The 72,089-nt window shown below is 36.6% G+C and overlaps 2 protein-coding genes and 1 pseudogene across 2 annotated transcripts; 1 reads left to right on the forward strand and 2 right to left on the reverse strand.

The window, feature by feature from the left end:
- Positions 1-26,250: 26,250 nt before the first annotated feature.
- Positions 26,251-55,982, reverse strand: LOC141812104 (cullin-1-like). The gene is made up of 19 exons (XM_074700150.1): positions 55,690-55,982; positions 55,496-55,595; positions 44,479-44,664; positions 44,303-44,350; positions 44,026-44,229; positions 43,875-43,952; positions 43,479-43,568; positions 43,309-43,389; positions 43,158-43,220; positions 41,176-41,211; positions 40,995-41,081; positions 40,773-40,922; positions 40,635-40,690; positions 40,399-40,519; positions 40,166-40,327; positions 36,070-36,213; positions 35,769-35,987; positions 35,482-35,649; positions 26,251-26,747 (listed from the first exon to the last, which is right to left on the reverse strand). The coding sequence occupies exons 1-19, from the start codon at positions 55,827-55,829 to the stop codon at positions 26,646-26,648; spliced, it is 2,235 nt and encodes a 744-aa protein (XP_074556251.1). The 5' UTR covers positions 55,830-55,982; the 3' UTR covers positions 26,251-26,645.
- On the forward strand, positions 46,546-46,887 carry LOC141812285 (peptidyl-prolyl cis-trans isomerase-like). The gene has a single exon (XM_074700332.1). The coding sequence runs from the start codon at positions 46,546-46,548 to the stop codon at positions 46,885-46,887; it is 342 nt and encodes a 113-aa protein (XP_074556433.1).
- Positions 48,869-52,066, reverse strand: LOC141812058 (uncharacterized; annotated as a pseudogene).
- Positions 55,983-72,089: the final 16,107 nt, after the last annotated feature.

Genomic DNA, 72,089 nt, shown 5'->3' on the forward strand with positions numbered 1-72,089 from the left:
ATGTATTTATTTATCTCCTCAGAATTTTGATCATATACTGGTAGAAATCCATAACTGTCTATTTGGTCAATGATTTCTGCACCTGACTTCATTGTTGGTTGCAATTTTCTGACTACAACATTCTTTAGGAAATTTTTCTTATTTCTCCTGAAAGGGTGTTCAAGTGGCAAAAATTTATGGTGATTATCAAACCAAGATACCTTTCCACTGCATGGTAATGAAAATGCATCAGACTCTGTCATGCAATGTGGGCATGCTAATTTACCAGCTGTGCTCCATCCTGATAACATTGAGTATGCTGGAAAATCACTAATTGTCCATAATAAAGCAGCATGCAAGGTAAAATTGGTTTTACTTGCAACATCATAAGTCTCTGATCCTACATTCCATAATTCATTCAACTCGGCAATCAGAGGTTGCAAGAAAATATCTATCTTCTCTTTCGGGTTCGTTGGACCTGGAATAAGTACAGTCAGAAACATAAATTCATCTTTCATGCACATCCATGGCGGTAAATTATAAGGTGTTAAAATAACTGGCCAAGATGAATATTGTTGTCCTGACTGACCAAATGGTTGAAATCCATCTGCAGAAAATCTTCAATCTAACATTACGTGGTTCCATCACAAATGTAGAAAATATTGTATCAAGATGTTTCCATGTAGAGGAATCACAAGGATGACACATTATACCTCCTTTATGCATATGTTGATAATGCCAACTTATGTGGGAAGCTGTGGTGGCAGATGCATACAAGCATTGAAGTCTAGCAGTTAAGAAAAAATAATACATAACCTTCCATGCAATATTTTCTTTTTCTTCCCTAGAATGCGACTACGATGCTTGTAGGGTGACTATAAATTTTGCATTCAATCAGTTCACTGTCTTCATTCCAATATATCATGCAATTATTTACACAACAATCAATCTTCTCTATGGGCAAACCTAAACCGCATACCAATTTCTTTGTACTGTAGAAACTATCAGTCATTTGGTGATCAACAGGAAGCAACTCTGACATCAATTGGCAAATGTCATCGTAACATCATTCTGAGAAATGATGTTCAACCTTGATGTTCAATAATCTTGCAGTAACTGATAGTTGGGAATGGCCGCATCACTATACATATCAAAGCTTTCATTACTTTCTAGAAGAGTAAGAATTGGAGCACTTGTTAGTCTACTCTTTAGTTCAAGGAAACTCTTCTCACAATCCTCGGTCCATTCAAACTTTCTATTCTTTCTCGTAAGAACCATAAGTGGTGAAGCTATCCTTGAGAAGTCTTCTACAAACATAGTACCCGGCTAATCCAAGGAAACTTCTGATTTCACTAGCATTCTTTGGTTGACTCCAGTTACTAACAGCTTCTATCTTTGTCGGGTCTACCATAACCCCATCTTTTGAAATAATGTGACCCAGGAAAGATACTCGATCGAGCTAAAATTCACACTTGGAGAACTTTGCATACAATTGTCTCTACTGAAGGGTCTGTAACATTGTCTTCAAGTGTTCAGCATGTTCTTCCTGAGTTCTTGAGTAAATAAGGATATCATCAATGAAGACAATTACAAACTTGTCAAGGAATTCCTTAATACCTGATTCATTAGATCCATAAATGTTGCGAGAGCATTTGTCACTCCGAAGGCATGACCACGAACTCATAGTATCCATACCTTGTTCGGAAATCCATTTTGGTAACATCATCCTCTTTAACTTTTACTTGATGATAACTAGACCACAAATCAATCTTGGAGAAAAAACTGTGGCTCCCTTTAATTGATCAAATAGATCATCAATCCTTGGTAGAGGATATCTGTTTTTGTCACTTTATTCAGTGCTCGATAGTCTATCAATCTCATAGACCCCATCTTCTTCACAAATAATATTGGAGCTCCCCACGGTGAGTGACTCGAATGAATCCCTGACCAATAACTCCTGGCAACTCATATGATAGGTTGCTTTTGAGATTGGATTGGTACCAGGAATAAGTTCAATCTCAAACTCGATCTCTCTTGTAGGAGTCAACCCTGGCAAACTCATCTAGGAATACTGGGTAGTCACATATGACTCGGACTTCTTCAAGCTTTTGGCCTCTTTCTTGCTTTGTATCAACCACATGTGCTAGATACCCAGCGTATCCACTAACTAACATATGTTTTTTTTTGCCTTTACTCGTTTCACCACCACATTCTGGCATCTCCAATCAAGCAGAAGGATGCACATTTTACTTTCTCATTTTTAGGCCAATCCAGTAGTTCTATGATACTTTCTAGTGTCTTGAACCATGCCTGAGCATCCCATGGTTCACTCGTACCAGCAAAACTCTCTGGCTTCAGCTTTTGCCATTGAATTAAGTATGCCTCTTGCCTCACCACCACCGCTGGGGCTATTGGGGGAACTGGTGGGGCAAGAGGTGCAGCCGGCATGACATTCTGAGCAACTGGTGGAGTAACAGGATTATCTTGTTGGTTCATCATTAAGGTATCGATAACCTGCTGCTGCTCTGCAACTTGATGCTGAAGCTGAGTGACCACTTGCATCAGGTCAGGTGGTGGTACTGCTTCATTTGTCCTCTAATCTCTATTGGTCCGTCTTCTAGCCATTTCTTTTTATTCATAAGATGACAAGTAAGACCAATATAAGACTACTACTATTACTTACTTTCTATCATCATCACATACATATGTAAGCATGTTTAACTCAAAAAAAAAATTCTTTGCTAATCATAAATGAAAGTAAAGCATATATGTATTTTCTTACTTGGAAGCAGTAGGATTGATGCTCGATGTGTGTGTGGCGGAAGGGCGAAACTTGCTCTTATACCATACTGTAACGACCTCCCTTCTTAGACTAATAAGGGAGACGTTACTATCATACTTTATCTTAACACATCTTGAAGAAATATTAGCATGCATAAAACTTAAGCTTGATTCAATATGTTCATTAACAAGCACAATTCTAGAGCATGAACTATTATAGAGGGAAGACATGAATCATTAAACATATATCACAACCACATATGGACAAGTAGCTTTTTTTTTCTTTTAAAAAAATATAAACATATGTGCATGAATCAAAGTTTGAACTCTAGACCTTCGCTTACTAGAGAATTATATTACTTACAACCACTCCACGATTCTCTTTGCTTTATCTAACCAGTTGACTGGTACTAGACCAGTCGACTGGTCAGTCGACTGTAACATGACTGATCACTCGACTGAATTTTCTGTTCGCTTGATCTCACCATGGCCTAGTCGACTAGGTACTACACCAGTCGACTGGTGTATCTGAAATAAGATTTTTAGAGCTTCTACTCTGATATCTACACCTCAAATACAATCTATAATACCTTTACACACATTACACAACATTCTTAGATAGTTCGATCCCCAAAATTGGTATGCAAATAGGGAACATAATCTAGGATGCTGGGCATCATAACAGATCGATAGGAAATAACACAACTTATCGTGAGACTGACTAATCAATTTTTTTATAATACCTCTATACACATTACATAAGATTCTTATAGTTCAATGATAAAATTGGTAGCAACTAACATGACACATTCGTATCAAGACTTTAACATAACCAATAATGGCAAGCAATATGCGGAAGCAACTAAATGACACATCTAATCCACTAAGATTTCACCGCCACACACACCAAGCACTTCATTTGCTGCCCCCTCTTACTCAAACCTTCCTTTACCTTTATCTGCAGTATAAGGAATGCAAACTATAAGCAGTGATGCTTAGTAAGTACCTCCTAATCTCACAAAATAACGCATCATAAGAAAACATGGTATTAGGATACTTGTATGCAACCACATGCTTGTACTTGACATAAGCATTGTAAGAAAAATCTGCATTAAGAAATACATGTACATAACACAATGGTTCAACTAGAAATGCATGAACTTGAAATATATGACTTGCAATACATGATCTTCAAATATGCTTCGCTTGTAAAAACATAAACATGAGATATACTTAAACTTGTAAACATTGCGCTAATCAAGGAAATCGTTAACTTTGGAAACTTGTACTATATATATATATATATATATACTTCAAAATAGTAAACATCCTTGTTTGGGCCTGGCATAGTACCAATTGCACGCATCCTTAATTGGATTCGAGGTAGCTAGCCACCAAACCTCTTAGGGCAACTTACTAAGGGCGATCTAGTGGCCCGTGGGTGATCTAATGGCCAGGTACATGCCACTTTAAAAGTAAAATACTTTCTTTATATATGATCTTATGTACTTATACTAACTTTATCATTTACAAACACTTAACATGCTCTTAGTCCCAAAACTCATATGGGAAGAATTTCAAGACACTTAATCATGCTCTTAGTCCCCAAAACTTGAATGGGAAACATATTTAAAAACATACATGAAATCAGATAAAGCCATGCTAATGAAAACAATATACATATCAATCGAAGGCTACTTATACTGCAGGTGAGAGTACTTACTTCCTCTTGCTATATCCACTAAATATACCACTAGGGTTTTTGTGAGATGAAGATCTTCTACCCGTTACTTAGCCTTAGAGTGATCCTCTTGCATCTACCAAGCCTTTGTGATGAAATCCCCTTGAAAACCCCGCTCTAGAACACCAAAATAAGGAGCCCTAATTTTGGTGGAGGAGGAGGAAGAAGAATTTGGTGGAGAAGAAGGAAGGTTGATGGTATATATATATATTTTTCTTTTTTTTTTAATTTATGATCGTTACAAGAGTAACCTACAAAGATACCCTCTTCCACCTTAGATGTAAATTTTTCTAAGTGTTCTCTGGTATTTAAAATATATACTTTACATCCAAAGACTTTAAAATACTTAATATTAGGTTGTTTGTTATAATAAATTTCAAAAGATGTTTTTCCTAGATTTTTATTTATAGTTATTCTATTTTGCACATAACAGGCTGTACTAACAGCCTCAGCCCAGACTTATTTAGGTAGGTTAAATTCATTAAGCATTTTTCTGGTTGCTTCTTGTAATGTTCTATTTTTTTTCTTTCAACAATTCTATTTTGTTGGGGTGTTTTAGGGCAAGAGAATTCATAGTGGTACCTATTTTCTAAGTAAAATTGGTTAAATTTTTAGTTTTTGAATTCTCCACCGTTATCGCTCCTAAGTCTTTTAATTTTAACTCCTTTTTCATTTTTTGTTTGTTTACAAAAGTGATTAAAAATTTTAAAGGTTTCATCTTTATTTTTTAAGAATTTTACCCAGGTGAATCATGAGTAATCATCAATTATAACTAGACAGTATAAATTTCCATTAATAGACTTAACCCTGTGTGAGTCAAATAGGTCTAGGTGGATTAGTTCAAGTATAGACTTGGATTTGAGTTTGATTAATTGGTTTGTGGGTTGATTTGGTTTGTTTTCCTTGTTGGCAAGCATTACAAATGGTTGACTCAAGGTTAGATAATTTTGGTAGGCCTCTAACTAAACCATTTAGTTTGGGTAACTTTCTGAAGTGGGTGTGTGACAGTCTCCTATGCTAGAGCCAAGTCTCATCCTTATTGGTTAAAAGACATTTTGCTAAGGGACTAGTTAACCTAATTTCATAAATGTTATTGTGCCTATGTCCTCTAAGTGTGATGTTTGGGTTGTCAGTGTGTTTAATTAGGCATTCAGTGGATAGGAACCTAACCTTATAGCCTGTATCACACAATTGACTAATACTAAGCAGGTTAAAATGGAAATTTTTGACAAGCAGAACCTTTTTAATGATAAAGTCAGAGTCAAGTTCAATATTACCTCTACCAATTACCTTAAGTTTACCATTGTTTCCAAAAGCAACGGTTCCTAGGCTTTTATACTTGATTTCTGTGAATTTGGTGGGATCCCCAGTCATGTGTTAGGAGCATCCACTATCCAGAATTCAATTATTTTCCTACAGTTAAGTAGGAGAAGTTAGAATTTAAATCAAGTTAGGTTGAATTTAAGTTGAGATTAAAAGTTTGAAAAACTAAAAAAAATTGAATTTTGAGAAACTTAAGTTAGAAAATAAGTTTTGAGTTTTGAAAAAACTTTTAAAAAAAATTGAAATTTGGATTTTGAAAAACTTAAAGAAATTTTGAAATTTGAAGTTTTAAAACCTTAAAAAGTTTTAAAATTTGAAATTTGAAATTTTGAAAAACTAAAAAATTTGAAATTTGAATTTTTAAAAATTTTAAAAAATTTTAAAATTTAAATTTTTAAAAACTAAAAAATTTGAATTTTAAAAAAAAAAAAATTTAAAATTTGAATTTTTAAAAATAAAAAAATTTTGAATTTTGAAAAACTAAAAAAAATTTAAAAAATTTTTTTTTTAAAATTTAAATTTAAATTTTTAAAAATTTTAAAAACTAAAAAATTTTAAATTTGAATTTTTAAAAATTAAAAAATTTAAATTTTGGAAAAAAAAAAAAAATTAAAATTTGAATTTTTAAAAAATTTGAAATTTGAATTTTGAAAAAAAAATTTTGATTTAATTTAAGTTTGAATTAGAATTAATTATGATTTGACTTTTAAATTTAAATTAATTAAGGTTAGAATTTTAACTTTGAATTAATTAAGTTTTGGATTTTGAATTTGAATTAATTAAGGTTTGGATTTTGAATTAATGAAAATTTCAATTAATTAAGGGTAATATTTTAACTTCAAGTTTGAATTTTAAATTTTCAATCAATGATTCGAATTTAGTTGGCCTTATTCATCTCACTTGATCTATGTTGTCAATCAAAGGGATCCTATGATTTTTGTGAGATGAGCTTGATTTTGTTTTATAAAAGTTAATCTGACATTTTGTTGGATTCTCCAAGACTTCACCATTTGCTAAGAGGTCGCACCTCCAGGAACTTCATTATTTGCCAAGACTTCAAACCTAGATTTTCCTGTTTACTCAATTCACACATGTTAAATCATCAATATTGCCTAACTTAAACTCATTTAGCCAAACATTAAAACCAAATGATATTTGGGGCAAGATTGAACCAACAATCTCTCCCTTTTTAATGTTTGACAAAAACTTATTTAAGTTAGGTCTTTAACATGATAAGACATAATTTCAGTATAAAGTATAATCACGAAGCATGAAGCATGAAACATAAGAGTATAAGCATGGATAGTAGAAGCAAAAGACATGTAGGTTCTAACTTAAACCTAATCCATTTCTCCCTCTTTTTTGACACACACCAAAAAGGCAACATCCCCATACAGGAGGCAGAAATAAACAAAAACCAGAATAAATAACCAAGCAAGAACCTCATCCACTTGGAATAGGTAATAAGAAAGTTGTCATTCGAGGGACACACTCCCCCTAAACCATTGCGCCAACAATGCCTTCGTAGAGCCCAAAACACATGCTTGATCAATCCCATAGACCATTATAATTGAAAGATGCTCTCCAAAGCATTATCAAAGAGTAGTAAGTCATAGGATACAGAAATGACCAAGATACGACCGAAACCACAAAGTTTCAACCTTATCAGACTCACCAGTTGAATAATTCTGACTCAGTCGACTGTCCCGTGTAGAAAAATCTTACAGAAAGATTGGTCGAGTGGGAGTCGAGCGAGAGTCGACTGGTGCCAGTCGACTGGTACCTATCCCAGTCGACTGGGATCAAGTATCAGCTCAATTCAGCATTTTGAGATGAACTTCAGAAATGCCCTATTAATTCCATAAAATTCAAAAAATGATGAAATTTTGCAAGCAAGTTTGTTTTAACATTCTCTATCAAGAAAAAAAATAAAGTTTTATGAAAAGTCAAAGTATTTCATAAATTTGACTAAAACTCAAAAGTTTAGCACAAACTTGCACTTATGTATCAATTTCAAGTCATGTTTTGAAACCTTTGATGTTGCTAGTATATATCACTGTGAGTACACATAGAAATGTTTTCAAAACATTTAAAATGTCCAACTATGATCAATGGGCAAGATGTCCATGAATTGAACATTTGCTTTTCTCATAGTTGGTTTATGATAGTTATATTATACTCTTCATACCTCATCAAGATGCCATAAGCATAAGTAAGATATGAGTATCATCCTAGCATCTCACATAATATTCAAATGAAGAAATTCACAAGCAAGCCTCCATAGGGTCTTGTGAGATGTACTTAAGTATCATCTTGCTATGGGATCATGCAAGACTAAGTTCATAATTTTTCAAAGCACATACCAAGTTTCCTCTACGTCGCTATCTACTTTTACATTTGTTCCTATAGGAGTAGAAGCTACCTTAGCATTTTCCAAATCAAATTTCTTGATAATTTCTTTAGCATATTTGGTTTGGTAAACATGAGTTCCTTCTTCTCTCTTACCTATACAACATGAAACACATCACTCTTTGGTACCCAAAAGCTTGATCCACTAACATTTTGTAAATATTTCTTAGGGACCCATGCTTGCTTTACCTTTCCCTTAATGACTTGTTTGCTAGGTGACCCTTGTCTTCCTACTAGAGAAATGTAGGCAACCTCTTTAGGTTTGTATCCTATTCTGACCTTATTGTAAATAGCTCTTTAACTATTTAGGATCATATCAAGGTTTTTAGATCCATTTGAAATTTTTTCTAAGCCTTAAATCAATGACTTCATCCTTCAACTTTGCATTTTCCTCATTAATTTCACTTGAGTCACTAGATTCACATGCATTGTTCTTAATGGTCCTAAGTTCCTCCTTTAATGCCTTAACCTTAGACTTTGACTTAATCAAAGCATTTTTAAGATATGCAATAGTTTTGTAAAGAAATCTTTCTTTACCAAAATCCATTACCTCATCTTCACTTGATGAAGATTCGTCGCTACTTGATGCTTCCTCCTCACTTGAAGTCTCTTGGTCACTTTCACGTGCCATCAATTCCATGTGTCTAGTGATGTTGCATAGCTCTTCTTCATCATCCGATGAATCGCTACTTGACGTATCCTATGTGGCTTGGGCCCCTATAACTTCCTTCTTCTTTTTCTCCTTCATTTTCCTTTCCTTCTCCTCTCACTTCTTCAACTTCGGACAGTTTATCTTTGTCACGACCCGAGAGATAGTCGTCCGAAAAATTTTGACAGCATCTCCCCAGTATCCATGATAATTCCCTGAATATAAACATATATAAAGGCCCACACGGCCTATCCATACTACAAAATATGGATTATTACACAACTACACAAAAGAAAGGTGACCCACACGCCACCAACACATCCTACACATGCATAACAATGAAATTCTAAATCTACACAACTTTTAACGAATAAACTTGAAAAGTAATGAAAGTCTGAAGTTATGTATGCGGAAACGTAAAGGAATACAACGACAAAATCACGGATAGGAAATAGAAATCCGAAACTACAAAAAGTAGGCAAACTACACACATAGTACCACACATACCACACAACATAAAATCTCTGCTGTGAGATGACATGTCTGGCAGATCCCTAGCCTCATTTGTAAGCTCTTATCTGATATCTGGGAAGACAAAAAAATCACAAGGTCTAACTGGTGAGTACAAAAATACTCAGTGGATAATAAGGAAAGATAGTGCATGAACAAAGTGAATAGCAAGATTTCAGATACATACCAGAAATCAACAAGTGATCAATAATATATCTGCAGGTAATAAACAACTAACATGGATCTCATGAAATGCAATGAGCCATATGAATGACATGTCACGCATAATGCAACAATCAAGAGTCAATCAAGTAGACAACCAAAATGCAGTATACGTGCGGTCCAATACATATATATATCATGCACATGATGCACATATGCATGATGCAACTGCCTACACTCGCTACAGCACTCATGTATATATATGAGTCTGAGGGTGTCCGACATCCAAATGGTCATAACTCCAGCCCTACAATAAAGTAGCCTGGTGACCCAAAAGTAGGTAGCCATATATAGCTACGTACATCCTATGGCCGATATCTGTCCTCTAATACTCATCCCCGAGTATCAGCCCTATACTCTCCGAGTACCACCCCTAACCGGTGTCAAGATCAGATCATCGACTCGGCTGCGTACACTGCCATACAACCACCATCACCGTGATGGAAATAGGGTATCATAACCACCTATATAGTAATGCCACTAAAGGCCAACTACCATCACGATAGACCCACAACATTGGGATTTACAATCGTCATCATGCATCATGATGAGATGCTCAAATCACAGTAATCTGCATCTACCATGCTAATCAACATGCGTAGGTATAAAACCCTAATGATCACAGGTATCATAAGTAAATATTATAACCACTAATGATCACATATGGCATAAGCAAGGATAAGAACAATAAAACATAGGTCAACGAATTCATACAACCGAATTGATAATCCAAGATCAACAGGAATAAGGGCAAGCATGGTATAAACATGAGTAACGTAAGTGTCTAATCCAAACATGTATAGGAAAGTGATCAAGAGACTAATCAACATCAATAGAGAATAAAACATCCACTGGAAATAGGAAGGATATGTATTAACCAAATACAGAAAATTACCCACCTGATATATCGCAATCCAAAATAATAGAACCACCCGAAATATATCCTCGTATAGCATCAAACTCCACGGATCACTCAGAGTCCAGCAAATACAATGATAATATCCCTAAATGCAGAACAAACCAAGAAACTCTAATCAATTTAGAGTTAGTTTAATTGTATTTAATTAACCTAACTTAGGTTAGACTAATCTAATTAGTGGGTTGTTATTAACATGAATTAATTAATTAATTAATTATATTAACCAATTAATATAATTAATCTCATGCTTAAATCAACCCAAGTTAAACTCACATTAGTTTAATCTTACCTAATTAGGTTCATAATTGTAAGAATGGTTTGAAACAGATCAATCCTATTGGATTAGATCTAGTTTCAACTAATTCACATGAAACCTAGTAAGATTCACAACCAAACCTCGTCTTAGGTTAAGGTCCATTATGGCCAATAGCTCCATTTAATTCAATAAACCAATCCCAATTCATTGATTAGATAAGTTTCTAAGAAACCAACCAATGAATTAAACAAATTCACCGCAAGCATAATTCTATGAATAGATCAAACTCAACATAAAACCTTATGATCAGAACCTAACCATAACCTTCAAAGAATTAATCCAATATTTCAACCCAAACCTAATCCTTTAGTTAAGGTATGTTAGGGTTCATCTAATTCCTTTAATCCACAGTTAATCACCTCTAACTAAACAGAATTCTAATTTATTCAAATTATGAACAGAACAATCTTAACCAAAGATTACATCCCAACATACAAACATCAACTGATCCATTCTATTAACTCCAATCAAATTCAAGAAAGAAGGCTCACCTCTGATCCAATGACTTGATCGAAGAGTTGTTGGGATGTATACCAGAATCCTAGCTGTGTAAATAAACATTCTGAAATAAGAATCATATTTTGTCAATATTTTACAAGTGTCCATTTAATCTATATTGTAGATAAGCATGGTGTGCGGAGTCACACACAGAAGACTATGTTATCAGTCCCTTGTAGATTATAAACAATGTTCACAACCAAGATGGATTGGACAAATCATTGGAGAGGTTGTAGTGTAATTCGGTCTTAGTCTGTCTTGACTATAGAATTACACTAGTACACTAAGTGTGTATTGAACAGGACCATCTGAGGATTGTTCGATTTATACTGACTATATAATCGAACTAAACCTCTGTTACTATAGATGTACATGCTCTTAATCCCGATATAATAACAAACACATGTGCTTAGTATGTACTTCTTTAATTCATCAAAGGGTGAGATTTAGAACGATAAATCAAAAGACCCGATGAGTTGGGAAATAGTATTATGTACATGGTGTGTTGTTGATTATAGAAGGAATCTGTGTCCTATAATCTAGGTTGATGATGTCCCCTTGAGGAGCTCATAAGGATTATCATGTAAACCCTGCAGGTGGACCTTGTCCGCATGATAATAAGGTTGAGTGGTACTACTTTTGGATTAGATGTCGATTAAATACGAGTTGTCAATAACTCATTTAATTGACGGACATACGATATCTTAAACACAGCGAGACTAATGTACTTGTAGTAAGAAGGAGCCAATATTGTAATATGGGATTGGTGCAGTAGTTCGATAATAACTCTTTAGTGGTATGAGTTTTTATTGATGGACTAAGGTTGTGTGTTCGGGGCGAACACGGGAAGCCTTAGCTCATCAGAAGGTCAAAACCAATTCCTCCTCTAGGTCCCTGTTGTAGCCTCTAGGAATCCTCAAGTCCACCATGGATGAATTCGTGAAGAAACTAGTCTTTCGAACCAATACAAAGGAGTGTAATCGATCAGGTGATCGATTACACACCTTGGTAATCGATCACCTGATCGATTACCAGAGTTTCTCATATGAAGGCAGGTAATCGATCAGGTGATCGATTACCAGCCTGGTAATCGATCACTTGATCGATTACCAGTGTTAATGAGAAAAAGTTACAGAGTTAATATTGTTTGATCGATTAAAGGTCGCGGGTTCGATTTGGTAACTTCCGAAATCATTCCAAAATTCTCCGATTTGATTGATTCAAATCATACCATGTTTACAAATCAATCATACCATGTTTATGGCTCAAATTATACCATATTTGGGAGATGGCTAGGCTATAAAAGAAGGGGCTTGCTTGGCTTTGAGAGATACACGATATTAAGCCTTGGTGGCCGAGAAACTCTCGGCAGCCTCTTCTTCTTCGCTTCTCACAACGAGAAAGCTTGCTAGCCATCGGAGGGAGAATTCTGGTGGAGATATTCTCGAAGGATCGTTTCTCACACAACGTTCGAGAAGAGGAGAGGGATACAGCAGAAGATCGAGAGGTCATCTACATCCATCATAATAGTTCGAAGAAAGGTATAATTTAATGTTTCCGCATTAATTAAATTATACTTTTTATATTGGATCCTATAAACCAAACATAAGAGCTCAATGATCTAAACGAGTCGATCAAACTTCGTTTGATCGACCAAGAGGGCAACTTAAGATCGTTTTCGAAAAATTTTTGTTCTATAAGAATCTACCGGAACGGTTTTTCAAGACTTTTCCATCAAGAGTATCCTAGAATTCCTGCTCCTTTAATTCCACCAGACGAAATCTAATCAACCCAAGAAATCAAACACCTTCAATCGATCAGTGATTCCATTTCCTAAACCAACCGATCAAGAACAACATCTTGAAATCCAACACTGCTTACCTTAGATGGATTTGATTGCCTTTGCCCTAGCTTCTCCTTGGCTCAGCTCTGAAACCCTAGCTCAACCAAGGCAAAGCTGTCGGCAAATATCAAGATCCACACCTCCTTCGGTTGATTCAAGAATTAGGAATCAATATGTAATTTTGTTCCTCATTAAGCCACGAATCATAAATCCCTCAAAAACCAAAGAGATCTCATGAAATCCGTAAGCAAACCAGTTAGAAATCAACACTTACTGATTGCTATCATCCGATTGCCTCCTCCACCGTCGCCCCTACCAATCAGATCGCGCCTCCTCCGGCAAGAATCGAGCCCAAGGTGGAAGCCTCTTGCCTCCGGTGGCCTCCTCTGTCACTGGCACCGGCAGCTTTCACCTTCGATTCGTTCGATCAGTACGAAGAAGAGGAAGAATAGAGGAAGGTCGTGTGAAGCAGAGGAAAAGATTGCAGAAGAGGAGAAGGAAATCGCAACCCTATGGCTTCTTATAGGACTTGGCTTTAACCGAGTTTCGAATCCAATAACCCTAAATCCGTTAACCCTTAATCAATTAACCTATTAAGCCATTACCTATAATCCATTAATCTATTAAATAATTAGATTTCATTAATTAAGAGCTCGGTTAATCACTAATCATTGGATTCTAATAGCCCAAATAAATTCCATTAAAATTCTTACTAATTACTACAAATCCTATGGCCGATATCTGTACTCTAGTACTCGTCACGGACTGCGTACTGCCATACAGTCTATGAGTACACGGCTGCGTACTGCCATACAGCCGTTGAGGTAGATCATCGACTCGGCTGCGTACTGCCATACAGCCGTCGACTGCGTACTGCCATACAGTCGCCATCATCAAGATGGAAAATAGGGTATGATAACCACCTATGTAGATATACAACTAAGTCATCTACCATCACGATAAACCCACTCCAATGGGATTTACAATCGTTATCATGCATCATGATGAGATGCTCAATCATATCAATCAGCACCTACTATACTACTCAATATACGTAGGTATAAGTCATGATGATCTCAGGTATCATAAAGAAAGGATCATACCAATAATGATCACAAAGGTCATATCAAGAAAGGAAATAACAATCATGAATAATAATCCAGGGTCAATCGACATAAGGTCAAGCATGATATAACCAGAATAGTAATCAAAGTATCGAATCATCATGAGCATGAATGGAATCAATAAGCAGATCAACAGATACAGGAAACAAGGTACATGCACTGAAATAAGATACGAACTGTATTGACCAAATACAGTAAAATCACCCACCTGATGTATCGAAGATAAAACTAGAACCCCCAGAACCCTCGTATATATCCAACTCCAAATATCACTCAGGGTCCTGCAAATACAATAATAATATCCTAAATACCATGATATATCAAAGAAACCCTAATTTAAATTTTAAGGGTTAATTTAATTCCATCTTGTTAACCTAACTCAGGTTAGACTAATCTAACCCTTAGGTTGATATTAACAAGGTTTAACTAATCAATCAATTAGTTGTACTAATCGAATAGATCAATACAACTAACCTCATGTTTAATCAAACCTAAGCTAATCAATCAACCTTAGGTTAGACTAATCCAATCTTTAGGTTGATACTAATAGGAATTAACTAATTAATTAATTAATTTCATTAATCCATTAATATAGTTAATTCCCTATTTAATCAACCCTAAGTTAACCCACGTTAGATTTAATAGGCACTAACTCAACCAAACTAATTGTGGTTAATTAGATCCGAGTTTAGGTTATCCATAACCTAATTTAAGGGATAAGCTCAACCTTAGTTAGCCAATTAAATCCATTTGGGTTTAATCTAACAAATTCTAAAACCAAGTATCCATTTCATCTAACATATCCAATCAACATATCAGAACTCAAGAACCCAAATCTACTAATCAAGATCACATACTAATCAATAAAATCTATAATAGAACCTTACCTTAGATCAACTCCCCACAGAACAGAATAAGTTTCATCTCCATTCGGTGAAAGCATCCTTTGATTCCAACAAAACTGAACCTGGTTAATCCAAGAAACCAAGAACCTTTCAATTGAACAGTAATCCAATCATTTCACAGATCCTAATTGGATTCTACTCGATAACCAATCGAATCAAGCCTACTTACCTTAGCTAGATCCGCCCCTTCTTGTTGCCTTAACCCTGTTCTTGATCCAGAGTGCTGCCGACCCCAATCAAGCCAATCCAAGCAACCAAGAAATCTGATCACTTCAAACTAAACATATCCAACCTAAAGGAATCGACATTACCAAAAAAATTACCTCAGATCTGTGCCCTAATCCAACTCATGGGCGGCGCGGCGGCAGGGCTGTCAAGCAGCCACTGGAACCAAGGAAGAAGAATAAGAAAGAGAAAGGCAATGTATACTCCTACTCAAGGCCAAGGGGCGATGGCTTGCTCCTGGAAAAATGACGACGGCGGCAGCTGACTCGTCCGGTGGCTGACACGCGAGGCGAAGTGGAGAAGAACCGCGGCATCAAAGGTCAAGCACGATGGAGAGGAGAGGAACTCAGCTTCGGGCAGCAATGGAGATCGTGGCTGGAGAGGGGCTTCGTCGGTGATGTGGTGGAGGAAGAAGAAGAGAAATGTCGGCGAAGAGGTGGAGATCACGATCGGCTGATGGAGCTTGCGGCTTCGGGCGGAATTTGGGAGAAGCGAAATAGGTTTTCTCCTTAACGGGTTTGGTAACGGATTAATCCAATAAGTCATTCATCCATTAACCCAATAACCTATTAAGATTTGGGTTTAAACCGAGTTCGATTCAGATCATTACTGTAGCAAACCGGACTAATCTTGGTTCACTTGGTTCACTAACCAATCGAACTCCGATTTAACTCAAACTAATTTTGTTTGATCCGTCTCTACAAGACGAATCTTTTCATGCTTTTTATTTTATCAAAACCTCTTCTATTACGAACCAAACCAAATTGGTTCAATTTGGTTCAATTTGGTTCATTTGGTTCACCAACCAAATGACCTCTGATTTGAACGAAACCACTTTCGTTCATTTCGTCTTCATAAGACGAATTCATTCCCTTCCACTAATAAAATTTCTAATCATACCCAATTAGAATTAAATATTTACAATTTAACCCTTAAAAGTTTCGGTATTTTACAATAGCTCTTAAAACATTATGGAAATGATGACTCACTATTTCTCCCGATCGATAGAAAAAGAAGTCAAGTTCACGATTTGTAACATTGTGACCTAGCAAATTGAGTGATTTTGCTACTTGTTCTTCTACAGTAATCCTTGTTGTAGGTCGTAAACCACCTTCTTTGACTAAAGATTAGACAATCCCACAAATGTAGAAGGATTCATTCTAATTATATTATGACATTGATCATTAGTTAGCAATTTTGTCATTAATTCATTTCGTACATGTTCCCCTTCTAATAGTACAAGATGAGGAATTTGATTATTTTGTTTGTCCCTATTTCGCACATACCAAGTCACAACCAAACCAACAACTTGTACCGATGCGAGTTGATGCATGCGATGCAACTTAATGAATTCATTATGTTTACCATTTTGATCACCCATCTATAATCAAATAAATGAAAAAAAATAATATCATACAAGATATTCATACTGTTAAATAGAAAGTAAAAAAAAATCTTATCTTCCTTAAATTAAGATCACACAATATGTTTACGCTAGTAATGCTAGAGTGCAACAACTATATTTATTTGGAAAAAATATAGTTTTTTAACGCCTAGAAGATTTACTCATGGCTAAATTGTTGAGTGAGAAAGAAGTCTGATATTTCCATTGTTCTTCATTCGTATACAGCTGAACTGAAGAAGAAAAGTAATAAGCCAAAGAGGCCAACAATTAAATCCTTGTTTGGTAAATGACCTCTTTGTTACTTTTCCTATTTAATTAGTCAGATTGCCTTGTGAAATTGTGACTCATGGGTTTATTGATGAGGTTCGCAGACACAGACTCACTAGTAATGCAAGAGTGCATCAACAAGATAGTTACCCTACTGCTACACTTTTTCTTTCTAGCATGGAGCTTATCTTTTCCGTTCCCTTGTTTAATATGTTTCTTGCTGGAGAAGCGTTGAAAGCTATGCCTGCTTCACTTCACAACTCGAAGGAAGAAAAGTAGGTTTACCCTAGGTGCTATTATAGAGTTCCGAATACATAAAATGTTATCAGAATCAACAAACGTCAAATTAGATGCAATATGACCAGCATATGGCGAAGATAAGATCATATATTCGTATTATTAGCACTTTCCAATGGAGAATGAAAAAGACAACTACTACAGTATGTGTTCTTGTCCATTCAGATATGAGATTGTTGCTGAGGGCAAAAGCAAGAGGAGGAGAAAGAGATTATGATCACCTGTCTCTATTCTTTTAAATTTTATCTTTGAAGAAATTTGCGACAAAGGTCGACGTCGAAAAGTGCGAGCGATGAGATCTTATGGCGGCTACATTATGTGATGAGGAGTGATGGTGCAAAAACCTAATAAATAAGTTATTTTAATAATTAATATTTTAACATAAGGATAAAATTGGAATAAATATTTTTTAAGTTTTTCTTCCCCTTCCTTACACCCGGTGTAAGGAATTATGTCGATTCATAGGCATGCAAAGGGAAAGCTTACCCTCCTCTCCCCTTCTCCTCCTTAACTCACTCCATCCTAAACTGTTAGATTTGAGAGGTGTCCTAAGGCAATCACCTTATGGTTATACTATTTATTGGATAAATAGCAATTTACTATTTGAGTGCACATTCCATATGTATTTGATTGGATCTTAAACTCAAATACTGAATGTCCGCAATACGATTCATAGCATGAGAGAATTTGTGATTGGATCACAACTTGTGAGCATCTCTACACGTGTAATTATGAGCGTATTGAAATTAACCCTAGTCGAGGAATTGATGAGCACGGACGTCATTGATTCTGTCGAGACTAGCACGTTTTGAACTCCTTGGTTAGCCAAGCAGCTGATCTCACGACTGTCAACATTAGATATTGAGAGTTAAACGTGTATGCTGGTTAAAGGTAACCAGTTCATTGGAGTGACTTGTCTTGAGACTTCATATGGTTATATATATATGTCAATGAAGATCTCAATGCAGCTTAAGTGCGAGTTTCCTTTGACTTGAGGTATTCAAGTCACCTTGGTCATGGAGGCTTATACTTTGACATCTTAAGTAAGCATCTCCGAGGAGATGTGGACCCGAGATGATTGGGTATAAGTCGAACTGTCCGAAAGTGTTTGAATAGCCCACAAAGGATTCACCGCTCCTTGGAAAAGGAGACGTATACCTTGTGGTCGCTTGTCAGGATTGTTACTAAAAGTCTTTGGCCAAAGCATTACATGTTAAGAGTACGGTACTCTTGGATATGTGTACGAGTAACTTGAATCCACAGGACAAGAAAGCAGCTTGGGCTAGGTGTAACATAGTCAGCCTAGTAGGGACTGACACATAGACCATGTCCTGAACCAAGCGGGTATAAGACGGTGAAAGAAATGAGACACATTTAATTGAAGCTGCTGAAGGGTTTAGAAGATGTTCTGAAATCAATCGTTAATTTTCTGATCAATTGGGGATCATGATATACAACTAGGTGTCACTCATGATTGTTCCGTAATTAACGGTTAATTACAGACGACCAACATAACCGGGAACCTATTGGGTCACACGCACAACAAATTCTTCAAAGGACTTAAAATGAGTTTGAGAATTAGATTCTCAGAATGAGAGAAATGAAATCTGGTTGAACCAAACAAAGGACAAATTAATGGAACTCGTCTTGCGAAGACGAAATGAATGAAATTGATTTTGTTCAAATCAGATGTCGTTTGGTTAGTGAAACAAATGATTTGATTTTGAACTAAAATTGAACCAACTTGGTTTGGTTCATGATGGAAAAGGTTTTAGTAGAACGGAGATGATGAGAAGCTTCGTCTTGAGAAGACGAAATGAACAAAACTTGTTTGGATCAAATCAAAGTTCGTTTGGTTATTGAACCAAGCAAGTTAGTTTTGAATCTGGTCTGGTTCGGTTCACTACAGTAACTCGGTTTGGTTTAACTTGAATTAGGTTTTGGTTCTTTGTTTCTTGTTGAGTTTTCTTCCAGTTCAACTCCTTTTTCCTAGCACCGCCGCGTGCCTCTTACCTGAACGCGAGAAGGAAACAGGGTTTCTTCTCCATTGTTATACAAGGAAGAAAAACCCTAATCGCAGTGTGCTTCGTCAAAAACTGGGGTTGCGGCGTTAGGGTCTTCCCTTTTGCGCGATTCTCCCTTGCACACCGAAGAGATCTTCTCACCCGATGGTGCAACGCGATTGAAATCGCCGGTGGCCGATCATGGGTGGTATGAAGACCCTAGGGAGCACGGTGGTTAGCGGCGAGGAGTCGCAAACCTCGCCGACACTGTTATTCTTCCTGCGGAATCCAGCCTTTTCCGAGCGAGAAGGAAACCGTCGGTGGCAGCCTCCTTGTCTCTGACCTAGCCGTCCACCTGAGGAAGCCAGAAGCCGAAGCCCTAACCCTGCTGTCGGCTATTTCCTCTGTTCGTGCGACCACCGAAGTTTGCTATTTTCGTTCCCTCTATGCGTACGCATCCTCTTCCTCCGGATTCATCTGACTGTGTGTGAAGACAGTTGTGCGCCGACCGCTGGAGTCTACCGTCTCCCTTTCCGCTGTTACGACTCCTGTTTCTCGGTTATCCTCTATTACAGTCGTGTGAAATACATGATCTGTTGAGGCTGTGAGGAAGAGGAACTAAACAACTCTGTTTTGGCCGTGTATGAGAGATGGAGAAAATGTTGAATCACAGACCTGTTTTGTTCGGCCATTTGGACAAACACAACATCGGTCATCGGAGTCAACCTTCTACGTCGAAAATAGTTTCTAGTTAGTAGGTTATTGCCGGAGTGTTTCTAGGTGGTTGGGAAGTTTTATCATTCATGGAAACTTGTGAAGTTTTCGGAAACGTTCCATCATTGTCGGAATAGTTCCGATCGTTTGTTTGTTATCAGTGGTCAAAGACTAACCATCGAAACTACATTAAGAATACGATTCTCGATGATAGTTAGAAAGCCCCGGAATGATCGCGACACACATTGTTGCGTGGTTTCCGGAATAAGGCCTCTCTCGATTCGATTGTTATCGATCATCGGCTAGTACCAAAGACGATGACACGACTCATGGCTTTCGAAGTCATCCAGACGAAAGCTTGGTATGGATCACCAGTGTTAGGATCGGTGTGTTCGCTAGAGGGGGGTGAATAGCGATTTTTGACTTTTCTCCTGCAAAAATATTAGCGGAAGCAAAGAAACAGAGAAGAAAAGATCACAACGCTAACCCGTTCGATTTACTTGGTATCCACCTCTACGAGGTGACTAATCCAAGGATCCACACACACAACCGACGATTCTTCTATGAGAAAAATCTCCTTCTCGAATCACACTTCAAAGGCGGAGAAACCTTCACAACACGATGTCTTCCTCGTACAAGATCTTTAATGAAGTATGAGAGGAAGAGAAGAGCTTTTTCAATGTCAGAAAACAATAAAGAAGATGAAAGAATATGATACTCGTTCTCTGTGACATTGACTGCTATTTTTGTAAAATTCAGTGCACCAATCGACTGCTCCTAGGGCAAGTCGACTGATGGGCTTCAACGGGAATTAAATATGCATTTAATTCGCCAGTTGTCACTCCAACGGCAGTATATCAGTCGACTGCTCCATGGCCAGTCGACTGGTCCCAGTCGACTGTCAACTCGACTGATTTTTCTGTGCTTGTCTGTGTGTGCTCCGGATCAACCCCAGTCGACTGCTGGCAGGGCCAGTCGGCTGCCCAAGCTGAAAACTCCCTTTTTCAGCTTCTTCTTCATCCCTTAGCCTTGAAACAAGTCTTCAAACGCCTTCCACAAGCCTCGTGCACTCCCTTGCACTCGTTTGAGACGTTTCCTTCGTGATGAATCAAAGAAATATATACTAAGTGTTGGTGCAAGATGCACTAAGATCTTGCCTAGAGTTTCGATGTTTGACAATACACCTAAGTCGGTCAGTTTGACCAAGGGTTGATCCAAACAGGACTTGATGTTTGGATGTGTGGAAGTGAGCGAGAAGACCTAGTCGGTTGGACTAGGCAGTGGAAGTCCTAATCTGGAAGATTGGGCAAGGGAAGTCCTAGTGAGTGAAGCTGGGCAAGGCAAAGTCCTAGTTGTAGGCTAGGCAAAGGGAAGTCCTGATTTGGAGGATCAGGTGGAAGTCTTGGCAGAGTCAAAGTGCACCAGGTAGTCTGGACTTAGTCAGGAGGACCAAGTTGCAGTAGAGAGCTAGGCTTGGTCAGGAGGACCAAGCTGCAGCTGAGGGCTGGACTGATCAGGAGGATCAGTTGCAGTACAAATCCTGGGGGGCAAGGACAGAGCCGAGCACAAGTCCAACAAGTCTGGAGGACTTGGTTGACATAAATTCTCCTGAGTGGAGTGGGTAAGGACACGTTTCCAGAGTGGAACAGGAGACGTCAGACTAACCCAGGATTTCGGTAGAAATCTGAAGTTAGACCCACAAGGTAAAGCTAGGTTGGCTTGGTTGTTTTCATGCTTGTTTTGCAGGAACCATAATGCAGGGTCAACTTCAAACGACCATAACTTTTGACTCGGAACTCGAAACGAGGCACGGTCAGATGCGTTGGAAAGCCCTTTCAGAGATCTACAAAAAAGGTTTCTGGAGTCAACTCAGATTCGGGCTGGAGTTAACTCAAGAGGCTGGAGTCAACTCATAAGTGCATTTGAGTCGACTCGGACAGCAGATAATGAGCAGAATCGAGCAGGATAAAGTTTTATCATCCACGTCAGCTGGAGTCGACCCAGATGGGCATCTGAGTCGACTCAGGACCAGTATATAAGGTCGTGAGCGTGCAGAAACAAGTAATTCAAGCCAGAAAAATTTCCTGCTCAATTAGTGGTGCTCTTGAACGCGAATGGGGCCAGGCACGTGCTATCGGGGAAGATCCAGGAGGAGTACGCGGTGCTCGGACTTCCAGATCGGCTACTACTTATTTGGTTTAATCTTTCTTACTTGTTCTTTCTATTTTTTATTACTATCATTCTTTACGGACTGTAAGACGGGTTTCTCCGCCTCCGAACAACGTTCGGAAAGGAGACCACTAGTGGACGGGCGCCTCCCGAATTAGGCCTTGGACGTACTAACCCTGGGGGGTTAGGAACCAAGTAAAAATCCGCCTGTCCCTTTATTATTGTCTAATCCGTTGCTTAGTGTTTTGTTAGTAAAACGAACGAATTCGAAAAAGCTACACGCGCTATTAACCCCCCCCCTCTAGCGCGTACATCGATCCTACACTAAGTACATGTGTTTGTTATTATATAGGAATTAAGAGCATGTACATCTATAGTAACAGAGGTTTAGTTCGATTATATAGTCAGTATAAATTGAACAATCCTCAGATGGTCCTGCTCAATACACACTGAGTCTACTAATGTAATTCTATAGTCAAGACAGACTAAGACCAAATTACACTACAACCAGTCTAATGGTTTGTCCAATCCATCTTGGTTGTGAACACTGTTTATAATCTATAAGGAACTGATAACATGGTCTTCTGTGTGTGACTTCGCACACCATGTTTATCTACAATATAGATTAAATGGACACTTGCACAAAAACTAAATGCCAACATTGACCAAAAGTAATTCTCATTTCAGAATGTTTATTAACATAGATAGTTAGGATTCTAGTATACATTCCAACAATGATGAGACATCTGATTCGCATAATAGAGGCAACTTCTTAGAGATTGTAAAGCACTCAGGTGTATTTAATGACGAAGTTGCTTCTCTAACTCTAGGAAAAGCTCCTCGGAATGCATCATATGTTTCTCCTCAAATCCAGAAAGAGATATTATCGCTCTATGCAAGTAAAATTCAGAGATTCATTCGTTCTGAAATTTGTGATGGAAAATTTTGTATTATTGTGGATGAATCTCGAGATGAATCTGCTAGAGAGCAAATGACTATCGTTTTGAGATTTGTTGATAAGGAAGGTTTTGTTGTTCAAGAAAGGTTCTTTGACATCGTACATGTAGAGAACACTAAAGCTTTGACATTGAAGAAAAAATATCTAGTGTTCTATCTCGTCATGATCTCAGCATACAAGATATTCGAAGACAAGGATATGATGGTGCAAGTAATATGCGTGGAGAATAGAATGGTTTACAAGCTTTGTTCTTAGATGAATGCCCATATGCATATTACATCCATTGTTTTGCGCATAGGCTACTATTGGTTTTGGTGGCAACAGTTCAGAGTCTCATCCCTATTGAAAATTTCTTCTCTTACATGGCTTTGATTATTAACTTAGTTGCTTCTTCTAAACGTCATGATCAATTGCAAAATGCTAGAGCACTTCAGATTGAAGAATTGGCTGCCACTAGTGAGCTTGAAATAGGAAGGGGCAGAATCAGATTGGCTGTATTCAACGTCCGGGTGACACACGTTGGGGTTCCCATCTAAAATCTCTTCTCAGTCTACTTGAAATGTTTGATCCAGTTCTACAAGTATTGGAAGATATTGTAGATGATAAAGGTTCAGTTTCTTCAAGGGCATCAGCTAAAGGAGCCTGTGAGGTAATATTGTCTTTTGAGTTTGTGTTTATCTTGCATTTGATGATAGACTTATTGGGAAGAGCAGATGATCTCTGCAAATTGCTACAGTACAGATCTCAAGATATCTTACATGCTATTGATTTAGTAGCAAACACCAAAGAGATCATTGAAAAATTTCAGGAAAATGGTTGGAATAAGTTGCTAGAAAAGGTGAAGCAGTTTTGTGAGAATCATGAAATACATATTCCTGATATGAATGCCCTTCGATAATCAAGTAAAGGACGTCCCCGTAAATCTAATCCAGTTACATCAGAATATTATTATCAGTTTGAGATATTTACATATACAATAGATTACATATTGGATGAGATGAAGTCCAGATTTAATGAACAAATGATGGAATTGCTCAAGCTAAGTTCAGCTCTACATCCAAAATCATTTGATATTCCAAAAATCTGTGATTAGTTGACAAATTCTATCCAGCAGATTTTACAAGTCAAGAGAAGCTACATTTCAGATATCATTTGGAGCTTTTTGAAAGTGAGGTTAAGAAAAATGTGGATTTTAAGGATATTTCAACTATCTCTGAAGTGTGTCAGATTCTGTCAAAGACCGGAAAGTCAGTAACTTATTATCTTCTTGATAAGTTGATTCGACTTATTTTGACTCTTCCAGTTTCAACCGCAACATCTGAACGTGCATTTTCAGCCATGAAGATCGTGAAAAATAGGCTTCGGAATAAAATGGAAGATAATTTTTTATCTAGTTCTTTGATGATGTATATTGAGAGAGATATTGCTCGTAGTTTTAATGTTGATTCTCTCATATAAAAATTTCAGGAGATGAAAAAACGAAGAGCAGAGTTTTGATTGCATTAAATATAATCATGTTTAGTATGAATATTTTTATTTATTATTATTATTTGTTCAGAATATTTTTTTAAAATAAATTTTTAATATTTTAATATATTTATTTTAAAATTAATAATTAATTGTTAAATATTTAAAATGTGACTCCCCTCTGGTGGAAACCTGCCTCTGCCCCTGTGTGTTGACACTGGCACTGAGAGACAAAAGTTGGGTGTCAAATGAGTCTTGGCTTATCTTGGCTATTTGGCAGAACAGAGGAAGGAGAAGACATACTCGATGACGATCCACAAATTAATAAGTGCAGGAACCAAAGAGAGGTGAGGAAGTGGTGGCTCTATTTAACGCACGGGGAAGGGGATGGGCGGGCAAGCGTTGTTGACAAGGAGAGTTTAAGGTTACTGGGGATAGGGTGTGGTGATTATTAAATAATTTATTATGATATTATATAATACATGTCATAAAAAATTATATAATATGTTAATAATTATATTTATTAAGTTCTATTTGTTAGGTGAAATCCAAAATTAAAACCAAATAGAAAATGAAAATAAAATACATAAATGAAATAGTGCTTGTGCAATGCAAACAGCCAGATGTTGGCAAGAATTTAATATAAATAATTTAGTAACACAGTCGTTTCCATTCAAAGTTCTATGGTACAAGTGTAGCATTCGAATCCCTATTGATTTGGCATAAGTGATCATGCATTCTATGGTATAATTAGTCATTATTTTATTAGTTTTTCCTTAGTTATTATTTATATTTATATATATATATATATATATATATATATATATATATATATATATATATATATATAATTATCTCTTGATAAATCATCTTTTCATGAAAATAGGTCAAATTGAGCGTTCACAACCAACAACACTAGCTCTTACAAAAGAGAATCATACACAGCTCAATCAAGCAACTTCAAAAGCTACTTACGTTCCCCAAGAGATAAATTGTGCCTCTAAAGTAAGTCTGCTGCAATAATATTCGAGAACCAGATCCATCAAGCAAGCAAACTTTTGTCTCGTTTGTCATTATTGTGCCACTATTTCCATGTTATCAATACTGCAATCAAAATTCATTATCACCAATGCGGGTTTCTTTATGGTCGGCAAGCAAATGAAATCCTCAGCGCATTCATGATCAGCAGCCCCCCAACAAATGAGGGATGGAGCGGAACATTCCCTAGGTTTCTTTTTCTGAACCTCTTACACGTACAGCTCAACGTGTCAAGCAAGGTTCAGCCTCGTTCTAACTCAATTGACACCTTTAACTATAGATTTAGCCAACATAACACAGGAGTAGGATACACCTTAGGCAGGCACTCAACAGCTGCCTAAGAATGCTGATTGCAATCGAATAAAATATCATTTTATTAAGTGGCAACAATATCTTCCAGAAACCATAGATCATGAAGTCCAGAATTTAAAGCATCAACTAAAACAAGTCTACGCGTTTAGCCAGCTGAAATCAACCGAACGGATACATAAAACCCAAGCACCAAAATAGGGCAGACATTTTTCACGAGATACAAATAACCCTGTTTACTTAGAAGACAGAACGCCGATATATCACAAGTAAAATAGAACCAAATGGTAATAAAAGGCAGAAAATAAGGACAATTATAATGCCAGAAATATTTGATTAAACTATTTAACCCCATTACCATCTTAAGAACACAATTTCTTAGTGCCACAATGCCTCACTTCAGTGCATATTGGAGCAGTTTCTTAAACCTGATTCCAAGATGAATGTACAAGATGCTCCCAGAATCTTTACAAAATGTCATCAATCAGCACTGACTACGTAAAGGGATAGGGTCATTGCATGCTGTCACTCGGATTGTGTTTGACAAGGGAGTCCTATCGAGATTGCAGATCAATCAGGCTAAATATCTGAAAAGATTTGGATTGTCCTTGTCTCGCTCCAAGTAATCCCTAGTGATCAGATCTTCTATCCGCTTCTTTATTGCTTTGAAGTCAGGCTGCAAGAGTAGTAAGTGAGCACCACTAAATAATGATCAATACTAAAGATATGCATTTTTTTAATATGTATATTTAGACATAATACCAGTGAAATTCAGAGAGTAGAAATATATGCTGGCTGAAACAGTTTGTCATTTCAACAGACGCAAATATGCAACAAAATGGGACACAACCAAACTAAATCAATTGCAAAACATAATTGGTATCACGCTAATATTAAATAAAGATAACTAATGTCAAATGAGGCAACAACTTATACGATAATAACAACCAAGTCTTATCCCACTAGATGGGGCAACAACTTATACGACAATAACAACCAAATCTTATCTCACTAGATGGAGTCGGTTATATGGATCATTCTATATCATTGCATTTTATCTCCTACAATATCATCATTCATATTTAAATAAATTTCACCTTGTTTTATTATTACTAATCAAGTCTTTTTATCTTCCTTGTTTGATGTGCACATTTGTCATAATTTTACATCGCCCAATTGGAGCATCTATTGGTCGTCTGTGTATATCTATATCATCTTAAATATGTCTCTCAAAATTTTTACTAAATAGATACAACTCCGACTTTCTAATATTTTCATTTTTTATCTTGTTCATCCTTGTATGTCCACACATCTATCTTAACATCCTCATCTTTACAACTCTCATCTTCTGCTCATATGCATGAATTATAGTCCAATATTCAACTCCATATAATATAGCATGTCTAATTATCGTTTTGTAAAACTTTCCTTTTAGTCTTAAAGGCACTTTAAGATCACAAAGAACATCCGCTCTCCTCCATTTCCATCATACTACTCGTATTTTATGTAAAACATCTCTCCATCTTTTTGTAAAAATATCCTAAATATTTAAAACTCGTCATCTCTTCTTAATAATTATATCATTACGCCTAATATTATTAAACTTAAATTCCATATATTCTGTTTTTACTCTATTGAACTTAAAACCTTTCACTTCTAGCATTGCCCACTAAGATTTAAGTTTAGCATTTACTGCTTCACGTGTCTCATCTGCCAAAATAATATCATATGCAAACAACAAGCACCTAGATACCGTATCTTGGATGTGTTCAGTGAGCTCGTCCATAATTAGTGTAAAAATGAGAGGGACTTAGAGTTAATCCTTAAAACCCTCTTATGGAAAATATTTCAGTTAATCCGTCTGAAATTTTCACTTTATTATTACATCCTCGCACATATCCTTAATTAGTTCAATATACATTATGCTTAAGGCTGTAAATAAACTGAACGTTCGTGAACAAGCTTGGTAAGAGTTTATTTATATTCATTCAATACACACAAGATCAATTAAATAAACAAGCTTAAACTACTTGTTAAAGTAAATAAATAAGCTTGAGCACATATATGTTACGCTCGTTAATGTTCGTGAACAACGTCCGTGAATAGCATTCGTAAATAATATTCGTGAACAGCGTTCGTGAACAACATTTGTAAATAATATTCGTGAAAAATATTTATAAAACATGTTCATTAATAAAACTCTTATCGGCATGCTAAATAAAAAAAATTTTAAATGAATAAATAAATTTATATTATCAAGCTCAATAACCAACCAAACAAGTTTAAAATGTAAAAGTTTCAAACAATCAAATAAGCTTGAATTAAAAACTCGATAACATCTAAACGAATCAAACTCAAGCCAAGCTTGCTCATAAAAAATAAACCAAGTCAAGTTTGAACAATCATTACAAAAGCTTGATTCATTTTAAGCTCGATTTGGCTACCTTATTAAACAAGCTTGAACACCATAAAACTTGGCTCGACTTGGTTTGTTTACAGTCTTAGTTATGCTAACACCTCTCTTTTTTATAATTCATATAATTTCCCTTAGGACTCTATAATAAGCTTTTTCTAGATTGACGAATACAATGTGTAAGTCTTGCTTCCGGATACTTTTCAATTAATTATCTAAAAAGATGTATAGTCTTTATTGTCGACCTTCCAGGTACAAATCTAAAATTGACTTTCGGTCATCATAGTCACCTTTCTTAGCCTTTTTTCAATTACTTTTTCCCAAAATTTCATAATATGGCTCAGTAATTTAATACTTCTATAGTTTAAACAATTTTGTACGTCTTCTTTATTCTTACACAAGGTAACTAGAGTACTTGCATTCCATTGATCAAATATTTTTTTCATTTTCAATATCAAGTTGAATAACTTTGTAAGTCATTCAATATCTTATTATCCTAGGTACTTTCGTACATCTATCGGAATATCATCAAGTCCAACTACTTTTCTATTTTGCATCTCATTTAAAATTTGTTCTACTTCTAAAGTTTAAATTCTACTCTAAAATTTTAAATTTTTATACTCATTTGACATACTTAAATTACTTAAGTTGTTCAACTAAACATTCATTAAAATGTTGATGAAAATACCTATTTCATTGCTCTTTTATTTCTTCATCATTTAATAGTATCCTATTGCATTCATTTTTAATATATTTTATTTGAATAAGATCTCGTCTTCCTCTGTCTCTTTAGTTATTTTGTGAATATCCCTTTCCCCTTCTTTTGTATCCAATTTTCGATATAAACATTTATAGATTCCATTTTTTATTTCAATCGCTGCTTTCTTAGTATTTTTCTTAACTACTGTATATTTTTTTTAAGTTTTCCTCGTTCTTACAAATATATAATACCTTATAAGTTGTTTATTTTTCCTTCACTCTCTTGTACTTTCTCATTCTACCACTAGGATTCTTTACTTAGCGATGCACGTCTCGTTAACTCATTGAGTATACTCTTGGTTATTATTTTCAACTTTAATATCATTTTATCCAATGTCGTATTCAAGTCGTCGTGTATTTCTCTTAATATTTGTTCTTTTATTCTCTTCTTAAATATGTTTTGTTTATTATCCTTTAACTTCCACCATTTAATTTTAGGAGTCGTGTACATTTGCCTTCTATTGATATTATGCTTAAAGTGCATATCCAATACTAACAACCTATGTTGAGTAATTAAGCTTTCTGCAAGGATGACCTTACAATTTTTACAAATCTTTCTATCTTTTTTTCTAACCAAAAGAAAATCAATTTATGTATTATTCGCACTTTTGAACGTAACCAAGTATTCTTCTCTTTTCTTACAAAAATATATTTTCTAGTATAAGATCATATGTTATCGCAAAATTTAATATAGTTTTCTTTTTTTCATTTCTTGGTCCAAACTCATAACCCCTCATGCACCTTATCATACACCTCATTTTTCACTGTGACATGTCCATTTAAATCGCCTCCTATTAAAATCATTTCAGTTGGCGGAATATTTTGTAGTACTCGTCTAGGTCGTCTCAAAATCTAGATTTAGTATTTTCATCTAATTCTACTTGAGGTGCATATATACTAATTACATTAATAGTTTCTTTCGTCATCACTATCTTGATAGTTATAATACTATTCCCCTTTATAACTACTCCTACTTCATCCTTTAGCAAATTATTTACAACAATACTACTCTATTTCTTATTTTACTCCTTCCTATGTATCATAACTTAAAATCCAAATTTTCTATCATCTTTGTCTTCTCTTCTATCCATTTTGTCTCTTGTACACAAAGAATATTAATTCTTCTTCCAATCATTGTATCTACTACCTCCATGACTTTACTAGTGACCGTTTCTAAATTCTATATTCCAAATCTTAGACAATTAATTTTCTTATAATATTTGTTCTTAATCAAACTATGGTGTGAGAATTCTTGCATACTTAACATTAGGCCCAAGTTCTCATGGAGATGTAGCGGCCCTTGCCAAGACGTTACAGTCGGACCATACAACGCGTTCCTTCTAGGGAAGAACCTAGCATTAACACAATAGTTTGATAGATTCATTCATTGAATGAAGCGGAGTCTTAGCGCAACAGTAAAGTTGTTGTCATATGACATGGAGGTCACGAGTTTGAGTTTTAAAAATAGCCTCTTACAAAACAATTTTGAAAACAACCTTTCTCCGAAATCCCGCATTGGCAGGAGCTTCATGCACCGGACTGCCCTTTATTCATTCATTAAATATTTACCTGAAAGTGCACACTGACTGACAACCTAATGTGCAACTCTCAACCTTTTTCCATTTGGACTTGAGATTGGCATTGGAACTATATAAATTATTTTTTGCTTAGAACTATCAAGAATGCCTAGGTGGACCTCTTCAGTAGCCAAGGCAATCTTCCTACACTACTTTTAAAAGAGTTGCCTAGCCACTAGGCGGAGTGGTGCCTCAGTGATACCAACTAGACAACTGCCTTTTAAAACTATGATCCTAATATGTCTAAAATTCAACAAATAATATCAACTAGAGATCCAATTCTTTTTTATATCTTCTCATCCATGAGAGTAATACCAAATTTAGTCTTTCAATCTCTAGAATATAAAACCTTGCAATGGTAGAGCTCTAATCTCTATTTCTCTCTGCAACCATTAAAAATTTGCCTCCACATTCACAAACTTCAAAATCTATGGTATTTCACTTTGAAAGAGTTAAGGAAAACGAACTATATTTGATGTTATACAACCTATCAAAAGAAGTATTGTCAATTTCTTCTTGATGAGATCCAAATCATAGTACTATCATGTTGCTTCAATTAATGTGGGCATGCAAGCATAATAGAGGCAAAGAAAACTTAACAAGGGGAACTGCTTGCTTTGGAGGCTTCTAGGATGATGACCTTGATTAGGTTCTTGGTTGTGCCATGGAGCACAGAACTGTCTGCACAAGGACAGGGCAGAGTATAAGCAGGCCATTTAAAGAGCCAGATATAGTTACCTCCAGGTGTCAGCACAAACACCAGAGGTAAGTGGTAAAAGATTTGGTATTCATAACTTAAAAACAGGTATACCTGTCCACAGAATGAATTGGGTTGGCATTGAGTGTAGTTTCAAATAAAGGACCTAAGCGAGAACAGATAGCCAAGGGAGTAACAGAAAATTTTGGCCTCTTGATGTAAACAAGAGTGGCTGTTGTGGTAACCAAAGGTATCAGCAGTGGCAAAAGAGAGGGTCTCCTTTACTTGATTAGTAGACAAGGGCAACGTGCAAATCTGTGGCCTCCAATATCTAGGAGAGATGATGAGCCTTGCAGCGGAAGATTAGAGGGTGGGGCAAAATAGATGATGCTATGGCACCAACGACAGACATGAGATTAGTGAAGAACAAGTGGTGACTTCATGCAAAAGAACGTAAGAGTGGCCTGTATGAAGACAACACGGAAGCAGGTAGGCTTTCATGTGATTTGCAATGGCAAAGAGAAGTTGAAGACTTAACGAAGTGTGAGATGCGAGCTAGGAATTAACAGGGGCACATGAGGACAGAGAAAAGGGTTTGGGAATCTTCATGATGGATCAAGGAAAGGTAGCATCGTCATATTAAATCCAAAACCTCCCTGAGGGGGTTGAAGAAGAAAACCCTAGGATTAGAAAGGATTAATACCAAGTTGGAAGGCATAAAAAAACTATTATTCATAATGCCCAAAGCATAAACATCCTTTACTACCCATACCATATAAATAACCATTTATTAACTCTAACAATTCATATTCTAGGTGTTATTTTATCTATCTATATATTTCTCAGTTTTATAGTTTACTAACTAGAATATTAGATATTTTCTTTCGTGTCTTACCTTAGAATGACCCACCACCTTTTCTTCTTTGTACAGCAAATACATCTACATGAAAGCCAAAGCTTAGCTTCTTTTAAAATTCTTGTTAATCTCCTTACACCAGTCATACACCCTTTTGCTCTAAAGTGCAACTAATTGTTCAATCCATACTTTTCAACCGAATTGGATCGGGATTGGCCAAGACCAATCCGATTTGCCTAATTTCTCAGATAGAATTGGCTTAGAAGTTTGCCAGAATGCATTGGATATAATATAAAAGTAGACAGCAGAGAATATGATTGAAATGAGAGGATATTAGATGGCTCCAGTCAAATGATTAGCAACTTTTGCTGACTGAATGACGCCACCATAATATGAGATGTAGAAGGGATACTGAAAGTCTCTACAGTGGAATATGATTCACCATATGAATGATGTCATCTTGGTATTATTATCTGTTGATGATTCTAGATACTTCAAAAAACTAAATAGAAAGAGGTAGAAGAGATGGTCGTTGTATAAAAGAACATATATAATGAAAGCAGTGCTTTAATGGTGAGGAAACAACAAATAGTCATCATCTTCAACACTTCACTAACTCCATGGCATGGAGCTGAAGTATAAAATTTGAGGAATAAAAAGAAATAAAGAAAGACGGGCATGTGCTAAAACTAAAGATGGATTCGGTAAAAAAAAAGTTTGACAGCTGTAATCACATATTATATTCAAAAAATTACCCTTTAAATAGCATGTCCGAGCTTCTCAGCCATTATTTAGCTAATCAACTATTTTCAGCCATAACATAACAAACAAGAAAAACTTCAAAACAATATTAAAAATATCTGTAGTCGCTCTCATCAGCCTATAAATATTTAGTACAATCTTCAGTATTAAGATGTACTAAAATTTTGATAGAAAATTATGTCATACCTGACACAAAGACATTTAAAATTAAAAAAAATGAAATGTAGCATATAATTACCTTTATTTACCCAAAAAAATCCAGATAAACTAAGTTCCATTATTTTAAAGTATATTTGCAATGCATTGAAAATTTTAAAACATTATAATTCCATAAGAAATGCATAAATGTTAAATTGATAAAAATAATTATAAACAAATGAGCTTCACCACCTAATAAAACAGTTAGACTAATAAAAATCATGAGTTGACATACGAATAAAATTGAAAATATAAAAATAATAAAAACTGTTAGAATATTTAGGAATAAATATTCTGTTATGGATAAATATTTTTTTTATATAGAATAATTCTCCTAGAATAGGTCCTTATATTCGTGTATAAATAAGTGTTTATCTCTTATAATAAAATATGATTGTATATTATTTTACATGGTATCAGAGCCAGAAAATTAGGATTCGGCCGGCTTAATTTTTCTCTCGAATTGCAGTGTTTCTCTCTCCTCGTCGCGACGCGGTAGCTCGTCGCGTCGCGCGTCTTCCTCGTCGCGACGCAGCAACGCCTTCCTCATCGAATCGCGGTGTTTCTCCTCGTCACGACACAGCAACGCCTTCCTCGTCGCATCACGCGTCTTCCTCGTCGCGACACATATCAGCAGCTTTGCAATCGTCTTCACCCAGGAAACCGAGCGTAGTGGCTATTCCCGAGCACCGCAGTTTCAAGCTTTCCCTGGTTCGCGATTTCTTCCTGGGTGTGCATCGGTCGCCTCCTTCAAAGGCAAGGTGATCGGAAACGCTCTGCCTGGAGACGCGATATCCAACTCCGGTCCTGAGATTCGCTTCCTTTCTTCGCTTCGATTTCTTCCTAGCGATCTTTTCAAGAGCTAAGATTTGGAGAGGTTACACAAATGTCACTTATATGTGACAATCAAGCCGCCATGCATATCGCTTTGAATTCAGCTTTTCATGAGGACAAAGCATATTGAAGTCGACTGTCACTTTGTCAGAGAAAAAGTCATATCTGGTGAAATATCTACTAGTTTTGTTAACTCACAGGATCAACTAGTAGATATATTCACCAAGTCACTGAGAGGTCCTCGAATTGACTACATATGTAACAAACTGGGTACATATGATTTATATTCTCCAGCTTAAGGAGTGTTAGAATATTTAGGGATAAATATTCTGTTAAGGATAAATATTTTTTTATAGAATAATTCTCCTATAATAGGTCCCTATATTAGTATATAAATAGGGGTTTATCTCTTGTAATAAAATATGATTCCATATTATTTTACAAAAACAATAATAAAAATGTAGTAATAACATATCCCATCCAAGAACATGAAGGGCAGGATTGTTAAAGATAATGTATAGAATTTCTCATAAATTCCAAAAATAGTTCACACCATATTACACAACATAATTATAAATAATATGTGGAAATAAATAGATTGTATTTATTAATAAATAGACATTTTACCATATTAAATATTAGAGTCAAATTTGATTATTTAGAAGACTGCTGAAAATGACAGAAATTATCATTTAAAAAAATCTGTCATGTTTTTTAATTATTAAAATTCCTTTTCTATTGTATGATGCATTGATAAAAAAATAGTTATGTTTTTCTATTTTCTTACTTTAAAATTATTCTTTTCCAATTTTGATCTGAGTAACCCAACAGATCCAATAAGGTCAATATTAAACTTTCCTAACTAGTTTATGCAGATACCATAATAACCATAGATATGAAGATGAAGACGCAATAATATCAATGAATGCATGGGCCAATAAAACCTCTTTTCCCATATCTTATGCATCTCATCCCCTCTATTTTGTTGTACACACACACAGCAGATGTGTACCAAAATTAGACCAAACCATCTGATTCTCCTACGTGCTTTACCTGAATTTTTTGCTGGTTCAAGTTTAAAATTATCAGCAAAAGCAAATTCAATGAATTTTGTATTTATTATAACCTATATTCTAGATAAAATGGGATGTGAAATTGTAACAGTTCCAACTTGGCTGATCATAATCAATTAATTTTGTAAACCATGTGGTAGAAACATGAAGTGTATAGTAACTGTGGGCATATTGCTTCATGTGTATCAACAGTATGCATATTATTCACTATGAAGCAAAAAATGAGAGAGAAACCCAGTACCTTGAACATACGACCAAGTTGCTCAACACACTCCATCACCAACTGTTGATGACCCAAAACTTTCCTGCTTTTCATAATGCGCACGATGGAAGCATCAATGGCATATCTTCTATCCTTATCAACATCTTCTATTACTTTCTTCTTCTCATCCACAGGAGGGAGAGGTATCTGAAGTTGATGACAAGCCAATGAATCCAAATAAATGAGTGATTAAATAGATGGACGAAGCAATCATGAGTAGAAAAAAAAAAAGAAAAACAATAAGTCTTCCAAATTTATGCACAGACCTTGATCCTTCTCATTTTGTCAGTGAATTTGGAATTAAACTCAAACACATCAGTTGAAGAAATGGTTTTGGTACTTGGCTCCTTATTAAGAATTTTATACTTGGCACAAGAAAGGGAGTGGAGCAATCTGATTACATCATCATCTGTCAAGTTAAGCTGAGTCATGATCTCTGAATAGCTCAATCTATCAGAGGCATTGAACAAAAGAAGAGCAGCCGCCTGTACACACAACTCACAAGAATGCTTACAGTTAATATCCAAGATTATTCTAAACAACAAATATTGAGGGTTAAATAGATACCTGATATGTTGTTACAATAAGTTCAATGGTTTTGAGTTCAAATTTCCCATTGATATTACAGGTCCCCAATGAATATATCCAAGTAAGCTTTCTATGTTTAGTTTTTGTCTGATAAAATTCCCTGAAGACCTCCACACACTTAACCTGAAATTAGATATTAAAATCAGTTCCTAGTGCACAAGGAATAAACTCACAAAGAACTTTCTTTACATAACAAATCTTTGAATTTGTACATGAACTCCATAAATTTGCATTATCGCCTTTATGTTACCCACATCTTTCCTCATTGTCCTAACCATTTATTTGAATTGAACTTAGTAAAGCCAAAAGAAATAATTGTAGTAATGCACTGCAATATGTTTGTTTTGGATTAGAATAAAGCCAATGAGAACAAGGATGAAGGTTTCTATGTTCCTTCTTTGTTCTTAATTTTCATCTCTTGGTAGAAAAAATGGTGTTTAACATGATTGAAGAAATTGCAATCAGGAAACAAAAATGTAAGTGAGCAAATGAAAGAGGAAGGAATTTGGCAATAATACCATTTTCCCACCAATATGTACTAAGGCAGGTTCATGATATTTGTTTTTCAAAAATAAAACATATTAGTTAAGAAACAAGATGAGAACATCCATAACACAAAGGATGAGATCCAACACAGGGCCAATCAGATACCCAAAAGAAGAGGATTTCACAAGCTAACAAAATTTCCAATGCATCATTAAACTTTCAAAATATATTGGTATTAAGTTCTGGTCAAAGTACCCACATAAGGCATTTAACTGAACTGGTTAGACTGCATCCATTAGATAGTGTCCATATGTGAGGATCAACACTAGCAAAATTTGATGTGACTAGTCACCCAATAGGACTAAGAACTTAAAGGGTCTGGGTAAGTGTAGTGATTTTCGGGTTCCACTATTATTTGAGTAGTATTAGATTATGCAAATTGACCTATATTTATCTGTTCAAGTACGATAGTTATACTTTGTAACAAGATTTAAAATATTGAGCCATGCCGAGGTTTCGGTCCCGGACCGGAACGATACAGTTTCGGTACCGTATCGTACTGTGTCGGTATAGTTTCGGTATTTTTAAAATATAAAAATATATTAATTAAAATAAAAAATTTAATCTAAATATTTAAAAATAAAAATAAAATATTTTTTAAAAAATAATAAGATAATTTTATAGGTTTTAATAAAGCCTATTTAAATTATCCCCAACCATAACTAGGAATTGATTATTAAATCTCAATTAAACCCTAAGTTAAAAATCGAAGAAAAAAATCGCAAGTCGAGTCGCGACTGCAGTGTTGCGCTCGCGCTCGCGCCGCAGTTGTCAGGCTCGCGCGACGCCTCCGATGGTGTCATCGGGCCCGGGTGGCGCCTCCGGTGGCGTCGCCGAGGCCGCGCGACGCCTCCGAAGGCATCGCCGTGGCTGCGCGACACCTCCAAAGGCGTCACCGTGGCCACGCGACGTCTCCCGCCCGGAATCGCTAGTGCCGGTGATGTGTCGGTGCCGGTGCGTCAACGGAACGAGAAATTTCAGCCGTATCGCGTGATATGGCTCAAAATTTCAAACCTTGCTTTGTAATCAGATCCTCTCTGAAAAAAAAAAAGCTGGACAAGACTTTGACTTGATGTCAATAACTCTAGCTTTTCCAAGCCATGTTGGTGTATCAGTATCTTCATTATCAACTTCAATTAGAGAGATGGGATCTACTGTACCTTGAATAATTTCCAAACAGCAAAAGAAGTTAAGCTAATAGCAATTATCTTATTCTGATGTTCACGGATACCACTGATACTAATCTAGATCAAAGACAGGATCAGAAGTGTTTGAAATAAGTTGCCAGGAATCAAATATGCTCAAACAGAAAGTGAGAAATATAGTGGATGGGAAGAAGCAAAACCAAAAGCATGAGAAGACAAAAAGATCAGATGAGAGAAGAGGCATTTTTTTAGGGGATCCCCAAGAACATCCATCACCACTGAGAGGCATCTTATCTAACAATAGTACAACATACATAAGATAGCTTGCATTGTCTTTTATGATGCAGAGAATGAACATATGCATAGACAAATCTTGCAGGTACGTTAAACAGGGCCAAGAGCATAAGTGAGACAAGGCAGTAGGTCCATCAAGTCAGGTGCATTAAAAAATAAAAATAAAAACCACATCCTTACAACAATCAGCCAATCAGCTGACTAGGATCTTAAATGAACCAGGTATTCATAAACAAACTTGGTAATTGATTCAATAAAGTACAGTGATGTTCGTTCAATAGTAAAGGAATATATAATACAAACAAACTTGAACTATAGTAAGCTTGGTTTGTTAACATTTACAAATAAAACTCATAAACAATTTATGAATAAATTTATTATTAACTTACATAAAATTTAAGTATAAATTTATTTCTTGATTTTTTTATTCAAATATATAAAACATTATAATTTATAAAATTTTACAATCTTAAATTGTTCATAATATGTCAAAAAATAAGTAAATAATATATGTTTCACGTATTAGATCAAAGTTTTACCTAAATTATAAAGGCAACAATTTTGTTATTTGAGCTTGATAAAATTTTTAATAAACAAGCATGAAGAAGCTTGATAAGAAAAATAAACAAGCTTGAGCACATTTAAGCTTGGCTTGGCTAGTTTACACCCCCAACAGCTAACCCAACTCAGTATTGATAGATGTTGATGAGAAATTTGTGAAGCAATCAGACATCTCATAGCACTGCCAGAATATCACTAAAAATTTGTGAGAAATCCCTCATATCCAATTCAATGAATCTCATTAATCAAGAAGATTAGTAACACAATCAACAAAAGAATTCTTCAGATGATAGAGCGTGTTAGAGGTAGAGGCAATAGTAAGAGGCTCGACCGCAGACCAACAAGAAGGCGAAATTTTGTTAAATTTGAGGCAAACTCATTTAGGAAGGTGGAGAAGAGGGATATTTTGAGTATAACTCAACTATCAAGTATTGGCATATAGTAGGTTAATAATGTATAAAGGTTTAAATAAAATTTAGGAGGTAATTTAGGCATTAAGTTTATGGAAATGAGATAGATATATATTAAAGAGGCATTAACAATTTTATAAATATAACTGCTTATTAATCATACTAAATTTTTATTTAATTTTAATGTATTGACATTATTATCATTTATTATATCTATTGAATGTCTGATATGTTATTTTATGATAAAATATATGTTAATAAATCATCATTAAGAATTTGGGATCGACAACAAAAAGATCTTATTTTCCTATAATAATGTATGAACATAATGAGATAATTGAGGTAAGTTAGATATTAAGTATAAATTAAGATGTATTAACAAAAAGTTTAGGTAATTATTGAAGATTTTTAAATATGAATTAATCATACTAAATTGTTATTTAATTATAATGTATTAATAGTATTATGATTTATTATTTCCTATCAATAACCTAATATGTTATTAAATGGAAAAATATAATATAATAATTTGCATCATGAGTGTTTGATGTTGACAAAAAAGACTTATCTTTCCATAGAACTCTATGGAAGTCAATTCCAAAGCTTGTAAAGCCCTAACACAATTCTTAATATTTTTTCTCTGAAGCTCCAGATTCACATGGACAGTTTATTAATAATTATAACCAAATCATCAAATATTATTTATTGATTATATTAATCTCTCATATTAGCAATAGGATATTATTTAATAGTTATTAGTAGTATTAAGTACAAGAACAAAAGAAAATAAACGATGGGGTGAAAAATTATGTGCAGAGAATAAGAACAAATGAAGTATTAGCGTAACTGATGAGTTAAAATTATGGCGGAAACCATATTAAATTTAGGCTAATCACTAATCATACTAACAAATGTTCAATTAACTAAGATAATATCCTCTGAGATGCTATGATATGAGAGTCATTAAGTACATTCAGAAGTTCTTGTTGTAAAAAATAAAGATAATTGCTTGTTTAATCCATTTCTTTTTTATACTGAATTAGATTCATATTGACATTTTAAGACTGATACTAGTAAATTAACATTAAGGGGAGACAAATGAAACATGAGTCAACTAACCATCTCAACAGGAAGGTTCAGATCAAATGATTTGTAACTTGGCCAGAATCCAGTCGTTAGAACAGTAACAGTAAGATCTATCCCTGGATTAGCATGAAGATTACTGTTGAGATAGTCCTCAAAGCTAGACTGGTTTTCCCTTGCAAGGGTAAGATCAGTGACCTGAAACCAAACCCACAAAATCAGGCCACCATTGTATATCTAACCAAGCAAATCAACATGCTGATACAGACCATGCCCTCCATCTTTGAAGTAAACTGCCCTCCACATTGCTGCTTTAGCTTTGTCAAAATGCTCCTCTCATGGTCATCATTAGCACTTTTATCAAAGAGCAACCTCCTAGCAAGCTTCTTCCTATGAATTTACAACTTTTGACTTCAGCCAAGGTTGAAAATAACAGAAAGAAAACAAAGGTAATATCATAATTGATATAAGTCACCAAATAGCCCACAAATAGAAGGCTATATACCTATAGAACTCAGCAAACAGATCTTTGTCGCTGATATAAGCAAGCAACTTTACAACCTGTAAAACATAGGAAAATTGTTGAATCCCACCCCTAGAGCCTAGGAAAGAGGAATACAAAATACATAGCCACGGTATTCACCTTCTCAAGAGTCTCTTCAATTGCTTCATCACTGAGTTTTTCACTTCCACCTTTCTTAAGGATATTGTCGCAAAAAGTAGCTAATAGCTCAGCACTTGAGCTGCCTGCAACACCCTTGTTGCAGAAAACCTCAAAAGCCTCTTTGAGTGCCTAATCCAAACAGGCAAACTTAGAGAAATCATAAGACATACATTGCAAATAGTTGTCCATAATAATAATTACCTTGTGAAAAAGGGAGTGATTCTGGAAGCAATCATTCACGTATGCCAAATATTTGTCATGTAGTTCAATAACTTTTCTAACAAAAACCTGCAAACCCCAGGGACGTTAGGAATATATTACTCAGATAATGACTAATCAATTAGCTCCCAAACAAGTAAAACAAGAAATGACCAATCTGTACCTGCTCTTGGAGGCCAACAACATCCCTTTTCTCAGCCTGAAAATTTACAGTGTAAGATTGTTACAGGTGCTGTTACTAACAAGTAAACAAGTTCAGAAAAGTTAATCAAATATGTTGTGCAGGGAGGGCAGACTTCACAAGATATAGCAAGCCAAAATCTAATGATTCTTAGTTCAATGGAATAAAGCCGAGCAATGTCGCACAGCATGGCCCAAAAGTTACGTTCCAACCTCACACTGGCACATGAGACTCATTGGCAATGGTAAATTACCTTATATTATCAATACCACGTGTGCCGACTGTGTTGTTGTAGTGCCATGCAGTATGGGTTATTCTCTCGATTAATCATATGTGCTCTTGATCAGCACATGTGCTCTCAGCCAACACGAGTTGCACACGTGTGCTCTCAATTTGATCTGAACTCAGACTGGCACATGAGACTCATCAGCACGAGATATATTACTCTTTGCCACCTAAGGACACATGCCGACTATGTCATTGCAAGGTATACTCTTGATCAGTCATGCATGCTCTTGGCCAGTACACATGTTCTCAGACAGCATGCATTGCAACAAAAGAAATTAGATTTGATTCCTAATGTGGATCCATCGAGAGAAGAATAGGAGCTATAAATCTATAAATCAGAGAAAGGGATGAAGAGATATTATATGTAAATCGACGCAGCGGCATGGAGGAATCGGATCATCAACTTGGATGTTTTCATACATCTCAATCCCAAACACAACAACAACAAAATATTGCAATCTCTAGTAAAGAAAAAGAGAAATATTCCAAATCTATTTAATAGAAACTAGCTACAAAGAAGAGGTCAATTGATAATGGGTCAAACTCAATTGATGTAATCAATGAGAAAGAGCATGCTGAGAATAATCAGATATTGATGCAATCAGATGAAAATTTTGAAATTATAATTTGCAATGTTGATAGCAATACAACTACTGATGGATGCAATGACAGTGCAGATGCATTAGGAATGAAACTTACGTTCCCTTGACTCCACCACCTGAGCCTTGGGCATATGAGCAAGGATATACCCATGCAACCTAGGATGATGATGGTTACAGTGCTATAGTTATGGAGAGTGACTACCAACATTGATATAGAGGTGGTCGGCAAAATGATTTAGCATTGAGTCTAATAATGGTTCTTCGTACTTTTAGCCTTTTATTATAGTTCTAATGCATCATACGATAATTCATCATATTAAAGCACAGAAAGATGTGTATCTTACCCTATGATCGTCAGACCTAATTGGATTGCAGTTGTGACCTAATTGCAATTGTGTCGGTTGAACTCCATTTCTCAATGGTGACTTGAGGCATGCTAATGGGCATATATAGAGTACCACATATCCAAGGATAATTACTTAATTTGGCCCTTGGAAATCCCTAATCTTGCAAGGATGTTAGAACAACAGATGTTCCATTGATTCACGACAAGGTGATTGAAATTCTTGTAATAGTTTATAACATAATGAAGTTTTTTAAATTATATACAAGTGAAAGTAAATGAGTACTAAAATTGAATCGGCATGGCACAATACTAAAACTCTATGGTTTCAATCAAAGGCCAAACCTCCGACAAAGCTATTTTAACCCTTGCCTAGTTCACTAAGTTGCTCTAATGCCACAAAAGGATTCATGTCTAAACCACACTTATGAGTAACCTAGTTCATTGCAGAATTACTCTTTAGTTTAGTCTAATGCATATATTATTACATCTTATAAGATTGCTGAAATGCAGACAAGTTGCAAAATGTTAAGAGCAAAATGTTTAGGCTAAGAATTATCTGATTTTGATTGAGATCACAGCATTGAAAAATATACAAGTCTGTCACACTTATAATTCTATATTGTCAATTTAGACACTTTGTAATCATTTTTTCAATTACTGGAATCTTAAACCTAGTAATTGATGGGATTTAAAACAATATGCTTCTACAAACAAAGTAACAAGTCTACCTTTTTGTTACTTGCAGCATCTTCTGCCTGTTTAACTAGAGCTGTGCCCTCAATGGTCACATGCTGAAAGAAAAAATTTAGAAACCAGAAAGTTAGGTTATTTTTAACTTGATGCTCGCAAAAGTGAAAAGTTAAAATATCAGAGATAAACCTGCTTAAATATTTGAGAAACAGGATCTAGGCCGCGCTGTATTCTACAGAAGAGCCTGTACATTCGCGAGAGATCATCCACCTATAAAGAATTTCAGATGATAGTTGTTAAATCCTAATAAATTTTACAAGGGAAACTCATTTAACAGGCATCGACTAGGATACTAGTACCTTATCATCTCGAAGTAATGCATGACATCCGGAATGTTCTTTTTCAAGAAGTTGGCTAGCATAGACAAATAATAGTTCGTGTTGCACTTTCTAGGAGACAAGAAAAAGAGTGATATCACTGGGGTAGTAAAAAATGAAGCAAGAGCTTAATTAGTATTAGTAGCATTGCAAGATTAATAAGGTAGGGATCCATGATCCCCAGGAGTGGTCCTAGACCATGTGTCATTCAGAATTGGTACTCGAAGCATCAAATAAAAGAAAAATATTCACAACCAATGAACCTGATTGGTATAATTCAACAAAGTTTAAGATTATGAACACAACCTTTAAGGGAAGCACATTTAAGGCACTAATAACTTCTGCTAAATATATAACTTATGAAAAGGCAAATCATACCTCTAGCAATTTCTGTTCACTGCTAGAGTGCAAGTAATGTGCAACCCTGTCCTTCTCACGCTTTAAGCATTCCTCTGCCTAGAAAAGCCGCATAGAACATTAAGCATTTTGACAGAAATCATATGTGAATATATTCATGGATATACAGTACCTTTAACATGTAATCAGGGCATGAATCTTCTAGAATCCAGTTTGAAGCTTTCCTAGAATAATAGGCGGCTGTGTCTTTAAGCAAATGTGCTTCAAAGTCATTTTCATAACACTCCATGTTACCCAATCCAATTTCAACAAAAATGTCCAAGACATTCTTCAATAAAGCCCTATCAATTTGCTCCCCTTCACGCTCTCGATCAATCTGATTATAAATGCATAATGATAGGGTGGATAGAAGCTGAATATTTGATGTTGAGACCCAATGTAAGACTTACCAAGGAGATGACAGCATCTTTGACTTTACCCTTGACTTCCTGATAGACCTATAAAAAATGATAATAGAAAGTAACAGCTTGGTCAGACTCATATTTATCCTACTGCAAAATTCTTGAAACATAGAGAATGACATTGAACGCTGCAGGAATGTACCAAAAGAAGGATGTCATTATACCAGGTCACGGAAGCATGTAAGCCCAACTTCATTTAGTGGAGGAAGTGACCTCCTTGTGATAAAGTAGCGGTCAAGGTAATGAAAGAAACGTGAAAGCCACCTGACCATTACTTTATGATTTAGCCATCTCTTAACTAGCTCCCTCAACATAAATTCGTCATGCTTCACTCTCAAAGAAGGCAATACCTGAAAGAAGTGAATTTGTTTAACAAATTTAAGACAAACCAACATTATGTGCAGGCAAGGAACAACAAAAAGAAGCCTTAAAGATTGAAGTTTCAAAATCTCAATGAAAGAACAGACAGATGATTGTGCATATTCAATTTGCAGACACTTGATCCCTCCTCATTAGTTATACTTTCCCCACCTTGTATATGTTTCAATTCACTGAAGAGTTGCGACCATTAGACATGCAAGGATGAGCAGAACTCTGAAGGACCAAAACTAACTTAAAAATAGGAATAACAGGGGGTGGGTGTTTCCAGATACCACTGTATGGGTATCTCTGTATACAGAAGGTGTATCATGTATGTTCTAAAAAGATTTAATCTGCTGGAGATGATGATTTAATTGGGTACATGGTTACCAGAGATATTTTGTTTATGAAAGATGGAATTAGTTATTTTTAGCAGTCCAATTAGTTATTATTTTGAATATTGGAGATATCATGACGTTTTAAGAGGGATCAGGTTCAGGTTTGCTGCTTGTAGAAAGTGGTAAGACAGCTATCGGCTTGGACGCATCAAGTAGGTAGAGTATAGATAATAAAAATATTGAGTACCTTACTTGTTGCCACCCCTACTTAACACAATAATTTACTGTATTTGGTAGTTAATAACTTGTAAGCCTCATTAATTCTTTTGCAAATATAAACACTTTAAATATTAATTATATGGATCTTAATTATGTATATGATCCATGCTGCATTGTTGAATAATATTAGCCGTTATATTTCATATATTTTGCAAGCCTTAATAATTTACAAATAACACGAGTTAAATATTAATTATGAATCTTATGTATATGATCCATGCTTCATTAATATTACATGTATTTTGCATTGTATGATTAGCATATACTTGTTATATATGAAGTATGAATTATATGAGTTGATTAATAGATTTTAATGAAAATATATTAGTCATTTTTATCAACATACCATATAGCATTTTTAAAACTAGTCGCATATGTCATCAAAATATTGCATGTGCAATAATTAGGGTATGGCAACAAATACCCAATATTTGCATGTCCACTAATTAGGGCATGCCAACAAGTACCCGGACAAGCAGGTATCCATGGGTACCAAACCAGGTTCGAGTTCTTGATTATACTTAACAATAGGGTCCAAGTTGTGTTCAAGTTTATTTAAAATATTATAATATCCAAGCTAAGTTCAAGTTTGCCTATATTCTAACCATCTAAATTAAGTACTCGCAGGTACAATGCGAGTTTGAGTATATGTTTATAATCCAAAGCATGGTGCATTATTATTTGTCTGGGTAATACCTAAAAATATAGGTACTCAACACATTGTCATCCCATATAGGCACTCAATAGTCAATGCACATGCAAAGAGATCCATACTCCTTTTGAAAGGAGACTAAAGCGCCAAAAAAGGAGCCTTAAAAAGGCAAATATAGCCTGAGACTAGCAAATCTTGGAGATATTTCCATAAATCAGCTAACTCAAGAGGTGTCATGTAATAGGGTGTCATAGACAATGACTTAGTACCTAGCTCCAACTCAATTTGGTAACCTACCTCATGCTTTGGTGGAAGCTTCTTTAACGCTCTGTTTGGATCGGGTGAGGGACGGTTCATTAATGGAAGGGGAAGGAAGGGAAAGGGAGGGGAAGGAAAGGGAAGGGAAGAGAAGAAAAGTAACCTTGTTTGGGAGGAAAGGAAGATTAAAAGGAAAGGATTTGAAAGTTAAAAATATAAAAGTCAAAAATATCCTTTCTCCTTGCTCTTCTTCTCCGACATCTCGGCGTCGCTCCCATCCCGAATTGTCAAAGCGAGAACCGATCTTACAGCGACGGTTTTGGCATTTGCTCCACGAGGCGACGATGGCGAATCCTCGTGTGTTCTTTGACATGTCCGTCGGCGAAGCTCCTGCAGGGCGGATCGTGATAGAGCTGTATGCGGACGTGGTGCCGAAGACGGTGGAGAACTTCCGTAAGCTGTGCACCGGCGAGAAAGGGGTGGGGCGGTCTGGGAAGCCGCTCCACTACAAGGGTTCGAAATTCCACCGCGTGATCCCCGGGTTCATGTGCCAAGGCGGCGACTTCACCGCCGGCAACGGCACCGGCGGCGAGTCCATCTACGGCGAGAAGTTCGCCGACGACCTTGATGGCGACGATGGCGCCGGTGACTTTAGGTTCCGCGTGGAACACCTTCGGTTTGGGTAAAATTGGAATAAACTTGCTTCCCCTTCCTTACACCCCGATTTGGGGTGTAAGAAATTATGGCTATTCATGGGCATGGAAGGGGGAACCCTTCCCCTTCTTTCCCCTTCCCCTCCTTACCTCACCCCATCCCAAACAGAAGTAAATTTTTTTTTTCCCTTCCTTACCTTTCCCTCCCTTTCCCTCACCTCCTCCCAAACAGAGCGTAAAAACTCTTGTGGCATGCTTTAACTCAAGAGGTGTCATGTGATGGGGTGTCATAGATAACGACTCAGTACCTAGCTCCAACTCAATTTGGTAACCTACCTCATGCTTTGGTGGAAGCTTCTTTAAAAGCTCTTGTGGCATTCTTAAAGCATCGATTGTATAATCTCCGATACTAGCTCTTTGGAGTTGACGAGAATTTCCCCTTCATTCAATTCTTGGATAGTGGGAAAGTAGTGTGGATTTAACTTTAACTCCCACTTGAATTGTAGAGTTGATAGCACCTTGGACTCAACCTTACCAACAAACTTTGTTGGAATGGCACATACCTTATTTCTTGCAAGTATGGCGAGAGGTTGTCGCTAATAGAGGAAATGTATACACTTGGTAGAAGAACTCCAACCGTAGAATCATTTGGAAGTCATCCATTAGTACAATAAAGAAGTTTAGGCTTCCGCTTCATTATACAAGTTGAACCAGAATCAACTTGGCAATGTCAATAATAGGTTTAGCTGGCGGGTTCACAGCTTCAAGGGAAGCTCCACTATTAGCAATATTAACGCCCAATTGCTTAACCTCACCTTCGGTAATGAAATTATGACTTGTTCTTATATCCAACATGACTTGAACTTCTTTTCCATTAACAGTTTCGTTTATGAACATAAGACCCTTCTTGGTTTACGAAAAATTTATGGCTTTGGCCTTTAGAACATTAAGTATTTAAAGCAATCTCATGCTAGTTTGAGACCTCTTGTCATAGATACTGCTTTTTTCATGTTAGTGTTGGGTGCATCAAAGTTACTTGTCTTTGGCATGTCCAACTTGTTACCATCATTAGCCTTACAGTCCTTATATCCACTCTTTTATCCCCACTTTGTTTATACCTGGTCTTCTTTTCGTCTGATTGGGAAGAGCAATCAATGAATGACTCAGCCTCGGTGATAGCAACTTCTATATCCAACACACCTTGTCTCTCCAACACTACACATGTCTAATCCGTTAACCCATCCATGAAGTAAAAAAGAGAATCTTTATCAATCATGCCATCAATCTCTAACACAAATAGAGAAATATCCTTGACATGGTCTCTAACGCTACCCATTTTTTTCATCCGATGTAAATGATCACATGCCTCCTCCTCAATGTCGATTGGATTGCATTGCTTCTTGAGTTTCTTCTTGAAGTACTCCCAAATACCTATTGAGTGAACACTTTTTAACCAAAGTAGCAACACAACACAACATCCTATGAGTAAATAAGTGCACCATTGATACTCAAAGCATCATCCTATACACCCTTGAAATCGAAAAATCTTTCAAGGTTATAGAAGAAAGTACTAACTTCCTTCACATCACAGGCACCCTGTTGACGGCTACTGTTGGCATTGGGATGGTATGGATATCGTTGGGATGTGAACACTCCAAGCTAATCCCACATGTGTGAATATGAACTTCCTCATGTGTACAAGGTTTAAAATCTCGACCCGTGCCGAGGTTTCGATCCCAAACCGGAACGATACTGTTTCGGTACCGTATCGTATCGTGTCAATACAATTTCTGTACTTTTTTATTTATATATATATAGTAATTATTAGATAACTATGTTTATTGTGTATAATTTAAAAATAAATTGTATATTGAATTTGATATAAGTTCTCAATTATTGACCATCTTAATATTGTTAAACAAAAATAAATAAATATATCTTTCTTGAAAGAAAATTGATCTATCAATAACTCGAATTAAAATTAATAATTGATACATCATAATAAGTTACATTACTAATACCAAAAGAAGTAACGTGAATCAGATGGAAGCATTGGTTCTTGCAACATTCTGCTTAAATCAACTCCATAGTTCTCCAACACCCAGATTAAATAATCATCCCATAACATGCAATATTGATATTGATTTCTCCACATGTCCATTAGCATGTCTCGATTCACCACTGGAAGTTGGACTTGAACTGGCACCACTGAAATTGGAACGGGTACAGGCACAGGATAAGGATAAACATACGTCCTTGAACTATGATATGATGGATCGCCATAAGATGCATCAGAACTATAATAAGAAGGCCGAGAGTACGATGAACTTCGATCAGAATCAATCTCAGCTAAACTCTCCCTCATATCTTGATAATTATGAGCTTCCTTTTGTTTGTCAACCTTAGATCGGCGTCAATACTGAGTCATAATAGTTCTAGCTCCGTGATCATCATCTTGAGTTGCATGTGCGTAATCTTGCTCACATGTCCAAGGCTCCGGTGCTGGAGTAGAGGGAACATAAGTTCCATGAATACTTGCACTGCTATCGACATCACTATCATCATTTCGAATTTCTTGTCGAACTACAATGTCAGAAGGTGATGATGTTTCATCACTGTCATCATGTTCTTGCTCGAGTGGATTTTCACTAATTCTCTATTGACCTCTTTGCTTAAAAGTAGGAGTTTTAACTTTTCTTTTCTCTTTAGTAAAAGTTGCAGGAGCTTTACCTTTGCCTTTATCTACGGACTTTAGTTGAGTCTGGCGTTGGGATGTTTGAGAACGTCTAGGTCAAGATCCAGAAAATCAAAAATCTTGATCAAAAGCTTCATTAACATCTTCTTCCTCATCAATATTTCCTCTAGTTTGCATATTTTCAATCTGTTGAGTAAGAAATTCAGATGGTCATGGTGGGTCTCCTGCTTCATCAAGTAATAGATTCCCAGCTTCAACAGCGCTCCACCAATCCATCATTGGATCATCCTCAGTTTGGACAAATTCAATATCAAATGGGTATACATCACTAAACTCTTGTTCTTCCTTCTCTTCTATTATTGCTCTTAGTTGAAGACGCATATTATAATGAACATAGACCATCATCTCCAAACGACAATAAGAAAGACGATTTCGAACTTTCGTATGAATGAGGGAGAAAGTTGTCCAATTTCTTTCACAACCACTTGAAAATGTTGTCTGTGAAAGAATTCGTACTGCAATCTTTTTCAAATTTGGAGTTGATCCTCCAAATTGTAACCACCACTCAGTTGTAAGATAAATAAGAACAAAATTAAAATAATATTATATTTGTTGACAATAATTACTAATGATTTTTACTATTTTATCTGCATCCATTTTATATCTGCATGACACTGCAAAATAATCACTAAAAGAACCATATGCCTCTCGAAATAATCAACTTTCATTAATAGCCTCAGTAGCTAATTGTCTATTTGTTTGTAGTCTTAATATTACATTTCTGAGGGCCGCTAACAGATCTTCATTTGTGCTAAAATTTTATCGGTATTGATATGCCGGATTGAGATAATAACCTAAAATAATTAAACATATATAACTATTAATAACAAATATTAAAAATTGTTTATTATTAAAAAATATGCATTTGCTAAATGAATATATTTTTTCATTTGATTGTCTCATCTTGCAGTGATTATATCAATATAAGGTTGATACTTGGTTGGTGATTGTAGGCGCCTCTTAATTTCCTCTTTTGCTTCATAAATTAGACGGTAAATATTGCCCATTTGTAGCTTCTTGTCCATATCAACTTTGCGCAAAACAACGTACAAGGGTTCTACTACTACAAGAATATCTACAATATAGTCCCAAAATCTAACCGATATAATAATTTTTTGCACTTCTTTACCTTCGGTCGTGTTAGAATATCGAGAGGCTTCCCAATCCTCAGAAATGAACATGGCTTTCAATCCATTTTTTTCTGAAACAATGATTTTAACAGGAGAAAGTGAGTGGCAAACCTAGTCGCTCCTGGTCGCAAAATCTCCCTATCAATAAATTTTCTCATTAATCCATGAAGTCAATGATGATTATAGAGGAATTTTATTAGCGATTGACCTTTTTTCACTATCTTCTTCACTATATCGAGTTTATTGATATTTGTCATCATCAAATCAATACAGTGTGTTGCACATAATGTCCAAAATAATATTTGATGCATTTGCTCCAACAACTCTCCAACCCTCTTAAAGTTGGCACCATTATCTGTAATCACTTGCACTATATGTTCTGCACCTATATCTTGAACCACATTATCGATCAAACGATATATGTAAGGTGCATCATGATAATCTGTAATTGCATCAATAGATTTATGAAATATGACCTTTCTATTGCAGTATATCAGAAAGTTGATAATGCTCATCCGTGTAGGTCCCTTCCAGCCATCGTACATCAACGTAATCTCATATAAACTTCATTGCTTCTTATATGATAGAATCTAAGTCTTAATCTCCTCCACTTGTTCATCTAAATACGGACTAGCAATTTCATATGTAGTCGGAGGTTAAATACTCAGACCGGATTTCTAGATGTTGGACACCATATTATGGTAGTATGTGTTGTTTACTGCATTAGGAGGAATTTGATTAAAATAAAAAAAGTTAGCAATACTTCTACCGATTGATTTCTTCTTCTCTTCCGTGTATGCATCATCAATCCGAGTTTGTTTGCTAACTTGGTCTGGGAATACTAGTGGATCAATATCAACAACAGTAACTACTCGTCTTCGTCCGATAGAAGTGAAAAAAACGACCAATACCACCTTGTGTTGAACTAATACGAACACTTGCACTTCTTCCCAATGTTGCTGCAGTAGTTGAGCCAGATCCATTAGCACCAACTGGGCCACTTCCACCAACGCCAACTATAGTACCACCATGTCTCATATGTTGTTCATATTCATATTGAGTTCGAGAGACATAGAGAGCTGCTAAAAATTCTTCGTCATTTGGAACTTCATCACAACTTTCAAAGTCATCATAGATTGGCTCTTTAGAACTTCGGCTATTAAAAGTTCACGTTGTTGTTGTTGTTTATACTTCATTTTTTTTCATCAAGTTCCTCTATCATTGCACGACGAACTTCTTAAGAAACTTTTGGACATTTAGAAACATCTGGATATCTACCAGCAAGATGTTGTTTTAGGCATGTGATCCCACCGTCGCGTCCAATCATATCACAATGCAAGCATTGTCAATGAAATCGATTCTCTAATCGATATGCATGTCACCAAGCTGGCTCATAAGATTGTTGTTCTGGTGTCATTACCCCTGCATTATAAAAAAATAAAAATAATAAAAAGATCAAATAATTCATAATAAATATTTATAATTATAGTATTAATAATATTCTTGTTTTGATGTCATCACATATGTAAAAAAATTAAGAATGACAAAAAAATTAAATAATTCATAATTACAGTATTAATAATATTAATATTAAAAAATGATATGATAAAAAAATATAAAAAATATTTTAAAAATAAAAAATAAATAATTAAAATATCTTCCTATATATTTAAGTTTTTAAAAATAATTATTAAATTATATAATAAAAATTTTATCTTAAGATAACAATTTAATTATATTAATAATTATCAGTTTAATTAATTATTTATTAATTTATATAATATATATCTACTATTTATAGATTTTATATAATATATATAATAAAAATTATTATTTATATATTTAAATATAATTTTAAAATTAAATTTATTCAAAACATATAAATTTATATATTTTTAAAAATAATTTAATAAATAAAAAAATTTAAATTATTTATTCAATTCACAATTCATCATTAAATAATTTTTACCATAAAATTTTTTAACATATCATTAATTAAATTATTTAAATAATAATATATAGTTAATTAAATTTTTTAAGGGATCAAATAATTCATTAAAATTTTTTAACATATGAATTTAAATTATTTTTTTAATATTTTTATTTTTTAATAAAAAATAAATTTATATATTATAAGTATATTAATTAATTAACAGTTTATTTAATTAATTATTAATCTATATAATATATATAGTTATCATTTATAATATAATTAATTATTAATTAAAAATTATATATATTAAATAATACTTTATATATTTATATATATTAAATAATATATTTTATAAGAATTTAATATAACACTTATATAATCAATATAGGCGTGAACACACGTGCTATGCCGGTCGAGTGTCGGTGCTGGTCCCAGCACGAAACGGTAAATTTCGAATCCTTGCATGTGTGTGTACTTCCACTTTTGCTCATAAGCCCCGCGGTTCGGCTTATGCACATGGTAAGTACTCTTGCAATCAAAGCAATCAAAGACGACCTTCTTGCTGGCAAGACTTAACTCACTGCACTCTATCTCTACACCATTTGGACACTTAATGAGATCCTCAATAATGGACTCCACTTTGAAGGTATCTTCCTCCATACTATCAAGACTAATCTCCCATATGGTGGACAACACCATGGAGATAACTTGCTTCAAGTTAGCAGCCCAAGCTTCAATAGCATCCACCTCCAAAGCCTTAGCCTTGTCGCATCTACCTTATGTGTACTGCCCCTCTAGTACATGAGATTGATTTCCCAAGGTGTCACTATCAAACATAATTACTCCTAAGCATAATATGGCTCTAATATCATCACTATCTTATTTTTAGCACCGCTAGCTCGTGTGGCACATCCCGACGCACGCAAGCGAAGGCGTGAACACACGTGCTATGCCGGTCGAGTGTCGGTGCTGGTCCCAGCATGAAACGGTAAATTTCGAACGTATCGGGCGGTTCGACTCAGTATTTTAATCCTTGCATGTGTGTGTACTTCCACTTTTGCTCATAAGCCCCGCAGCTCCTACTCCACAAACACTATAAGTCCAACAAGCTCGAGATGGCTTATGCACATGGTAAGTACTCTTGCAATCAAAGCAATCAAAGACGACCTTCTTGCTGGCAAGACTTAACTCACTGCACTCTATCTCTACACCATTTGGACACTTAATGAGATCCTCAATAATGGACTCCACTTTGAAGGTATCTTCCTCCATACTATCAAGACTAATCTCCCATATGGTGGACAACACCTTGGAGATAACTTGCTTCAAGTTAGCAGCCCAAGCTTCAATAGCATCCACCTCCAAAGCCTTAGCCTTGTCGCATCTACCTTATGTGTACTGCCCCTCTAGTACATGAGATTGATTTCCCAAGGTGTCACTATCAAACATAATTACTCCTAAGCATAATATGGCTCTAATATCATCACTATCTTATTTTTAGCACCGCTAGCTCGTGTGGCACTTTGGCAATTTACCTGCAAATTTGCTAAGCCTACTCACTAGAGAGAAATTAAGAGACATTGGAATTCGTTTAACTTTAAAACGAGGAGCCGTAAATCATTACGAGCCAAACGTTCATGAGCAAGCTTGTGTTCAGCAGGTAAGAGTTTGTTTATGTTTGTTCAATATACACAAGGGCCCTTAAAAAGGAACAAGTTTGAACAACTAATTGAACTAAATGAACAAGCTTGAAGACATATGTGTTTAGCTTGTTAATATTCATAAACAAAGATTATGAAATGTTCATGAACAATGTCTACGAATATAGTTTGTGAATCATATTCATCAACAAAGTTTTTATCAAACTTGTAAATGACAAAGAAATTCTCAAAATAAATAAACAAACATGTAATATCAAGTTTATTGACTAACCAAACAGACTTAAAAATGTAAAAATTTCAAACAGTCAAACAAGCTTGAATTGAGAGCTCAATAACATCTAAGTGAATTAAACTCAAGCTCATAAAAAAGGAACCAAGCCAAGATTAAACAATCATTTCAATGGCTTAGTTCATTTTAGGCTCAGCTTGGCTTGATTACCTTGTCAAATAAGCTTGAACAACACAAAGTTTAGCTTAGTTTGGTTCATTTACATTCCTACTTGGAAGATTAATAAATTTAAAAGGTTTTTATTTCTAAGGAAGATCACAAATGAAGAGAAGATAGGTATTTATAGATATCATCCTTCCAAATATACAATTATGATCAATTTCATCTAGTGATGTACATTATGTATCCAAAAAGTTGCTAAAAATATCTAGATATTTTCATGATGAGAAGATTCTAGAGAAATGTCTAGAATAATCATTTAAAAAACTAAAAGAAAGATCATGGGTCAAAACTATGGGCCGACAAGGTGGGCCAAAGAACATGTCAAAAACCTCTCTTGAACTTGAAAATTGATGAGTGGTAACAAGAAGCTCCCAGAGAAAGATTAAATCATGTAATTATATATCTTATTTCCAAGTCATGGTGAGGCTTCTTAGGTATTAGGCACCACCTGGATGTCTCTTTGTTTTGATGAAAAATAATAGAAAACAATAACTGGAATAAGAACTTTTAGAACCGATACACCATTAGGCATATCAGACGCGTGAAAACACACCCAAATAGTAATTCCATTGATGAGACTATTTGGAAAAAAAAACATCGATCAAGTTAATTAAACAGTACATAGAAGAATAAGAAAACTTTTATTCTAGGGTTGAATACCAACTAAAGTTATGGAAGAATGAAACCGGAAGTAAAATTAGCCACGCTCACCATCGACGTGATGTAATCCTCAAATGAATCACGGTACTTGTCATACAGCTGCTGCGAGTAATCATGAGGGGGTTTCTGGGTACACATGTTGTAGATAGTACTGCTCCAACGACGGAACCATCCAAACCAGAAAAAAAAATGAGAAGAATAACGAAAAAGGGTTCAAATTGAGTAGGAACCACCGGACGACATACGTGTAGAGCATCATGTAGTCCTCCGAGCTGAACTGCGACTCCGGGAGCCCCTCCAATATGTTCTTCAACTTGGTGATGCCCTTCTGCATGAACTCCCATCCCTGCTCCAGATCGATCGTTTTCCTCTCGTGCATAGACATGCTAAAGCGGGATCAATATCCCAGCCAAATCCAGCAGGAATCAGGATCGTCTCCTTCGCTGGTAACAGAGCGAGGCAACGAAAGGAACCCTAGCTAGCGAGATGGAGATCGAAGCCCCAAAACCGAGTGCGGAGATAATTGGGGCATCAGCGACGACTGCCAAAGGTTTGGGACGGCTATTTATTAACATATACCGTATATTTCTGGCTCTTGCAAAAATAATTCTTCTATTTATCTAAAAAAATGTTGGGAGATAATAATAAAAATCATTTTTTATCTTAAATAATTTTTCTTAAAACTTTGATTGGATAGAAATAAATAATGGATCCGACCAAACTAATTTAAATTTTTAATTCGATTTATTTAGAAATTTAGATTTTTTTTAAAATATATTAAATATTTTAAAAAATTAATTTTTTTAAATCGATTAAGATTTTATTAAACAAATATTTTAAAATTTATTTTTAAAAAAATAATTATTTTGATTACCAATTTTATTAATCGATTTTGAATCGGTTAGTTTGACAATTCTAATAATAAAATTTGATGGATTGGTCTAAAAAAAATTTAAAAATTTTAGTTTCGCGTAGTTTAGTTTGATTAGTTAGATTTTAATTAAATTCGAACTAAATGCTCATCCTACTTTTAAGGAAATTGTGGAATATTTAGGGGAAAATCCTATAATATTTAAACATGCCAAAGACGTGAAAGAGGATGCCACTTAAATTCCAATTAAAAAGATAAACGGTATAATAAAATTGAATCATTTAGCTTCCATATGAATTATATTTTTATTTTCTTAAATATTAATTAATTTTTTGTTTTACTATATCATGTTTGTGATAATAATAAATTTTAGCAAGAGTAAAATTATAAAAATAAATAAAATCTTGACTATTTATATTATGATTTGTTTTTGGAATAAACGAAACGATTAAGTAGTTGGAATGGAGAGGGGAAAGAATTTGTTCCTGATCTGCTTCTGATGCGCCAACTCTTCTCAACACCACGCTTGGATGAGGTTAGGCGGAGGAGATCGCGAAGCTGCTCAAACCTACGCTCATAATAATCGTGAGAAGGAAGGCCATAGGTTGCCCTAGCCCTAGCACGACCACTCCCGATGCTTAAGTCAGTTCGTGAGGGATAAAGAGGAAAACGAGAATGGAAAGTGAGAATTGTGAAATCGCATACCTTCTTCCAGTACAAAACTAACCTTATATATGAGTTTGAGGAGTCATGTCACACATCGTATGGTTGAAGTCCCATCATCGGTATGAATTTGTCAGAAGACATGGTATATTCAGAGTATGTGTCCCATCATTGACTTGTATCTGAGGGGTCATATCACGTACGTCTGTCAGGGCACTATCATGATTAGTTGTAGAGATGGCAGAGGGACATTCATAACCGTATGATGGTGGAGTGGTCTTTCAAGGGACAGGACAAGAAGAGTCGAAGGGAGTCAATTCGGCTCGGGCAGGTGACTCCGAGTCGAAGATTCGAATCGACCGTCGGAGAGAAAGTTGACATAGAACTGAATTGGTTCGGGAGATCCGTTTCCCTGCTGACTCGGTTCGGCTCGAGAAGGTAATTCCGCGTTGAGGATTCGAATCGGCTGGGTTGACTCGAGAGTCGAGGGGAACCCCTTTGGGAGGATTCGGACTCGTGTTACGGAGGGCTTCCACTAGATCTCGACCTGACTCTCTGGACTCGGCACACACGACTCGACTCGGGGGGTTAATGCTCTGGAGGATTCGGCTCGATCCGAGCTCCATGAACCATGCTGAGTTGGGTCCGATAAGCTACTCTCGGGCTTGACTAATCTCGACCTCACTTTTTACGACCATAACACAAGCCTCCCCACGAGTCTAGTCGAAGAAGACGTGAGCTTGACTGACTAGACCAGTGTGTGGCCGAGCGTGAGTCAAGCCGGAGTCAAATCGGTATCGTGAATGGTTGAATCACATTTGTATTTTGAGAATGTGAGGCGATGATCGACGTGAGGTAGGTGATCATAAGCGTGGTCGACCGCACCGCCAACGGTATGATATGCTGATGATGTGGCGGAGTCATTTCCAAGGCGCCATTAATGGAGGCATGCTGGCATGATGGTCGATGAGACGAGTAAATCGTCATCATGAGGTAGAGGATCTACCTAGAGGAGCGAGCTCATCAGACGGTTGATAATCGCTCCCGCCCATTCTCCGCCGCCCAATCAGACGGCTCCGATCGGCGAAGGGGTCTGATATATAGGGCGAGGTAACGAACGCACGGTGGCTACACGATCGTCTTTTCTATTCTTCCTCTTCCTTCTTCGTGTGTCTGCTTCCCTGTTTTCCCTGGTTTCTGGTGACTCCATCGCCTCCTCTTTGCATCACGTAAGTCCTCTTCCCTTTCTTCCTTCTTGTTAGCGATGGCCTCAGCGGGGGATGTGGGTCCCTGGTTTGAGTTAACCAAGTCTACCTTTCCCCAGGAGTCGAGATCTATGCTTAGATTAGCGTATAAGATACCTGCGGACCATAGAATCAGGATTCCCGAGTCGGACCAGAGACTTTGTTTACCGCCACCCGACTGTCTAGTTTTTTTCCAAGGTCAGCTCGAAGGTGGTCTTCGATTCCCAGTTCCGGAGTTCTTCCGAGCCGTTTCGGCTTATTTCTACCTTCCGCTTAATCAACTCGCCCCCAACTCCTTCTGACTCCTTTGCGGAGTCGCCCTTGTTTTTTGCTTGTACCAAATTCCTCTGCGTCCTTCTATCTTCCACCTATTCTTTTATCCGAAAAAGAAGGAAGATGGCATCTTCTTTTTCAACGCTAAGCCCGGGTTTAACTTTCTGGACAAGTACTCGACTTCTCACAAAGGGTGGAAGAAGAAGTTCTTCTTCATCCAATTCCCGGGTCCAATACCCTGTCCCGCCGAGTGGCAAAGTGAGCTGCCGGCTCCACCACCTTTGAAATTCCACAAGACTGATCCTAAGGTTACGTCAATGTCCGAGTTGCTGAAAGGCCTGAAGTTTGACGCCAACAAGCTTGCAAGCGAGGAAGGACTGTTGTACTGGGGAGGCCTGAGTCCGATTGCCGCAGAGCTATCACAACCACTCGATAAGAAGTAGAAAAACTCGGACTTTTGTAAGAACTAACTGAGCTATTTTATTTGCATGCAACCGACATCTGGATGGCAGCTTCACTGAACAAGTATCTGAAGTGGGACAGGGCGGTCCTCGAGGCCTTTGTGACCCCAGCTGCTTCAGTCGAGGCTCCCGTGGCGAAAACCCGAGAGAAAGAGGGAACTGAGGCAGGAGTGGCCGAGACCGAAGCCTCCACTCGGCGAGAGCAAGCTACCCGAGAGGAAGAGTCGGGAAGGCAGCGGACACGCGCTGATGAGAGCCATCTTCCTAAGTCTTCCAAATCTCACGCCAAGAAGAAACATCACCACCGATCTTTGGAGAAGGAGGGGAAGAAAACAAAGCGTGCGAAGAAGTCAGAAGCTTCTAAGGCCGACAAGTTAACCCCGAGTCCGACTGGTGCAGAGCTCTCGATCCTTGCAACTGAACCGGAACAGCCGTCCCAACCAGCAGGGGGTGAAGTAGTACGCCTGGACTCAGAGTGAGAACAGGCAGGGTTGGCAACCAGGACAGAGATGGAGCCGAGAGCATCAGAGCTGACAGCTCTATCAGAAGGAGCGATTGGAGCGACGTCGACTCTTGTTAATGGCGGGAGATCCGGGACCGAGCCGATTGCTGCAGCCTCAGCATCGGGTGCCGGAGGACCTACGAGATCTGGTCCTGTTGACTCAGTGGAGAGAGCGCAACCCTCCTTTCCCGCGACTGACTTCCGAGGAATGCAAATCACGCGAGTGCCGCGTGGACGCGCCCTTCACCTCCGAAGAGATGATGGGAATGATGAACCGAGTCCGAGCCATACGCGGCGCTGACTCCTTTCAAGGAATCACCACCTCAGAGCTCAGTTACCGCGTCAACTTCCATTATATGAGGGTAAGTTCCTTGCTTCTTCTTTGAGCCGATCTCACCAAGCATCTAACTAACATCACGTTTTTTGATACAGCCCTAGGCTGAGCACATGGAGATGCACAGTCGGCTACTTCGCTTAAACCGCCAGTTCGCTGCCGTAGAGAAAGAGCTGCGCGAATTAAGAGACCAAGACCTGGAACTGGTCCGGGAGCGTCATGAGGCACGGGCGAGCGCGACCAAGAGCCACCAAGAGACTGATCATTACAAAGCCAAACTGCTAGCGGCTGAGGATAAGATGGAAGCTCTGGAGCAGAACTTGGAGGCGACCCGGGCCAAAGATCAAGAGTAATTAAAACATGCCTGGGATTAATTGACTCAGCAAGAGGAGGAGTTGTCCAGGATATTGGAGGACTCAGCCACCCTGAAGAAGCAGGCGGAGGAGGCGACTAAGGGACGAAGGCTCCTCGAAGTAGAGCTGGAGAAGGTTCGCGCCGACTTAGCGGCCTATAAGGAGGGAGAAGCCAGCCAAGTGCAAGCTGCCCAACAGGCTTAGTTGCAGTCCGAGGAGTATATTGACCAGTTTGAACACAAGACTGCCCAGATGCTGCAGCATGGCTTCGAGGGAGCGCTGAAGCAAGTAGGCGAGGCGGGGTTGTTCCCCTCGGACCTGTCTTTTGATTTTTAGATATAAATAAAGTCTGGTCAGGGGTTTCCCGAATCCGAGAGGAGAGGGTAAAGATTAATGTACTCCTAGCACGGAGCTTTTGTGTTTCTTTTCAAATTTCGAAGTTAATGGAATGAAACCTTTTACCCAAAATATGTTCCCTTTTTGTCTGCTGATGTCTGATCACTTAGGGGATCTCTTCGTTTATGAGTATTTGGTCTTCAGATCCTAGAGACCGCCGATTTTGATCCAGAACTGGTCATAACCGAATGAAGCTATTGTCGGCGAGTTGACTATAAGCCTTAGGGTTCACAAGAGAAGTTGCTGGACAGAAGGTTCGTGTTAGAAGTCGACTCTGGTGAGTAAACGATTCGGGGGAGGATTCATCCAGCAGCTAGTAGCTGATTTGCCTGAGGATCCGGCTCGAGGTGATTACCCGACCCGAGTGGGAGTCTCGGGGATTCGGTTCAGTGGAGTCTATCTAGCATATATTATTCAAGGCCCCTAGCCGGAGGGAGCTTGAATAGCCTTGACTAGGATAAATCTGAGTCTGAACTGAATGGGAACCAGAAGTGCTCGGATCAGAAATACTTCGGTTGTCAAATCGACCAGGGGTCCAAAGGACACATGGCGACGGGGCGTTGGTTGTCGGCAGTGTGGTATGGTGGCGCACACGTGCAAGGCATGGCTGATGTCTTTTTCGAGAAAGGTATTTAATGAAGTGTGACAGCCGATGGGATTTACGGATCGTCATCATGACGGCAGAAGATCTGCTCGGGGAACTGTGCTCATCGCACGGTGGATATTAAATCCCGCCTTTATGTAGCCGCTCAATCGAACGGCTGATGTGCATCCGCAAGTATACGATTGTCGTCAAGTAATAAAAAGATATCGAACTACAGGGACTATGTATTAGCTATAGTGATATCACTAAGATAGTTGTCTAGACTCCAAGAGAAGCGAAACGGTTAAGGAAGTTGGTTGTGTATGGTAGAGAAAGAGAGATTGGCTTGGGGTTTATGGATGAGATGGATAAGTCTAGGATTTCGGATTCATATCCATGCTAGGTGATATCCCTAATTCATGTTTGTTCCCTTATTCTCCATGTTTACCACCTTATAGGGATTCTAACCAAAATACCAACTCGACCTCATTAGGCTTTGTTGGAATTAACAATGATACTCTAACGCTATGATTACTAGTTCAGGACGACACCAGATAGCCTGGTTATGGCTCTCTGATAGAACCCACAATTGATGGGAAACACTAGGAAAACCGTTCCGGTGAATTCTTGCAGAACAAAAATTTTCCAGAAACGATTTCAAGTTGTCCTCATAGTTAATCAAACCAAGGTTTGATCAACGCATTTAGATCATTGGGCTCTTGTGTTTGATTTACAGGATTCGAGATAAAAGGGATAACTTATTTAAAGCGAAAAGCAATAAATTATACCTTTTTCTTCGGGTTGTCTTGAAGGAGGTGGATGAACCCTCGATCTTCTGCTGTATATCCTCTCCTCTTCTCGAACGTTGTGTGGGCAACGATCCTCCGAGAATACTCCACCAGAAAACTCCTCAACGAACCAATCCTTCTTCTTTCCTTTTCCCTTCTCCTTCTTCTTGCTTGTGGCCATCGGCCCTAAAGGGAATAGGGCTGTGATCTCTAGGTGATACGGATTGGATATTAGCTATGCAAGAAGAGCTAAATCAATTTGAGAGGAGTGAAGTGTGGGAGTTAGTTCCAAGACCTAGTGATAACACAATAATTACAACAAAATGGGTCTTTAGAAACAAACTAGATGACCAAGGCAATGTCACTAGGAATAAGGCTAGACTAGTAGCTAGGGGTTTTAACCAAGTTGAAGGGCTTGACTATGATGAGACCTATGCCCCAGTAGCTAGATTAGAGTCCATACGCATTTTACTAGGATATGCCGCCTATATGGGTTTTAAACTATATCAAATGGATGTAAAATCGGCATTCCTAAATGGTTTCATTAAGGAGGAAGTGTATGTAGAAGCAACCTCCTGGATTTGAGAGCTTAGAATACCCAAATCACGTATACAAGCTTAAGAAAGCTTTATATGGGTTGAAACAAGCTCCTAGAGCTTGGTATGAGAGGCTATCAACATTCTTAATCTCTAAAGGATTTAGGAGAGGAGCAATAGATCAAACCTTGTTTATAAAATCAAAGGATAACAACATCTTTGTTGCCCAAGTCTATGTAGACGATATCATCTTTGGGTCAACAAATGATGATTTCCTCCATGAGTTCATTAAACACATGGAAAACGAGTTTGAGATGAGTTTAGTTGGAGAGTTGACCTTCTTCTTAGGACTTCAAGTAAAACAAACAAATGAAGGAACTCATGTATTTCAAATGAAATATGCTAAAGAAATGATAAAGAAATTTGGAATGGAAAATGCAAAACATTTCTCATGGTTCAGCCATGTCCTCATGGTCCGGCTGCTATGTCCCTCATGGTCTGGCTGCCATGTCCCTCATGGTCCGGCTGCCATGTCCCTCATGGTCCGAGCCTCTCCTACTTCCTTTGTTTTCCCCGAGGGTCCCCACATGGTTAGATCTGGATCATGGCTCATCCGGCGGTTAGTCCGGTGAAGAGCGACCTCGCTCTGATACCAATTGTAGGGTCCCCAAGGATGTCCGCATCTCCACAATGGTATTATATTGTCCACTTTGGGCCTAAGCCCTCATGGTTTTGTTCTTGGGCTCTCCCCAAAAGGCCTCATGCCAATGGAGATACTTTTCCATCCTTTTAAACCCATGATATTTCCCATGTGTTTTAGATGTGGGACTATGTTTGCACCCTTGCAACCCAACATGTGCAAGGTATCAATCATGTGCCAAAAGAGTCTTACCTTGCAATAGTTAAGAGAATTTTGAGATACATTAAAGGAACCTTAAATGTACCAGGGGACCCCAACAATGTTGATTATGTTTATCTAATAAGATAATATATTTTGAAAAAGCAAATGGTTATCATGCTAAAGGTATATGCTATGAATGTTAAAGTAAGTGAATATACATGATTATGAATTGTTAATATGCTTCTATGTTGTATGCCAGGAATGATATGTTTTTGTGGCATTCGGATTTTGTGAGTAGGAAAGAAACTTACTAAGCCTTGTGCTTATAGATTTCTTCCTTATATTGCAGATCCAACTAACAGTCACTGAGTTAAGGGGGCAGCGGGACAAGGCTGGAATGATGTGTGTGGTGGATACTTGACCAAGTCTTGGCCATACAAACATTTTCTATTATTCTTGTGGGTTGTAGTTGACTAAAACTATCATGTTATATTTGTTTCCTGATGTGAACTTAGCATCTAGACTTATCATGCTTTTAAGTTTATTTATTGTATACGAATCTATGTTTTGTCGTAATGCTTTAGTTCTGCTGCAAAGTTTTTAGATTTTCGTATATGATAGATAAATGTATGAATGAATGAATAAACTGTGACGTCCGTCAAGGCCCACGTAAGGGCGGGCGTTACACGTTGGATGCTCTTGTTTACTGCAATTGCAATGTTAATCTTGACCTTTGCAAGGAATTCTTTGTAAACCTTCGTCCTATAGATGCAAATGTAAACAACTATATAACCACTGTTGCAGGAAGATCATTTGATTTTAATCCCGAAGTTTTACGATCTTTTTCTACGTCTTCACGAATCAACAAACCCCTTTGTATGTTTTCCTGATGTTCCAGGTCCTATCACTGGAACCTTCTCCCACATCACAATCAATCAAATCCATGAGCATTACTTTGGTCATCCAAGAAATGCCTTCATAAGAATATTTCAAGGCACAGACATGTCAGCAATTCATTACACTTGATATAGGATAGTTCTAGATTGCATTCTTCCACTAGTCACCTGAGGTTGGTCAAAAGTTAGAATTCCTCATCTCATTATGATGTATGCATTAGAACATCATTTAGACATCGACATTGCTCTTCATGTCTTTACAGTCATTATCCATCATTCTGGTGTTTCAAAAGGCAAGCTATATATGCCTTTTGGAAACATCATCACTCAACTCATTGCATCTAAAGGCATCGACACATCACTAGGTACCATTCGCCCATTCTCAAAGGATTATGATCAGTTGGGAGCCAAGCATCTGAAGCTTGCAAAGATTGAACCACATGGTGCAACTCTGGCTTGGAAGCGTGATATTCATCCAGAAGCTGCACAGCCAGATGAGGCTCCTGAGCATGAGGAGGGTGATGATGCACCTCCTGAGCCTGCAGATGCCACTTCTTCTTCCTCCATTAGCTTAGATGAGCGGCTAGTACACTTGAAGAATGAATGGACAAGAGATTTGATGATCTTGAAGGACGAATTAAGGGGTACTATGATCATGTTGACTCATACTTTCAGGAGGTTCGGGGCCTTCATCATCAGCAGCAGCAAATGTTCGAGATGATGAGCCAGATGCACATGTATTATCAGCCTCCTCCTCCACCTCCTCCAGCAGACGATGATGATGCTGCCTAGATTGGATGTTTTTGATTGGATGGATGATAGTTGGAAACCTTTTGTGATAATTTGAATACTTGTGTGTGATGTTGTTGAATGATAAGACTTTCTTGATGTTGCTTACTTCATCATTAAATCATGCATTCATTATTTCCCACTAAAACCCTTAGGTATTTTAATTATGTATACATATTAACTTATTCAAAGAAATTGATTTCTAGGCCGTGGCGAGGCACATCGGCCTTCTTGGTTATTGGAGCATCAACCACTTTCTAAGACAAAACCAATTTTAAGAACTTGTTAATAATGTACCCATAATGTCCCTCTAGACAAATCCTTAGGGGTTTTACCTATGTAATTCTATGCATAAAAAAATAATATGCAATTACATAAACACAAGGGATATAATAAAAAATAGCATAAAGAATAAGCAATAAAATATGGAAAAATAATTTTCCAACTATTATGGCCTTTTTCAATATCCGTCGTTCTTCAAGAAGCCTCCCTTTGACTTAGTCGCGTCTTCCTTGTTCCGCTGCGCATCCGGTTCTCACCACGCAAGAAGAAGTCGCAACAATTATAGAAAAATTTTACATCTTTTCGATCCTATACTCCACAAAGGAGTTTACAAAAAATTCTAGATCGAATAGTAAAATTAAATCTATACAGCGTCCCGCTGTGCTTAAATTATTACAACAAAATACAACCTCGACAAACCCGAGGGATCCAAACACACACATCACATCATAAAATTTTCTAGGCCATAATAGTTGGAACCTAGGATGCCTGCAACCAAAGAGTTATTCTATTGCACATCCTACTATTATTTTACCTAATTTTATAAAAGTGCATGCAAAAACTGAAACCAAACACACAGAGCCCTAACTAATGCTCTGATACCATTGATGGGAAATACTAGAAAAACCGTTCCGGTGAATTCTTGCAGAACAAAAATTTTCTATAAATGATTTCAAGTTGCCCTCATAGTTAATCAAACCAAGGTTTGATCAACGCATTTAGATCATTGGGCTCTTGTGTTTGGTTTACAGGATCCGAGATAAAAGGGATAACTTATTTAAAGCAGAAAGCAATAAATTATACCTTTTTCTTCGGGTTGTCTTGAAGGAGGTGGATGACCCCTCGATCTTCTGCTGTATATCCTCTCCTCTTCTCGAACGTTATGTGGGCAACGGTCCTCCGAGAATACTCCACCAAAAAACTCCTCAACGAACCAATCCTTCTTCTTTCCTTTTCCCTTCTCCTTCTTCTTGCTTGTGGCCGCCGGCCCTAAAGGGGTGATCTTCGGCCAAACAATAGCCAGAGGAGAAAAGGGTAGGTGCCGGCCCTTCAAGGAAAGAAGGGAAGCAAGGGCGCCGACCCTAAGGAGAAAGAAGAGAGAAGATGGAGAATAGAGGAGAAGGGGTTGCGGAGAGAGCTTAGAAATTATCTCTGTTTTGCCTCCCCTACACCCCTTTATATAGTTACGCCATCTAGGAAATTTAGAAAAAAGTCTAATGAATTTTTTAAGATTTTAATTAGAATAAATCTAATAAAATCTGTGGATAATATTCGTTGCCTTTTTAATAAGTTTCCATTGTATTAATTTTATTTTTATCTTTAACAAAATCTTTTAATTATATCTCGCTAATTTTAACGAGATTCCATAATTAATATTTTGTTAATTTAATAAAATTAATTCGAATCGATTACTAACCGCAGATGGCTTAATCGATCAGCTGATCGATTAAGGCTCCATGTAATTGATCGGACGATCGATTAAATGACGCAACTCTTTTCTCAGAAAGCCCTGTAATCGATCAGGTGATCGATTACCATTCTCCGTAATCAATCAAGTGATCGATTACCATTCTCCGTAATCGATCAAGTGATCGATTATGGTGGGTTCGAAAGTCTTAGTCTCCAAGAGTTCTTCAGGAATTCCTTCGAAGATCTTTAAGGCGGATTTGAGGATTTCCAGAGGCTACAGCAGGGACCTAGAGGAGGAATTGGTTTATGTCTCTTGATGGGCTTAAGCTTCCCATGCTCTTCACTGAACACACAGCTTAAGTCCATCAATAATAACTCATTCCACTAGAGAGTTATTATTGCACTACCGCACCAATCCCATATGATTATGGGCTCCTTCTTACTATAAGTACATTAATCTCCCTGTGTTTAAGATATCGTATGTCCATCAATTAAATGAGTTACTGACAACTTGAATTTAATTAACTTCTAATCCAAGAGTAGTACCACTCAACCTTATTATCATGCGGACAAAGTCTACCTGCAGGGTTTATATGATAATCCTTATGAGCTCCTCAAGGGGACATCATCAACCTATATTTAGTGATGGGAAAGTCTTGAAAAACCGTTCCGGTAGATTCTTGCAGAACAAAAATTTTCCCAGAAACGATCTCAAGTTGCCCTCATAGTCGATCAAACAAAGTTTGTTCGACGCATTTAGATCATTGGGCTCTTGTGTTTGGTTTACAGGATCCAAGATAAAAAGGATAATTTAACTTATGCGGAAACATTAAATTATACCTTTCTTCGGACTGTTGTGAAGGATGTGGATAACCCCTCGATCTTCTGCTGTATTCCTCTCCTCTTTCTCGAACGTTGTGTGGACAACGATCCTTCGAGAATTTTTCCACCAGAATTCTCCTCTCTGATGACTATCAAGCTTTCTTTCCTTCTCTTTATATTGGAGAAGAGAGAAGAAGAATAGAGGATGGCTGCCGAGAGGTTTCGGCCACCAAAGGATTTATTTCGTGTGTCTCTAAAACCCGTTGCAAGCCTCCTCTTTTATAGCCTAGCCATCTCACAAACTTGGTATGATTTGTATCATAAATATGGTATGATTTAAATCATAAACTTGGTATAATTATAATCAAATCAAATCATAACCAATTTTGTCTGCGGAAGAGATAAAATTATGATTCTAATCAAATCAAATCTCATCCAGATTTGATTCTAATCAAATCAAATCTAATTATCCAGATTTGATTCTAATCAAATCTCATTCAGATTTGATTCTAATCAAATCAAATCTCATCCAGATTTGATTCTTATCAAATCAAATCTCATCTAGATTTGATTAGAAAAATCATAATTAATTTTCTCTGCGGAAGAAAATTAATAATTTCGTAACGAAAATTTTAATCAGAATTTCTTAATAAAATTTTTCTCCAGAAAAATAATTTTAGAAATTCTTAAAATTTACTATCTGAAATTTCATATAATTTTCTTAAGTGGATACGAGGTTTTATCCAGAGGCTACAGCAGGGACCTAGAGGAGAAATTAGTTTTGGCCTCCTGATGGACTTGGGCTTCCTGTGTTCTCCCTGAACACCCAACTTCAAGCCCATCAATAATAACTCATTCCACTAGAGAGTTATTATTGCACTACCGCACCAATCTCATATTATAGTATAGGCTCCTTCTTACTACAAGCACATTAGTCTCCCTGTGTTTAAGATATCGTATGTCCGTCAATTAAATGAGTTACTGACAACTCGAATTTAATCGACATCTATTCCAAGAGTAGTACCACTCAACCTTATTATTATGCGGACAAGGTCCACCTGCAGGGTTTACATGATAATCCTTATGAGCTCCTCAAGGGGACATCATCAGCCTAGATTATAGGACACAGTTTCCTTCTATAATCAACAACACACCATGTACATAATACTACTTCCCAACTGATCGGGCCTATTGATCTATCGATCTAATCTCACCCTTTAATGAATTAAAGAAGTACATACTAAGCACATGTGCTTGTTATTATATCGGGATTAAGAGCATGTACATCTATAGTAACAGAGGTTTAGTTCGATTATATAGTCAGTATAAATCGAACAATCCTCAAATGGTCCAGCTCAATACACATTTAGCGTATTAGTGTAATTTTATAGTCAAGACAAACTAAGACAAAATTACACTACAACCACTCCAATGGTTTGTCCAGTTCATCTTGGTTGTGAGCACTATTTGTAATCTATAAGGAACTGATAACATGGTCTTCTGTGTGTGACTCCGCACACCATGTTTATCTAAAATATAGATTAAATGGACACTTGCATAAAAACTAAATGTAAATTTTGACCAAATATGATTCTTATTTCAGAATGTTTATTTATATAGCTAGGATTCTGGTATACATTCCAACATTTAGGACACAGATTCCTTCTATAATTAACAATACACCATGTACATAATACTACTTCTCAACTCATCGGGCCTTTTGATCTATCACACTAAATCTCACCCTTTGATGAATCAAAGAAATATATACTAAGTACATGTGTTTGTTATTATATTGGGATTAAGAGCATGTACATCCATAGTAACAGAGGTTTAGTTCGATTATATAGTCAGTATAAATCGAACAATCTTTAGATGGTCCTGCTCAATACACACTGAGTGTACTAGTGTAATTCTATAGTTAAGACAGACTAAGACCAAATTACACTACAACCAGTCCAATAGTTTGTCCAATCCATCTTGGTTGTGAATACTGTTTGTAATTTATAAGGATATGATAACATGGTCTTCTGTGTGTGACTCCGCACACCATGTTTATCTACAATATAAATTAAGTGGACACTTGCATACAATTAAATGCAAACATTGACCAAATGTGATTCTCATCTCAGAATGTTTATTCACATAATTAGCTAGGATTCTGGTATACATCCCAACAACAACTAGTGTCACGAATGAGCTTAAAATTAGAATTTATAATCGAAAACCCTTATCTCACAAACAAATGTAATATAGGGGCTACGAGTCATATTTTTCCAAGGACTAGTACAGAATTGTATGAATCGAGCAAGATGTCATTCTATTTTTGGTTTTTTTATATGAAATGGGGGTTTTGATGTTTTCCAAATGAAATGTAAATTTGAGATCAGTAAATGAAAGAAGAATGCAAGCTTAACCAATCTAGAAATACAACTATTGAAACAAAGTATGAAACAAACTTAAGAGTACGAATCAATTCAAGCTCAAGGAATGAAACCTATACTAGCTAGCATTGAAACATACCATCCCTAGCTATGAAATGTAAGATTTAAAGTCCTCAGATTATAGGAAATTACAAGCTAAAGCTAAAAAAACCTAATACAACAATTAACAGTTCAATATTTCACAAATGCAAAACTCAACATGAGTTTATTCTTAAGCAATGCAATTAACTAAATGCAAGACAACAATTTAATCTATCGGATCAAATGCAATTAACTAACAGCAATGCATAAAACTAATCTATTCTAGCAAACTAATACAAAATCAAATAAAACCTGAAACGGAACAGTACTTGATACTGAATAGTGATGCTGAAATCAGAAACAAAAACCATTGATCAGAAAAGATATTTCAGTTACAAACAGGTTGAGAATTTAAGCTACAAGCAACTCTAAACAGATTAGAATTCAAACAAAAGTTAAACATTAACCAAGAAAATCAGATTCACAAGTTTAATCAAACACAAAATTAGAAACAGAATTTCAGAAACAAGACAGAAACAAAAATGCAGAAATCGATCTCAGATCTTCCCTTCAATCATCAATCTCCTCCTTACCGTCACACAAAGCCTGATAAACGATCAGAACTACTAGAAAAACTCCTATTAACCCCAGCTTGATTTGATCTGAATGAATTCGATTCAACACAGCTTGGGAAACCCTCCTTGCTTGCACTGAACAGAGCTCTGTCCAATCTGAAAGTCCAGCCAAAGATTCTTCAAAACGCTTGCAATGCAGTGCTCGAAAACCATCAAGAACCTTCAAAGAACCCCTCGGATTGCCCTTGATAGCTCCGATCGACTTAGATCTGAAGATCTCAGCTGGTATTTGCGGCGGCAAAGACGATCTGAAGAAACCCTCAACAGACGCTATCGCCCCCAATTGATCACAAATCTGGGCTCGTAGTCGTCTCTGGTAGTTGGAGAATGATGTAGAAGAGAGAAAAACCGAAGATCGATGCTCTAAATCTAAGAAACAGAGGCGTAAAACGGCGAGAACGAAGATGATACAGTGCTAATAATCACGAGTACTGTTCATTTCTCGTTATAACTGAGATTTAAATGCACTGTGCTGAATCGGGTTCAGCCTCCGATTAAGCGCCGGTTCAGCCTGATTAAAGTCGATTCAGCCTTGATTTGATCTGGTTCAGCCCTGATTTAATCTGGTTCAGCTCCAATTTGGCTCTGGTTCAACTCAATCAACTTGAATCTTGATCATGAAGTTTGGTTCAAAAGAATTTGACCAATCTTGGCTTGACTCGGTCCCAATTGGCTCGATCATGGCTCCACTTGAGTCCTACAAAGAATTAAACTCAATTAATACCAAATTAACCATCAAAATTACAGAAATTATATCAATCATCCAATTATACCACATACCACAAATGCAATCAAATTATATCGATTAAAACAATTAATTGTTCACACAAAGACCCAAAATGAATCAACAAAATACCATAAAACCTTAGCTTATCAAATTCCCCCACACTTAACCTTGTGCGTTCCGCTCAAGCCAAAACAATAAAACTAAGAAAAACTCCTACCATCGTACCCCTCCTAGATCATCCTCAATCACAATTAGAAACAATTGAAAGAGAATTACCTAAAGTTGTAGAATCTCAAAAGTTTAAGTCCATGAACTAAACTCTTGTACTTGGTTAACCACCTAGCAAGTTTCATCCTTCATGACTAATTAAGATAAATGCACTACACTCAGTCTCACAAGATTATTTTCAATAGATAAATCAGTGGCTCTCACCCTAATTCTAATTCATGATCAAAATAATGTAGGATTCACTCAAGCAACTTAAGTTTCATGCACTTCCATAGGCTTGCTTGCTTTCTACTCTCCCCTAGTATTCTTGAATTGGAATCCACACCTATTGACGACAATAGGAAATTATGAATTGATATCAACGAAATGAACAATTTTTAAGAAAGAAAAGTTCAAGAAAAGTGCTTTAAAAGAAATTCAAGTGTAGCGATAGACATGGATACAATTAAATGCTAATCAATGATCTCTTGCCCTCTTTTCTATTTCATTTCTTTTGTAACACATTTGTTTCTGTTTGTTCTTCAATTCCATGAAACCAATCTGATC

The sequence above is a fragment of the Curcuma longa genome, chromosome 18 (genome assembly GCF_044706935.1).
Source record: "Curcuma longa cultivar G26 ecotype Majalengka, Jawa Barat chromosome 18, ITB_CL_G26_1.1, whole genome shotgun sequence".
NCBI lineage: Eukaryota > Viridiplantae > Streptophyta > Magnoliopsida > Zingiberales > Zingiberaceae > Curcuma > Curcuma longa.

Bases quoted from the DNA above. Each gene is read 5' to 3' on its own strand.
- LOC141812285 (XM_074700332.1), top strand. From the start codon at position 46,546: ATGGCGAATCCTCGTGTGTTCTTTGACATGTCCGTCGGCGAAGCTCCT.
- LOC141812104 (XM_074700150.1), bottom strand. From the start codon at position 55,829: ATGTCTATGCACGAGAGGAAAACGATCGATCTGGAGCAGGGATGGGAG. The intron at 43,569-43,874 runs GTATGATTTGCC...CTTGTCTCCTAG, and splicing joins GTGAACAGAAATTGCTAGAG to AAAGTGCAACACGAACTATT. The intron at 35,650-35,768 runs GTCTGTGCATAA...CATCAACTTCAG, and splicing joins ACAAAATGAGAAGGATCAAG to ATACCTCTCCCTCCTGTGGA.